Below are 72,089 nucleotides of genomic sequence, written 5' to 3' on the forward strand. Positions count from 1 at the left end.
TTATAAGGTCTTTTTTGTACACATCTGGTCCAAAAGATTACATGCAAAGATAAACGTGCAAACTTTTTGATCTATCTGTTTATGAATTAAACTGTAAAAGTTTTCTCTCTTGACAATTTTGACAGTGTTACACATGGATTTACAAAATTCATTTGGGTAGAATTTGCAATAACTATGGCCAAACAAATTCGAGTTGAGCTAGGCACAGCAAGAGGAAATTGTGGTCATTGTCTCCTCATGTATGAAGCCAACATGGTTATTCTCCTATGATATGGGGTTGAAACATTGTCTAAAAGTGGCAAATAATTCAGTTTGTCCATTTAATAATAACTGTGGGATCAAACCATCTCTTCATTAACTATTGATGCATCTGAGTTTTACATCTGTTACGTTTTTTGGTTTTCATTTAAGCAGTGTTTGGCAGAAGATAAGTCTGTCTTTAACTTCCGGTTATGGTGTTCTCTGATCCTAGTACAGACTGATCTCCCAGAGAACATCATAGAAACTGGAGACTAAAGAAGCCACATTTATCCTTCAATGAACATGCTCAAATAAAACCATAAATACATATCAGATAGTGGAGTAATGCCCTTGGAGTGAAAAGGTGCAAAGTGCACTCAGCTAGAAATATTAGAAAATAGAAAAGAGACTGGTGTATCTCCATATTTATTAATGAACTAGGTCAGTACCCACCATTTCCCAAATATATTTATTTATTCACCCTCCTCTTACCCCATCCTCCTCCTCTTCCACCCCCCTCTTCTTCTTCTTCTTCTTCTTCTTCTTCTTCCGGCCCCTCCTCCTCCACCTCCTCTACCGCTGCCTCACCACCCTCCTCTACCGCCCCCCCCTCACCCTCCTCTACCGCCCCTTCATCCTCACCCTCATCTACTGCCCACTCATCTTCACCATCATCTACCGCCCCCCCCCCCCCCCTCAACAAAGCCGAGTTGGAAAACCAACAGAACCAGGAAGATAGTGGGGCCAACATAAGCAAGGACACCAAGAGAGGGAGAGGAGAGGGAGAGGGAGAGGGAGGGAGAGGGAGAGGGCAAGGGAGAGGGGAAAGGAGCAAGGAGGGGAAGGGAAAGGAAATGCAGCCCTGGAGAGAAAGAACGCTGCAATGGCTCGGGGCCCCGTGCTCGCCATGCACGTATCCACAAAAGAGTTGTGGACCCCCTGGGAGGGGAGGGGGCAGAATAGAAGGGGGAGAAGGCAGAAGACGGGGAGGGGGTTGAGGGGGGACGGAATAGGGGGGTGAGGATGAGGGGGCGGACGACGGGGAGGGGGCGGAAGACGGGGAGGGGGCGGAAGACGGGGAGGGGGCGGAAGACGGGGAGGGGGCGGAAGACGGGGAGGGGGCGGAAGACGGGGAGGGGGCGGAAGACGGGGAGGGGGCGGAAGACGGGGAGGGGGCGGAAGACGGGGAGGGGGCGGAAGACGGGGAGGGGGCGGAGGAGGGGGAGGGGGCGGAGGAGGGGGAGGGGGCGGAGGAGGGGGGAGGGGGCGGAGGAGGAGGGGGAGGGGGCGGAGGAGGAGGGGGAGGGGGCGGAGGAGGAGGGGGAGGGGCGGAGGAGGGGGGGAGGGGCGGAGGAGGAGGGGGAGGGGGCGGAGGAGGAGGGGGAGGGGGAGGGGGGCGGAGGAGGAGGGGGAGGGGGCGGAGGAGGAGGGGGAGGGGGCGGAGGAGGAGGGGGAGGGGGCGGAGGGGGAGGGGGAGGGGGCGGAGGAGGAGGGGGAGGGGGCGGAGGAGGAGGGGGAGGGGGCGGAGGAGGAGGGGGAGGGGGCGGAGGAGGAGGGGGAGGGGGCGGAGGAGGAGGAGGAGGAGGCAGAGGAGGAGGAGGAGGGGGCAGAGGAGGAGGAGGAGGAGGAGGGGGGCGGAGGAGGAGGAGGAGGGGGCGGAGAAGGAGGAGGAGGGGGCGGAGAAGGAGGAGGAGGGGGCGGAGGAGGAGGAGGGGGGGGGCGGAGGAGGAGGAGGAGGAGGGGGCGGAGGAGGAGGAGGAGGAGGAGGAGGAGGAGGAGGGGGCGGAGGAGGAGGAGGAGGAGGAGGAGGAGGAGGAGGAGGAGGGGGCGGAGGAGGAGGAGGAGGAGGGGGCGGAGGAGGAGGAGGAGGAGGAGGGGGCGGAGGAGGAGGAGGAGGGGGCGGAGGAGGAGGAGGAGGAGGAGGGGGCGGAGGAGGAGGAGGAGGGGGCGGAGGAGGAGGAGGAGGAGGAGGAGGAGGAGGAGGGGGCGGAGGAGGAGGAGGAGGGGGCGGAGGAGGAGGAGGAGGGGGCGGAGGAGGAGGAGGAGGGGGCGGAGGAGGAGGAGGGGGCGGAGGAGGAGGTGGAGGGGGCGGAGGAGGAGGTGGAGGGGGCGGAGGAGGAGGTGGAGGGGGCGGAGGAGGAGGAGGAGGGGGCGGAGGAGGAGGAGGAGGGGGCGGAGGAGGAGGAGGAGGGGGCGGAGGAGGAGGAGGAGGGGGCGGAGGAGGAGGAGGGGGCGGAGGAGGAGGAGGAGGGGGCGGAGGAGGAGGAGGAGGGGGCGGAGGAGGGGGCGGAGGAGGAGGAGGAGGGGGCGGAGGAGGAGGAGGAGGGGGCGGAGGAGGAGGAGGAGGGGGCGGAGGAGGAGGAGGAGGGGGCGGAGGAGGAGGAGGAGGGGGCGGAGGAGGAGGAGGAGGGGGCGGAGGAGGGGGGGTGCGGAAGAAGAGGAGGGGGTGCGGAGGAGAAGGAGGAGGAGGGGTGGAGGAGGGGGCAGAAGAGGAGGAGGAGGACGGTGGAACAGGAGGAGGAGGAGGAGGGGTGGCAGTGGAGGAGGGGGGCAAATAAATAAATATATTTGGGAAATGTTGGGTACTGACCTAGTTCATTAATAAATATGGAGATACACCAGTCTCTTTTCAATTTTCTAATATTTCTAGCTGAGTGCACTTTGCACCTTTTCGCTCCAAGGGCATTACTCCACTAACTGATATGTATTTATGGTTTTATTTGAGCATGTTCATTGAAGGATAAATGTGGCTTCTTTAGTGTCCAGTTTCTATGATGATCCCTGGGAGATCAGTCTGTACTAGGACCAGAGAACACCGTAACCGGAAGTTAAAGACAGACTTATCTTCCCCCCCTCAACCCCGTCTTCCGCCCCCCTCAACACCGTCTTCATCCTCATCCCCCCCTTCATCCTCCTCCTCCTCAGCCCCCCTAATCCTCGTCCTCCGCCTTCTCTCCCTCCTATACCGCCACCTCCCCTCCCAGGGGGTCCACAACTCTTGTGGATACGTGCATGGTGAGCACAGGGCGCTGAGCCATTGCAGCCTTCTTTCCCTTCCTTGCTCCTTTCCCTTCCTTGATCATTTCCCTTCCCTCTCATGGTGTCCTTGCTTATGTTGGCCCCGCTATCCTCCTGGTTCTGTTGGTTTTCTAATTCAGCTTTGTTGCATAATCATCTCCTCCTTTTGGCATTCCTTGGTCCCCCTCTGGGGTTTGACCTCCATTACAAAATTTCTCCTCCGTAGTGTGAGCCATTTGGGGAAGAGCACCTTACCTAGTATCTCCGACGTGCGCCCTCCTAGTACATTCCACCTTTTCTTTCACGTCGTTGTCTGATAGTAGGGTGCACAGCCAGCATGGTAGCCAGCCAGTATGGTGGGGTCGCTATGTACCCTTTTGATTGAGCCCCCTGAACACACAGGGATTACACTTCTGATACCTGTGCTGTGACCTCATGCTTGCCTTGGAGTGGTTGCTCGTCATCCTGGAGCATCGGAACTCCCGGCAATGGCCGCCGTGCCAGACGGCCCTTGCTGTGGCTGGGTGGCGCCCGTGAGGAGAGCCCCTGATCGGAGTGGGTGGTATCAGGGTGGACACTATGCAAATGAAACGCATACGGGTCCAGAACTCTGGCCGTTCTTCTGCGGCCATCTCTCTGCATGGAACTGATTCCTCAAGTGCTGCTTCTCTTGCCCCTTCGGCATTCCCTTCCATGGCTACCCCTGGGAAGAAGGTCAGGCCCGTCAGCTAGGGGCAAAACCTTTCCCCCGCTATCCAGTTTGCACCAGGACTGATGGAGATACTTTCACCAATACCAAACCTTTATTCTTTGTGGAACACATTGAAGACAAGTTTGGCGAAGTGGACTCCCTCAGCAAGATGCGGTCGGGTTCGTTGCTGATAAAAACTGCTTCCGCTGCCCAATCTGTGGCCCTTCGTGCCTGTACCCATCTTGGCACCATTCCTGTGTCCATTACCCCCCACCAGTCTCTAAATATGGTACAAGGTGTGATTTTTCACAGGGACCTCATCCTTCAAACTGATGAGGAACTTCGGGACAATCTCGAACGGCGGGGTGTTCACTTTGTTCGGCGTGTTCAGAAGGGTCCTAAAGGCAATTGTATTGATACTGGTGCCTTATTTTGGCCTTTGAAGGGAATACCCTCCATGACAAAGTTAAGGTTATGGTCTATCGCTGTGATGTGATGCCGTACATCCCACCTCCTATGAGGTGTTTTAAGTGCTTGCGTTTTGGACACATGTCTTCCTGCTGTTCACAGGCCCCTCTCTGTGGTGACTGTGGACGTCCACTCCATGAGGGGAGTCCCTGTGTTCCCCTCCTGTCTGTGTAAATTGTCATGGTAGTCATTCTCCACGTTCACCAGATTGCCCAGTCTATAAGAAGGAAAAAAAGATACAGGTGTATAAGTCCCTCGATCGTTTAACCTACACAGAGGCCCATAAGAAATATGCACCACTGCACCCGGTGTCCATGACATCTAGTTACGCCTTGGTTACATCATCATTATACTACTGGAATGAAGAAATTAAAAAGGAAGTGAAATTAAAGAAAGAAAAATATTTAAAATGGTTAAATACCAGAAATCTTCAAGATAAAATAGAGCTTAATGCACAACAAGCGAAAATCCGGAAAAAGGTTGCAGAAGCAAAAAATAAAGTTTGGGAACAGTCATGTCAAAAAATTGAATCCTATATTGGTGGTAAAAGAAACACAGAAGCATGGAAAACTATAAAAAATTTAAGAAGGAATTCCAAGGAAACAACACATATTAAATATATTACTCATGACTCTTGGGAAAAATATTTTAAAAGTTTATTAACAGAAAACAGGGAAGAATACTTGGGAAACCCTGAATATAATGAAATGATAGATCTACAAGCAGAGAATTACATCCGTTTGGAAATAGAGACAGTAAAAACTGCAATAAAATCTTTAAAGAATTGAAGGGCTACAGGCATTGGAGGTATTCCTGCAGAATTATTAAAATTAGGAACAAAGAAATTAATGGAATTGTTAAGAAACCTTTTCGAAAGATGTTTAAATGGGGAAGATGTCCCAAATGATTTGAAAGTAGGATATATTTCAGTGATACATAAAAAAGGAGCGAAAGATGAGTGTAAAAATTATAGGGGAATAACAGTGACCAATACCTTCAGTAGATTATATGGAAGAATTATTAAATATTTGTTAGAACAAGAATACAAAGAAAAGGAGGCTGAAGAACAAGCAGGTTTTAGAGCTGGAAGATCAACAATTGATCATATCTTTTGCCTACAACAAATTATTGAAAAAAAAATGGTTCGGGCACAACCTATACATTTAGTATTCATAGATATAGAAAAAGCCTATGATAGTGTGCCTTTATCCAGTTTATGGAGAGCTTTAATATCAATAGGAATAAATCCAAGAATAATTAAAGCAATTCAAAATTTATATAAAAATTCTATTTCAAAAATAAAAATTGGTAAATATCTATCACATGGATTCCAAGTCACAAAAGGATTACGTCAAGGATGTAGCATCTCACCTACATTGTATAAAATATATACAGAAGTAACTTTACAGAATTGGAAGAAAAAATGTCACGCTATGGGAATACCAATAAATGATAGAACAATATACTCGTTACAATTTGCAGATGACCAACTGATTATAGCCCAAGACTATGAGGACATAGAGTATATGACCAGAAAATTGATTCAAGAATATAAAAAATCAGGTCTAAATGTAAACATGAATAAAATAAAGTACATGGTAATTGGTGGAGTGAATATTTTTTTTTTTTTTTTTTTTTTGTAGGGTTTAAGGGCGCTCAACTGCTGAGGTCATTAGCGCCCAGTCACTGGTGTTAGAGCAAATGGAATCTGCTAAAACTCAAGGGGATGGGGGGACACCAGAAGTACCTGACAAAGATGCAGATAAAATAAGTAAAAAGTTTAAATGTCTTTGGACAAGCCAGTTAAAGTTATAAAACGCAGAATACGAGCAGCTGCTCGAGCGTCATCAGCTAAAACATCCGGTAAAGTAGATGGCAGGGACAGGATAACACGAAATTGATTAAAACGGGGACACGACAATAAAACATGGCGCACTGTTAATGCCAGACCACAAGGGCACTGCGGGGCTGGATCACCGGAGAGCAGGTAGCGGTGGCTAAACCGGCAATTCCCAATCCGCAACCTGGTCAGAAGGACCTCCTCGCGCCGAGATGGTCGGGAGGATGTTGTCCAAGCAGTTGGGAGCGGTTTTACTGCCCGGAGCTTGTTTCGTTGGAGGGATGACCAAGCATCCCACCACAATGACACAAGCCTCTTACATACATCCCCACGAACGTCAGATGACGGGACACAATGGGAGGCTGGCCTAGGCAGGAGGACTGCAGCCTTGGCTGCAGCATCCGCAGCCTCATTCCCAGGCACTCCTACATGTCCGGGAACCCACAGAAAGCTGACAGGAGAACCATTATCAGCGAAAGAATGGAGGGACTGCTGTATCCGTTGAATCAAGGGATGGACCGGATAGGGAGCTCCAAGGCTCTGAAGAGCACTGAGCGAGTCAGAGCAGAGTACATACGATGAATGGCGGTGGCGGCGGGCATACTGAACGGCCTGATGGAGAGCAAAAAGCTCGGCCGTAAAGCTGGAACATTGGTCGAGGAGCCGGTATTTAAAGGTGGCGGCCCCGACGACAAAGGCACAGCCGACACCATCGTCAGTTTTGGAGCCATCGGTGTAAATAAAGGTGTGACCGGCAAGTCGAGCACGAAGTTCGACAAACCGTGAGCAATACACTGCAGCCGGAGTACCCTCCTTCGGGAGTGAGCTGAGGTCGAGATAAATAGGAACCGGAGCCTGGAGCCAAGGTGGTGTCGGGCTCTCACCCTCTCTGAAGGTGGTAGGGAGGGCAAAATCCAATTGTCGAAGCAGGCGACGGTAGCGGACTCCGGGTGGCAGCAGGGCAGACACATACAACCCGTACTGACGGTCGAGAGAATTGGCGAAGAAGGACTCGTAAGAGGGGTGGTTGGGCATAGACAACAACCGGCAGGCATACCGACACAGCAGTACGTCGCGCCGGTAAGTCAATGGTAACTCGGCAGCTTCAGCATAAAGACTCTCCACAGGACTAGTGTAGAAGGCTCCGGTCGCAAGACGTATCCCCCGATGGTGGATGGAGTTGAGCCGGCGTAAAACGGACGGCCGAGCGGACGAGTAGACGAAGCTCCCATAATCCAGCTTCGATCGGACTATGGACCGATACAAGCGAAGCAGGACAGTGCGATCCGCTCCCCAAGATGAACCGCTAAGAACTCTTAGGACATTAAGGGAACGTGTACAATGGGCCGCCAAATAAGAGACACGTGGAGACCAACACAGTTTCCTATCCAACGTGAGCCCTAAAAACTTAGTTGTGTCGACGAATGGGAGAACAACGGGACCGAGATGTAAGGATGGCGGAAGGAACGCTTTATATCTCCAAAAGTTGATACAAACTGTCTTCTCTTCAGAGAACCGGAAGCCATTTGCCACGCTCCATGAGTAGAGGCTGTCTAGACAATGCTGAAGGCAGCGCTCCAGGAGGCATGTTCTCTGGGCACTGCAGTAGATCGCGAAGTCATCGACAAAGAGGGAGCCTGAGACATTAGGTGGAATGCAATCCATAATTGGATTGATCGCTATGGCAAAAAGGGCTACGCTCAAGACGGAGCCCTGAGGCACTCCGTTCTCCTGGAGGAAGACGTCGGACAATACGGAACCCACACGTACCCTATACTTCCGATCCGTTAAAAAGGAATCAATAAAAAGGGGCAGACGACCGCGTAGGCCCCACCTGTGCATAGTGCGGAGGATACCTCCTCTCCAACAGGTATCATAAGCCTTCTCCAAGTCGAAGAACACGGCTACCGTTTGGCGCCTTCGCAAAAAGTTGTTCATGATGAATGTCGACAGGGTCACAAGGTGGTCAACAGCGGAGCGGCGGCGACCAAAGCCGCATTGGACATTAGTAAGTAGTCGTCGAGATTCAAGAATCCAGACTAACCGAGCATTAACCATGCGCTCCATCACCTTACAGACACAGCTTGTAAGAGAAATGGGGCGGTAACTAGAAGGAAGGTGTCTATCCTTCCCAGGTTTGGGTATAGGAACAACAACGGCGTCACGCCAACGCATGGGGACTTGACCTTCGGTCCAGACGCGATTGTAGGTACGAAGAAGGAAGCTTTTGCCCGCCGCAGAAAGGTGTGCCAGCATCTGAACGTGAATGGCATCTGGCCCCGGAGCAGAGGACCGGGACAGTGCAAGCGCACGTTCAAGTTCCCGCATAGTAAAGGGGGCATTATAAGTTTCCAGATTCAGCGAGTGGAAGGAAGGTCGCCGAGCCTCTTCTGCCTCTTTCCTGGGAAGGAAGGCAGGATGGTAATGGGCGGAGCTTGAAACCTCCGCGAAAAAGCGGCCAAAGGCGTTGGAGACAGCCACAGGATCAACAAGGACCTCATTACCTGAGGTCAGGCCAGGTACCGAGGAGTGGGCCTTAATGCCCGACAGCCGGCGCAGGCTACCCCAAACGACAGAAGAGGGAGTGAAACTGTTAAAGGAGCTGGTGAAAGAGGCCCAACAAGCTTTTTAGCTGTCTTTGATGACTCTACGGCATTGCGCTCGGAGTCGTTTGTATTCTATACAATTCGCCAACGTAGGATGGCGGCGAAAGGTGCGTAAAGCACGTCGTCGAGCACGGATAGCGTCCCTACAAGCCTCGTTCCACCAGGGGACGGAAACGCGACGTGAAGAAGAAGTATTACGAGGAATGGAACGTTCGGCAGCATTGATGATAACAGCCGTGAGGTATTCGACCTGACTGTCACAACTGGGAAAATCGTGGTCCGGAAAGGTCGCCAGGGATGAGTACAGTCCCCAGTCAGCTTTCAGTATGTTCCAGCTTGAAGGACGTGGGGATGGGGTGTGGTGCACGAGACGAACGACACAGGGGAAGTGGTCGCTCGAATAGGTGTCAGAAAGGACATACCACTCGAACCGACGGGCAAGAGTGGCAGAACAGATCGAGAGGTCCAAGTGGGAGTAGGTATGAGTAGAGTCTGAAAGGAAAGTGGGGTCGCCGGTATTGAGGCAGACAAGATTGAGATGGTTGAAGACATCCGCCAAGAGTGAGCCTCTTGGACAGGACGCAGGAGAGCCCCAAAGGGGATGATGGGCATTGAAGTCGCCAAACAATAAAAACGGCGGGGGAAGCTGATCGATCAGGTGCATCATGTCAGCCCGACTAACAGCAGATGACGGTGGAGTGTAGACGGTACAAACTGAAAAAGCAAAAGCAGAAAGAGTAATGCGGACAGCTATTGCTTGGAGTGGGGTGGTCAATGGGATGGGATGGTAATAAACATCGTCCCGAACGAGCAACATGACCCCACCATGAGCTGGGATACCGTCCACAGGGGTGAGGTCATACCGCTCCGAGGTATAGTGGGTAAAGGCAATACGGTCAGTCGGGCGCAACTTGGTTTCCTGGAGACCAAGGACGAGCGGACAGTGCAGGCGGAGGAGCAGTTGTAATTCCTCGCGATTAGATCGGATACCTCGTATGTTCCAATGAAACAACGCCATCGCTAGTCAAAAGGTTGGGGGAACGAGACGGGGAAGAGCTGGTCACCTCGACGGCCGCGGAGGGCCAGGTTGCGAGGGAACTACGCTACAACCGACGGGAGGCGGATCCGGTTCCATCGACTCGTCGCCAGCTGGTGCCGCTGTCCCTGGTTGTGTAGGAGGGGCCGCATCATTTGCCGACGAAAGGCCGGCGGAGCGCCTGGCAGCAGAGCGTCCCGGTGAAACTGAGGACGGCCGGGAGTGGCGACTCACGGATGGAGCGTCAGACGAAACGCGCCGGGGTGGAGAGGGGGATAGAGACTTCTTCTTGGAGTCCTTCTTGGAAGGCCGAGGAGGCACAGGGATGGTGGGCTGGACCCGAAGAAGGTCCTCACGCGCGGGGTCCGTTTTGGAACGCCGGACCTCGGAAGCTGGGGTCCGGAACGTTTCCCCGATGGACACCTGAGAAGAGGATCGCTTCTCAGGTGGCGTGGGGGGAGGGGGAGGGGGAGGGGGAGGAGGAGGAGGAGGAAGGGTGGCCCCTGGGGCAGAGGGGGTGGGGGCCACGGGGGAGGAGGATTTGGAAGGGAGGGATTTGGGAGGCGGAGGCAGAGCCCCCTGATGGGTGGAGGAGGTGGAGGGGGGACAGGATAGGGGTGAGGATACCGCGGAAGGAGTGGACACAACTGAGGCAAACGAGGTGGTCAATGGCACGGGATGGAGGCGGTCGTACTTCTTCCGGGCCTCAGAATAAGAGAGCCGATCCAAAGTTTTGATTTCTTGTATCTTTTTCTCCTTCTGATATGCTGGGCAGTCTGAGGATCTAGGCGAGTGGACGCCAGGATAATTAACGCACCGAGGTGGTGGGGTGCATGCATGTTCCTCACGAAGAGGACGTCCACAATCGCCACAAAGGAGCTCAGCCTCACACCGTGACGACATGTGCCCAAAGCGCAAACACCGAAAACAGCGCATAGGAGGCAGGATGTAAGGTTGCACATCGCACCGGTAGCACATCACCTTTACCTTCTCCGGGAGAACGTCCCCCTCGAAGGCGAGGATAAAGGCCCCGGTGTCGATGCGACGGTCTTTGGGGCCGCGCTGGACTCGCCGGACGAAATGCACGCCTCGGCGCTCCAGGTTGGCCCTGAGCTCCTCATCAGATTGTAGCAGGAGGTCACGATGAAAAATAACCCCCTGCGTCCTATTTAGTGCCAGATGTGGGACAATGGATACTGGGATGTCCCCTAGGCGGTCGCACGCCTGGAGCGCCGCCGACTGTGTGGCGGAGGTGGTCTTAATAAGGACGGACCCTGAACGCATCTTGCTGAGAGCCTCGATTTCCCCGAAGACGTCCTCAATGTGCTGAACAAAGAACATGGGCTTGGAGGTGGCGAACGTCCCCCCATCGGTTCGAGAACAGACCAAATAGCGGGGGAAGTACTTCGCCCCAAGCCGGCGGGCCTGTCCCTCCTCCCATGGAGTGGCCAAGGGGGAAAGGGCAGGAGAACCAGAACTAGAAATGGTACCTTTTCTTTTGAAAGACTCGGCCGCAGAGCGACCAGATACATGTTGACGTTTCATCTGCGAAACGTCCGCCCCGATACCACCCACTCCGACCAGGGGCCCACCCCATGGGCGCCACCCAGCCGCAGCAAGGGCCACCTGGCAGGATGACCATTGCCGGGAGTCCTGATGCCCCAAGGAGACGGGCATCTACTCCTAGGCCGACGTGGGGAGGGTGCAGCTCAGGTATCGGCAGTACGATCCCTGTGTTGTCAGGGGGCTACAACCTAGAGGGTACATGACGACCCTACCACAACGGGCTGGCTACCGTGCTGGATTTCTGGTGCCATGGAAAGTCCATCATGATCGCTGGTGCAGATGGAGATGCACTATGGGCGTAACTTGGACAACCCATCAGGCGTTGAGGCCCAATTTGAGGAATAGTGGGTAAGGTTACAACGCCGGTGCCATGCTGAGTGCCAAGGTCTTAGTGCACTTAGGACCAGTGGTACACCATGTAAGGTGTCCTTCCCCAAAAGGCTCGTACTTCTGTAGAATTTTGAAAAATGGAGGCCAAACCCCAAGGGGGACCATTACATGGAAGGCCGAAACGGTTGAAACTCCTTGTAGTCGCCTCTTACGACAGGCAGGAATACCTCGGGCCTATTCTTACCCCGGACCTGCAGGGGAGGGTGGAGTGAATGGAGACTTAATATTAGAAGAAGGGATGGGAACAATAACAGCTACTGAGGAATATAAATATTTAGGTGTGAAAATTACAAATGATGGGAAACAGGACAAAGAAATTAGATCAAGAATAAATTCTGGAAAGACGACAATCTCTTTATTGAATGGAATTCTCTGGGACAAACACATAACAACTGATAACAAAATAAGGATTTTTAAAACAATAGTTAGGAGCATTATTACATTCAGAAGTGTGGACAACAAAATGGCAACTGAAATCAAAATTATTAGCCACAGAAATGGATTTATGGAGACGTTCAGCAAGAATATCAAGATGAGAAAGAATAAGAAATGCAGTAATCAGAAACAAGATGAAATGTAAAAATTCAATTATTGATTTCATCGAGCACAAACAACTTAAATGGTATGGACACATCACACGAATGGAACAGGAAAGGCTACCAAAATGCATAATCGACTGGGTACCAATTGGAAGAAGAAAAAGGGGACGACCACCTGATACATGGATACAGGGAGTTCAGTCAGCAATGAGGAAGAACAACATTCCTGAAGATTTATGGACAAATAGAGAAGAGTGGAGAACAATAATTAGTGACTTACTGTAATCTAGAATAGGTGCTGGAAAAGTGTACTCACATTGTAAATCCAGAATAATAATAATACATCTTCACCCCTTCCTCCCCCTTCCTTACCCCCATCCCAGACCCCTCTCCTCCCCCCTCCCCTGCAGCTCCCACACCTTCTCCTATGGGCGCTGCTCCCCCTCCCCAGCCGGAGAAGTGTCCCACTCCTTCCGCGTCTGCCGGTCAAGGGCGCCTCTCCCGGGATGCCCCTTCCTGGCACCTTCCAGGCCAATAGTCTGTCGGCCCCCAGGTCGCCCGGTCTCTTTCTGTTCCTGATCTTGCTGCAGCTGGCTCCTTCATGCCACACAGCCCTCCTCGATCTCAGCCTGAACGGAAGAAGAAACCTAAGTCCCGGGACAAAGAGACTCTGGTGTCACCAGAGGTCCTTTCCCCGACTTCACAACCGGATTCTGACCTGTCGTTCATGGACGTCGCCCCTCCTTGTCGGTGACGGGTGGGGACCCCGGTGGTATGACTGGATTTAAAGTGTTCAGCCCCCATTTAAATCATCGTTCTGTGGTTCTGCAATGGAATTGTAATGGATACTATCGTCACCTTCCGGAATTGAAATCCCTTCTTTCGTCCTACTCTGCAGCTTGTGTGGTTCTCCAGGAATCTCATTTTACTGATGCTCACTCACCGACCCTCCGTGGGTTCCGTGTTTTCTGTCGAAATCGGGTCGGACCCCTGCGGGCTTCTGGTGGCGTTAGTACATTGGTCCATACAGACATTGCTAGCACTTGGATTCCTCTTCAAACTACATTGGAAGCGGTTGCTGTTAGGGTCCACTTCGACTCTGCAATCACAGTTTGCAATCTTTATCTCCCTCCTGACAGGACTCTTACACCTGCTACCTTAACTGCCCTTATTCAGCAACTTCCTCCTCCCTCCCTGCTCCTTGGGGATTTTAATGCTCATCATCCTTTGTGGGGCAGTGCCTCTCCATCTAGACGAGGTCTAATAGACCAATTTATTGCAGACCACGACCTGTGCCTTCATAATGATGGCTCCCCTACTCATTTCAGTGCCGGTCATGGTACCTTTTCTGCCATTGATCTTTCTCTTTCTTCTCCCTCTCTCCTCCCTTAATTACACTGGTCGCCACACGACGACCTTTGTGATTGTGACCATTTCCCGTTGATTATCACGCTCCCTTCCCGCTCCCCGATGGACAGGTTACCTCGTTGGACTTTCCAACGCGCCGATTGGCCTCTGTACACTGCACAGGTCGCGTTTTCTCCCTCTTTGTCGGGTTGTATTGATGACGTCCTACGTGACGTGTCTGACGCGATTGTTCGCGCTGCTAGCCTTGCTGTCCCGCGCTCATCTGGACCATTTCGTCGCCGGCAAGCCCCATGGTGGAGTACGGCTATTGCTATTGCTGTTGCCATTGCCATCCGTGATCGCCGTCGAGCTTTGGAACACTTCAAGAGGCACCCATCCGTATTCAGCCTTCTTACCTTTAAACGCCTTCGCGCTAAAGCCCGTTATTTAATCAAACAGAGCAAGCGGATATGTTGGGAACGATTCGTTTCTTCCCTTGGTTCTACTGTCCGTCTGTCACGGGTATGGGCTACACTTCGCTCTCTCCAAGGTTGCCATCGGCAGTCCACCCTCCCAGGCCTTCACCTCCCAGATGGCATTTGTATGGACCCATTAGTTCTTGCAGAACATCTAGCGACCCATTTTGCAGTGGCATCAGCGTCAGCCTCCTATCCAGCTGCTTTCCTTCATCAAAAACAGCGGGCTGAAGCTTCCACCTTATGTTTCACCCCCTGTGAGTCAGAGCAGAAAGAAATTCCCATTCAGTAAAAGGTTCGTTGTAAGATTCTATCTTCTTCTCATGATACGTCCCCTGGCCCAGATTCCACTCATAACCAACTGCTTCAACATCTCAGTGCTCCACAACGGCAACATCTTCTTCGGGTGTTTAACCATATCTGGCTCCAGGGTGACTTCCCTTCTCAGTGGAGGGATAGCATTGTGGTTGCTGTCCTTAAGTCTGGTAAGAACCCCCTATCTGTTGACAGCTATCGGCCAATTGGTTTGACCAATGTTGTTTGTAAGTTACTTTAACGGATGGAAGCCCGTCGGCTCAATTGGGTCCTCGAATCTCGGGACCTATTGTCCCCTTACCAGTGTGGCTTTCGAGAGGGACGGTCTCCAATCGATCATTTACTCCGCTTGGAATCCGCAGTCCGGCAGGCTTTTTCCCAGCGCCGCCATTTGGTTGCAGTGTTTTTTGACCTTAGCAAGGCCTATGACACGGCCTGGCGCCATCACATCTTACTTACCCTTCATCAGTGGGGTCTTCGGGGTCCAATCCCGATTTTTATCCGCCAGTTCCTGATCCATCAGTCATTCAGAGTCCGAGTTGGTACTGCTTTTAGTTCTCCACGGACCCAGGAGACGGGCATCCCAAAGGGTTCTTTCTTGACTGTCCTTTTCCTCATTGCTATCGATGGACTTTTGGCCTCTGTCGGTCCCTTGGTCGCCCCTGCCCTGTATGTGGATGATTTCTGCATTTGGGTTAGTTCCTCCTCGATGGCATCTGCAGAACGGCAGCTCCAGGTAGCTATACGGCGTGCCCTCTCACACGGGTTTCAATTCTCTCCTTTAAAATCGCGAGTGGTCCACTTCTGTCGCCGTACTACGATCCACCCTGATCCAGATCTGTATCTCGCTGCACAAAGATTGCCTGTGATCCCACAGTTTCGTTCCTTGGGTCTTCTTATCGACAACAAGCTCACTTGGCTGCCCCATATCAGACTCCTGAAGGTAGGATGTTTCCGTAAACTCAATGTCCTTCGCTTCCTTGCCCACTCCTGTTGGGGTGCGGACCGTTCCCTCCTCCTCCGTCTTTAACATGCTCTAGTTGTCTCTCGCTTGGACTATGGTTGTCAAGTTTATGGTTCAGCTGCTCCTTCCACACTGCACGTGCTGGATCCAGCCCACCATCATGGTATCCGTTTGGCCACCGGTGCCTTCCCTGTTGATAGTCTCCTGGTTGAAGCTGGGATTCCCCCCCCCCTTTCTGCTCAGCGGTCCCAGCTTCTGGTGTCTTATGCACTCACTATCCGTTCCTCTCCCACTCATCCTTCCTATTCTATCCTGTTCCCAGGCCATCGACGTCACCCACCCGACTCCCGCCCTCGGGTGGGTTTACCGGTTGGGCTGCGCCTTGTGTCTCTTTGCCGTGATTTTCAGCTTCCTTCTTTGTCCTGTCTTCCTCGCTCCCTCCCCTCCACCCCTCCTCGGTTAGTTCCTCGGCCTCGAAGTCGGATGGATCTCCACCGAAGTCCGAATGATTCCATCCCCCGGTGGTGTTCCGTTCCTTTTTCCGCCAAATTTTATGGGAGTTTCGGGATGCTGTTTTTATACACTGATGGCTCTAAATCTGCTGATCATGTGGGGTATGCCTACACGTCCTCTGTCGGAACGGACAATCATCTGCTGCCACCTACATGTGGGGTGTTTATTGCGGAATTGATAGCAATTTCCCAGGCCCTTACCTTTATTAAACAGTCCCAACACAACCGCGTTTTGTTATGTACGGACTCAATGAGTGCCCTTCTTGCTATTGACCGGTGTTTTTTGCGCCATCCCTTGGTCTCTGCCATCCATGACCATCTCGCTGATATTCACCATGCTGCTTGTTCCATTGACTTCATTTGGGTCGCTGGCCATGTAGGTATCCCAAGTAATGAGCTCACTGATCGTTTGGCTGGGGGATCAGTCACTTGCTCCTCGTTTTCTGTAACCCCTCCTGCAGTGGATTTACAGTGTCAGAGCCATCAGACATTCATTATCTTTCAAAATATCATCAAGACTGACTCAAAGAGAAGAAAGGTTCTTGCTTTAATGGTTAGACTCCAAGTGTTACTTAGATTTTTCTTACGTGGATTGTTGAATAATGATTTTCCTATCAGTGCATAAAAAAAGTGAGGGTACAGCAGTCAGGTGTTGCGGCACCTATTTAAAAAATTAAATGAAATGTTTTAAGGGTGCTAAACAGCTACGGTCATGAGTGCCCATTCTAAGGTGGTGGTGTTATGGTGGTATCATGTTTTCATGGAGGGGGCTTCCACATCTTGTTTTGCGTGGCACTATCACATTATAGGCCTCCATTGGTGTTTTAAGCACCTTCTTGCTTCCCACTGTTGAAGAATAATTTGGCAATGGTGAATGCAACACGATCGAGCACCTGTTCATAATGCACAGTGTGTGGTTACAAAAGAATAATATCCCCATAATTGACTGGCCTGCACAGAGTGCTGACCTGAATCCTATAGAACACCTCTGGGATGTTTTGGAATACCGACTTCCTGCCAGGCCTCACTGACTGACATGGATACCTCTCAGTGCAGCACTCCGTGGAGAATGGGCTGCCATTCCACAAGAAACCTTCCAGCACCTGGTTGAACATATGCCTGCAAGAGGAAGCTGTCATCAAGGCTAAGAGTGGGCCAACACCATACTGAATTACAGCATTACCGATAGAAGGAGCCACAAACTTTTAATCATTTGCAGCCAGGTGCCCAGATACTTTTGATCACGTAGTGTATGTGTCTTCATAGGCTGGGCAGACTGGTGAAACAGGACAGGTGGTGAATTGTGGCAGAACTACCATTGGACTGTAGTGCTGGGAAGGAAGAGTAGAAGTGAGAGAGACCACACAGTGCATCAAATGATCCTAATGATTGGGGGCCTCCACAGCCGACGAACATTTGCCAGTGTTACCACAGCATCAGCAACTACGACAAATTGTCATGTGACCATCGGCACTGGAGGTTGGCGCAGTATCAGAACATTGGATGGTCTGATGAATCCAGACACCACCTGTATCATGCCAATGGAAGCCTGGGAATCCATGTTCCATGGAAACATGTCCTTGACACCTGGGAACCTTTACATGGGCACCCATGAATGCTACAGAGCTCGTGTAAGCCACCATGATGGCCAAGTAGTATTGTATACTGCTTGCAGACCATGCATACACCTTCATAAACATAATATTTACCCACAGCACACTAATTTTTCAATGAGATAATGTGCCCTGTCACCAGGCCATGAGTGTGATGGGGTTGTTCAAGGAACAGTGTCAAGTTCCAGTTTATGTGCTGCGGCCCTCCCCTTATCTATACACTGGTTCCACAGTTAGGCATTGTTTGAAGTTGCTCCGAGCATTTCATAGCTACACAAAAGGGACAGCTCACTAAATGTTGCTTATGGATACGTGGGGAAGTCAAAGGAGACAAGTTATAAAAGAAGTAAAACGTCATAGTAAGGGTTGGCAACGATGGAAGAAATGGGACAGGTAGTGGAAGAGGAGTCAAACGATGTTGTGGTTTGTTACATGTAGCACTCGGCATTTGATTAGAAATGGTAAAGGCAGTTTGACAAGCAGATAATCAAAGACGTTCACTGAACTTCAGGTTACTGCAGGGAGGAATTTAAGAATGTTAAGTATGGCAGGAGGGTAAACAGGAATCAGCAGATGGGATGATTCAATCACATTGATGGCTAATTGTAGCACCAGTGTAGAGGGAAATGGGGCACAGAGGTAGGCGTGTGTGTGTGGGGGGGGGGGGGGGGGAAGGGGGTGTAATTGTCAGTTTTTCCACACCTGCTATAGCCAGATTCATATTTGTTTCCCATTCTAGGGGCATATGAATACTTAAATGTAAAGAGATGGGGTAAAAGGCTGTAGAATGTTCGATGTGTGAACAGCACAAGTATGTTCACATACCAAAATTTTGGTGAAGAAAGGAGAATGAGAATTGAGCAGCTGGTTCCTCACTTTTCTATTATTGTTTTACAGGGAAACACATTCATCTTTTTGCAGTCTGACAAACACACATACAGTGTTTGTGTAATCCTTTACATCTATGTTGAGCGCACCCTCTTATATGAATACACACATCTGAAGGGGGAAAATCTAGCCAGTAATTCGTGTACTAAAAACATGGAAGAAACACACTGACATTAGTAGCTCAAGACTCAGTATGTTGAAGTCACTATGCAGTCAGAATACTGTAATTCTAACTTTGCATTCTTCTTATGTAAGTACTTTGGCTACAATGATCACTATAATAACTGTTGCAACAACTGGTATTCAGTTCTATCCTCCATGTCCCTGTATGTGACTAATTTTGGGTAACTAAGCACCCACCCAGGGCCTGATACCAGTCACAGATTGCTGATGTCACAACTTCGAAGGACAACAAAAGTTTTGAAATCATTATTTCGCCTAATTATTGACCAAATTCAGAAATTTAGAAGGCCATAATTTCCTCTTTAAGATGTGTAATATGACAGAAGTTCAAACGAGTAAGACATATAGTACAGTTAGGAACTGGAGGAGGTGGGTGCTTGTCGACTTAGCATGGATTGCATGTGTATACCTTGACTTTATCCACACAGTGTTGATGAGTGAGAGCACATACCAACTTCCAACAAACTTTTCTTTCCTCATGTGAGTCTCTTGCAAACCAAAATGTACATAATACAGTACTTCATTCATAAACATTATCCGAGTGCTAATACTAATATGAAAAAAGGCGAATGTTTAAATATTGCAGACTTGTGTAGCATTTCTTCAATGAAACCTGAACAGACAAATTTATGAGCATCACAGAATAACTTCTTTCTATTACAATATAGTGATGTTAATTAAGGAAGACTGAAGGAAGGCTTGTGATTTACACATGTTTTCACTGCCAAATAATTTCCTCCCCAAACTTGGTCAATTACATCAGCATATATGTTAGCTTTTCAACAAACAATGAACTTGCATAGAACCCAATTGACAAGATAGGATGAAACAAAGGAATTAGATGTTAATGTTATGCATAATTGTAAGTGTAGTAATTGCACATAATTTCACTAGCTACATAGTAACAGATGTTTCAGAACAAGATATGGAAGAGACTATTACTGAGGCACAATAATCTATGCAACCCATTGGCATTAATCTAGCAATTAACAAAAACAGGGTATTTCACAATTCCTATCACAGGCTTTGTAGATGAAGTTTTGATAATGAGGCAATGTCAAATGTACAAAGTCTCCTTTACAAACCATAGAAGACTGGTATAGGAATTTTGGTACACCCTGCACACTGGAGACTACAGTGAGAGCAAACAACCTATTATGCTTGGGATGGTGAGGAGAAGATTCATTCACATTACCTTCAGTGCATCTAAACAGTGAACAGAAGACATCCTTAATACGCAGATGCCGCTGAAAAATTTGCTTTCCTGACATTTTTCAGGGGAGTTCTCAGTATACTTCAATGTAACATATGTATGAGCACACAATTACAACTACGCATCAGTTGTTGTACAATTAAGCAGTCTTATAGCTTTAACTGTAGAGCCACAACCGACAAGTGCATTACAGAAGGTAATGTTCAAATTCTATGACAATTTTATGTAATTAAAAAAGCAGTGGAAAACTGGACCTTACAATTTTTATACAAGTCTTAATTTTCATGTTGTAAGGAGATATTACATAGAAGCTCTACATTCATATGGTTATGTTTCACAAATTATTATATTAAAGAAACAAAATTATTCCACTAGCTCTATCATCTGTTGACGCAATCACTTGAGCCACAAATATGAGAATGGAAAACACAGCATCAGAATGTGTGTGTGTGTGTGTGTGTGTGTGTGTGTGTGTGTGTGTGTGTGTGTGTGTGTGTGTGTGTGTGTGTGTGTGTGTGCTACAAAACTCATTTTGGTGCGGAATAACCACACCAAGCTAGCTGCAAAGTAATAAAACAGTTAACAGCATTTTTACTGGAAAATAAATCTCTAATACACGTATTTATCAGCACTGAACATGATCTGAGCAATTAACTGGTACAGCGTTTTTTACTAAATAAATGGCCAGTATAGTGGCACTAATTTCTTTTGGTACATTTAATTTGAGGGTCATGATAATCTAATCTGTAAAACACATGTAGGTTTTTGTTACTGTATATTATAGTTGCCAATTAACCTCATTTACCTGTTACATTCATTTAAATATGCATATTACATACAACAGAAGCTATGTTAATATATACATTAGATTAGTTGCAGGCAATAGTGTGAACATTTCATCACTTGTGTCAGTTGGGGCTTCCACAGTTTCTGTGCTGCAGTATTGGTGCAGAACAGAGGCAGAGAATAATTCTGAAGTAACATTTATGCACCCAATATTCTATGGATAAGTACAATCTATGAGGAAATAATAATAAAAAAACAGCAAAGCTGCAGGAAAGGAATATACATGAATAGCTTGTTAGGAATATCTCAAGCAAAATTAAACCCAGATTTATTTTTTCCCCAGTGGTACTGCCTGTGCTTGAGAGGTGTTTTTGTCCTCCTCCTGGTCACAACTGATGTCATAGCACATACATCACACTGGTGGTAACTGTGGCTGATACTACATTGAAGACAGATTAATCCTGTTACCTCATATCATGAAGTCTGGATTGCCTTTTGTGACTAGTTCATTGCAAAGACTACACAGGTCTTAGAAGACAGGTGGTCATTTCTTGTGCCACACGATATGTTGCACTCTTCTGGTTATCCTGTCTCCCTCATGACATATTCTGATATAAATCTGCAATCAGGCCAATTTAGGAGCTACCACTGTTCTTTGAATTGTTTGTAGAACACCCACAGCTCTACCACATCTCGCTGATTGGCCAGTGAAATGTCAAGTTGGGACTTCCACTAAGACTGGCATCTCTCAGTGTCTTCATTCTAAGCTGTCCGGTTCCTCTTACGAAATTAGTGATACGGTGGTATTTAGGACTGCATTCAGCTGAATATTCTTTGAGATACGATGATGTGTTGTGACTGACTGATGTGCTTCTACATCAGAGAATCCATAGCATGCAGATACAGGCAGTCTTCTACTCTTCATACTTTGGTCTCTTGGCTCTTATGCTGGACATTTTAGCCATGGTGAAGGAAGTGGACAACAGATAGAGCTTCTTTGTCACAGTTTAAACACTTTTGTGGAACTATATAGGCCTACAGGTAGCTTATGTACTCCTCTGATATAGAAGACTACAGGTAAAAGTACTTCAGGCCTCTTGTCAAGCTGGCTGGACATCATTTCTTCCTGTTAGAGGTCTGGTAGGATCTTCTTCAGCAACAGTGGTCACCAAAATACAAATGAAGACCGTTAGTGCAGACATCCATGAGGTATGGGATGACTGGCAACTGTGGAATCTTGTATCGTCAGAGGCGGCTGTGTGCTGTAGTGTGTTTTGGGATGAAGTACATTGGTTCCTTGTCATTTCAGCAACAGCCCCCCCCCCCCACAATGTTTTGTCACTTTCGCTTCAGTCTTCTCTTCACATTAGGCACAACATTTTCATTCTGTCCCTCAGGAATATACAACTGGTTCATAACATCACATGAAATTTTGAACACCAGCCTCCTCTGTCATTTGTTCACTTGCCTCAGTGCAATGTTGAAGTGCTGTGCTTCTCTCCAGTATTGTCCTTGTAGTAATGGCACTAACATGGGGTTACAAGTTTATATTATTACTCATTACTTTTTATGATAATTCTTCCAAGAGCTGGAACAGATCCATTTTATGTGGTTTACCCATCTCACCTACTTCATTTTTGATGCAGAGAAATGTCCCCAACTATAGGTCACATTGTTCCCAAATGAGTCATCGTGGGTGAATGATGGTAGGAACACCACTGTCTACACAGCCATTATGGTTTATTCTGATCTCACAATCTCTTTGTTCTTTGTCAGCCTTCATATCCAGGGCTTATTCTGAAGCTTTTGAGCACTAAGATTCTTGCACAGATAGACTACCAGCCCTGTCAAATATTCCTCAGTTTGGAGGACCATATTTTGTCTTAAAGGGTTTGCACCCCTGGAAGGGCTGGCTTCATTGTGTCTATGGAGGCCCTCCTCCCCCCATGGAATGTAAGATTAGAGAAAGAAGATGAAAGACACCCTCGGGCCTCGCAACCTAATACCGTCGGGGTCGAAAAAATCAAGAGTTGGCCAAGAGAGGCCGACAGGAAAGAAAACAGATGCCAGTAAGTAAGCAGAAGCAGTGTCAGAGGCATCAGACATTCAGTATCTTTTGAAATATCAAGACCGACTCAAAGAGAAGAAAGGTTCTTGCTTTAATGGTTAGACTCCAAGTATTACTTAGATTTTTCTTACGTGGATTGTTGAATAATGTTTTTCCTATCAGTGCATAAAAAAAATAAAGATTAACTTTAAGAGTAACAGTGCTGTTATTCAATAGCAGTAATTTTACAACATGCAGACACTTTACAGAGACTTTTTACATGTTACATACAATTAATACTGTATGCTCTATGTTTACCTGCCACAAGCAGGTTACTCCTTAGCTAAAAATAGAAACCACTTGACATGAAAGTGTTTTCCTCATTTTAATAATAGTTGAAATGGCTACACTATATTTGATGTAGTCATGATAAAAATGCTAATATTCCTCATAACCAAATTGAAATCATTCCATAGAAATCTTACAATCTTTGTTTAAAATACTAAATTACATATTCAATGTGTGTGTATAGAAAATAATCATACAGCAACAACACACAGTATGTTTAGCACAAATCTTGCAGAGTTTACTGCTGATGTTTCACCACCAATTTAAATATTTTGTAGCAAAATTTTTTGTCTTGATTGTAGCTCATGCATGTTTGGATAATGACTGACTTCAACCAAGACAAAATATTGATTTTTTTTACATACATAGGTTACAGAATACAGCAAAAAACTTTTTTCAACTGTTCCTCTCATGTTTCCATAATACTTACAGAGAAAGTAAAGGTTACCCTAAATAAAGTTTAAATAATGACATTTACAAGCTCTAACACAGTCTACACCATCTTCACTTACAAATTTTCCATCTACCACTTACTAAGTTTGAGTACCATTTGCTCTGTGTGAGTACAGTGTCTTCAAATACTCCACAAAATAAATGTACAGCCTACAACATTTCCTTATTTATTTACCATATTATTGGCCAGTTTAGACTACCACACTTGTCAAGTACCTATGAATACACATACCACCACAGAGCAATATGTAACACTCATACTGTGTAGGGATGTAAGAAATGCAATAATGACGATCCAAATTTTGATTTGCATTATCAGCCATTACTTAGAACTGTATGAACAGTTTACACTATGTGTCACAAAATGTGGCACACAAATTATCAAATGGCTTTGAGCACTATGGGACTTAACTTCTGTGGTCATCAGTCCCCTAGAACTTAGAACTAGTTAAACCTAACCAACCTAAGGACATCACACACATCCATGTTCGAGGCAGGATTCGAACCTGCGACTGTAGCAGTCCCGCAGTTCCGGACTGCGCGCCTAGAACCACTAGACCACCGCAGCCAGCACACAAATTATCAGTCCACATATAAAGCCATATATGCATAATGGTATTCTTTTTATGAAATATATGCCTACTGAAGGGCATGAAGTAGGTGAAGATCTGTAGGCATCATAACTTAGGAAGATTCTGCCCTTACACTTCAGAACCACATTGTATCATGTGCAAATCACAACAAATCTGCTAGTAACGAACTTCCAGAGTCTAGTTCTAGTTAGCTGTTTTAACTTCTGCCAAAGATACACCAAAGAAAATATACAGGTCTATCGAAAATATATGAATCTCTGACTGTATAATATACATCCTTAAAGCTAATAAAAGGTGTCTTACATATAGATGAGTGAGAATTTCAGACAAGTAACAAACAGTATTTTAAATATTTTCAAATTATGGGACATAAAACATAAACACTAGCTGTATATTTCATGAAGGGTAGACTACATCAGTCCTTCACAATTGTGTAGTGCATAAACCTCCAAATATTATAATTTCTATATTTGAAGTACAAAATACAACACTGCATCATCTAACTGTAATAATCAGAGCTTGATGAATTTCAAACATTTGCAAAAGACATTTTACAATGCTTGCAAGAATTGACAGTAATGTAGAAGCTTCAGTAACGGCAATGTGAAATACTTATGCTTCCTTTCAAAGGGACCCAATTCAAATGACTAATAGTATTGAATGTGAATTTATGATAAATTTGTGGAACACAAATATTTTGAAGAGTGCCTCTGGATAATGACTCTCAAAGCATAGAAATTCCAATTTCAGTAACTACTTTGACAAATTCAAGTTTATACTACTAATTCACGTTATCAGACTGAACTAACATGAAATCTATCATTTTACACAAACTGTTGAATTCATATACTAGGATTGTAACAGTATGTGCATGAGTCATATCAAGACAGTGAACATAACAGAAATATTTAACTGAGGAAACTGTGGCTTCTTGAGCTGATAATACTTTTCTCAGACAAGTGAGAGTAGTGAGGATACATTATATTACAAAATCTTTAGGTTATTTACTATCCTCACAGCACCAGTGTTGTGTACAAGACAAAACTGAAGAAAATGGAATGTAACATTGAAACAGAACGGGAGATCCAATAAGGCTACTCAGTTGACTTTACGGTCGAATAAATTACCATTACATCAGATTCCATACATTTATCATATACAAAGAAAGACTATCACAATCAGTGTATGAAACAGTGTATGAAACAGTGAATGTAATTTTCAAATTCTAAGGCAAAACACTAGCTGTGAGGTACACAGGTACGATCTGAGAAGTGTGGAAGGTAACAGGTCAACAGTCTTACAATTGAAGAACAAATGTGCATAATACATATTAGGAAGCACATCTTAATTTCATACAAATATGACAGTAACAGCGGTTTTCAACAAAGGCATTTTTAGATTACAACAAATCACAATGATCAATATATGCATCGGGTGCACATATTTTTTATGTGCATTTGCCATAATAAGAAAAGCAACGTACAACCCCTAACTTATGTAGAACACACAAAATTACCATGTCATAAGAAGCTCAACAGCTAAAGCTAGTTAAGTCCAATGTAAGTACATCCTGTCAAGGAACATACATGAATTACTATGTGTATTTCTTATGAAGTCTAATATTATGAAGAGATGGCAATCTCTGTGTCAATCATATCAAACAACTAGTGACCCATAAGCTTACACAGTCACATTAAATTGCCAGGCAACATGCCAAAGTAAGTGCTTTGTAATATAAGAATACACCAATTGTATTAGTAGTCTACTAAAGACAAGAGGTGGGAGGTGAACATTAACAAGCAACCAATATTAGAGATTATACTAAGAGTGCTTCTGATATTTCTGTAAGCACTATTGTTCACTGCAAAGGAGACAATTTACAAATGAATCATCATAGTGTGCAGAAATATACATTTACAAGAAAATATAAAATACAGAGCCCACAAATTAGTGATAAGCTCTCCTAAAGAGACTGAAAAGCACAAGAGTGATAATACATTCTTTTGTAGCTGCACATGAAGATTAGAGCATAGTTTTCTATTAATAATGCCAATGGTCACGAACTACCATGTCATCTACTCAACTATAACCTATTGACTTCTGACAGGAACAAGAGTCAAATCACATTACGATTATTTCTATGTTCTTAAAGCTTCAACAGCATGCAATAAAAACAATGGATAATGAAAAGGCTAAAGGACTCAAAGCAGTAATGTAATACATTTGTTACTTTAAGCCTTCTGAATTTCAAATGTATGTGATACAATTAAAAGGAAAGCTAAGTGTACTAAAACTTCATATTGACAGTTTTTATAGGCCTGGATTCACTAGAGCTCAAGCGAACCTTGAAAATGTTATGGAAAGCCAAATACAAACAGGGGGGAAAACATTTGCTACTGGGTTTCTAATTGTTATTACTGCTACTGATGATGAAACTTCAAATTATTTACAGCTGTTTTACATACTACAGTTTCTTTAAACTTCTGGTACTCTGCAAATGACATTTTAAATGCCCTTAAGAATTTAGAAAAGGTTTGAATTTATAATTAGTGTTTGTTGGAAGCAGCTAAGTGCTCTCATTATGAAACACTGGATGAATATAGCCTTTGTTCTTTGTGCATCTCTATCTGCACTCACTGAGGACATGCACACAGTTTCTTAATAATACTTTTCTTCCTGCGTTGAACCTCTGATGCAAGATCATACCTCTTGCTGAGTAAATTCTGACGGTTTCATTTTCAATATTTCTTGTCATTACTGACTGCATTTTAAAAAGTAATATTTCTGTTGACCGAGGAAGCTGTCAGATAACCAAGATGAAACTGGTACTGCAGGTCATGAAGTTGATTAGTCTTTTAGTAATATCAATGGAATAGTGTTTAGGGGAATATACCTTCTGTCCTGTGTTTGTCCTCTGATTTATGATTATCTACCTGCTGCTGTGAATGGTGCAGAGCACCAGTTTACCAAGTTTGCAGGTGGCAGCAGTATTGTAACAATATCTTATTAGGAGGAGTGGATGAATGACACTGACTATTTTGCTCATATACCAGTGCTTACCTGGACTGATGGTCTTACTTGCATGTTAATACTTCTTACAAATGGGATTGAGGCCAAGATTGCTTAAGATTATTGGACTTCCTTCTAGAGCAATACATTGTCATTTGTGGCTGGCAAGGGCTAATTCTATACATCAGCTGGTACATTCCTATACATTTCTTTAAGTTAAGAGGAAGAGGATGTTGGTCAAGCCACTAACAGAGGTTTAATTCCCCAGAGCTTGTTCCCATGAAGGGAACGAGTATTATCGCCAAAGGGACACCAATTCTTGACAGACAGCAACACAAAGATCGGAGGGAATGGAAGAACTAGCGGGCCAGGATACGATGACAGCAGTCTCAGCAGCAGGTTTTTTTTGTTATGGATTTAGGGCACAAAACTGCAACAGTCATTAGCGCCCAGTCTGTGGCTTAGGGAAAGATAGAAAAACAAAAAATAGATTGGAGATCACCAGCAATGGGAGCAAAACTCAGTGGGGAAACTAAAAAACGGAAGGAAAGTTTAGAAAACCACTTCAGAAGGGGGGGGGGGTTGTTTCCCCAAAAAGAGCTTCAAATGACTGACATCTCACTGACAATAATAAACTCTAGGATGTGATCAACAGCTCGTGTCATCTGCTAAAATGGAAGATATATCAGGTGACACCTGTAGACTGGCACATAGCGGAGTAAAATAGGGGCACTGAAGTAAAAGGTGTCTTACCATCCACAGCTGTGAGCAGTGGGGGAGGATCGCCACTTAAAAGATGTCAATGGCTGAAAAGACAGTGCCCTATCCAGTGTCTAGTTAAAATTACCTCCTCCCGACGACTCGTTTGGGAGGAAGAGGTCCAAGCACAGGGAAGAGCTTCCACATCCCACAATTTATTATTGGGAAGTGTCGACCAATGTGTGTGCCATAAAAGAGCAACACAACATAAAACACTCTGTACATTGGCAAAAGGAACCATGTACACAGCAGGCTGAAGAAAGACTGCAGCCTTGGCCGCTATATCGGCCACCTCATTTCCATGGATACCAACATGTTCTGGGATCTGGAGGAGTGCCACAGAGATGTGGAGCAAGTGGAGGCATTCCTGAATCCAGTGGACCAGAGGGTGGACATAGTAAATAGCTTGGAGACTGAAGAGAGAGCTGAGCGAATCTGAGCATATAATATACTGTATCTGCTGATGGCGATCGATGTATTGGACAGCCTGGAGAACAGCGTGAAGCTCTGCAGGAAAAACCGAACACTGGTCAGGAAGCCAAAGTCGATTAAGGGTGTCACCAACAACATAGGCACTCCCAACACCAAATGATGTTTCAGCCGTCAGTGTAAATAAATGTGGCATCCTTCATTTGTGCTCATGTTGTTGTTGTTTTTGTCTTCAGTCCAGAGACTGGTTTGATGCAGCTCTCCATGCTACTCTATTCTGTTCAAGCTTCATCTCCCAGTACCTACTGCAGACTACATCCTTCTGAATCTGTTTAGTGCATTCATCTCTTGGTCTCCCTCTATAATTTTTACGTTCCACACTGCTCTCCAATACCAAGTTGGTGATCCCTTGATGCCTCAGAACATGCCCTACCAACCGATCCCTTCGTCTAGTCAAGTCATGACACAAATTTCTTACCTCTGGAATCCTTTAACCATATGAGCAGCAAATGCCTGATGATTAACGAGAGAAGGGGTATTATCCTTGGAAAGCTGACAAAGATCACAGAGCAGGCAGGTCCAGGGGCAGAGCCAAAGCAATGCCATATCCCCAGTTGTCAAGAAAGTTTTAGGAAAGTAGAAGGAAAGAGAACTTAGCAGTTGACGGAAGCAGACTCCCGGTGGTAGTAGAGAGGAAGGTTGGCCTGTATACCCTAAATCCAAGGAGGCGTCGAGAAAAAGGTAATGGGCTGGATTAGCAGGCATGGAAGACAGATGGCTAGCATAACAACTCAGAAGGACAGCTAGCCAATTGGACAGCGGAGGATCAGCAGTCTCAGCATAAAGGCTTTCCACAGAGCTGGTGTAAAAAGCTCCAGACACTAAACATAATCCACAGTGGTGGATAGAGTCGAGACGCCGAAGAATAGATGGCCGAGCAAGAGTCAACTATGCTTCCATAGTCCAATTTTGAGAGCACTAAAGCGTGATAGTGGCGGAGGAGAACTACTCACAGACAGCAATGTGATTGCCGTAAGCTTAGTGACAACAGTGCATCCCAATTTAAGTTATACAATATAGCACTGAAGATGGTCACTCAGTGACAGAAAATCGATTTTGCAATAGTAAAAAATATACGACCAATGCTGTCTCTTTTTCAAAGCAAGCTGAAAGATAGGAAATGTGGGACGACCAGCACAGTTTTGTCAAACATAGGACCCAAGAATTTAGTGATGTCCGCGAACGGAAGGTCGACAGGGCATAGATGTAGGGAAGGCAGAAGAAACTTTATACGACACCAAAAATTGACACAAATGGTCTTACTGGGAGAAATGCGGAAGCCGGTTTCGATGCTCTAAGAGTGGAGGCGACAGACATCCTTGAAGATGTCTCTCAAGAAGGCTGGTTTGTTGAGAGCTGTAGTAGATCGCAAAATTGTCCACAAGGAGGGAGCCGAAGACATCGGGAAGGAGACAATCCATAACTGGATTTATGGTGGTGGCAAACAGTACAACACTTAGCACGGAGCCCTAGAGTACCCCGTTTTCTTGGGAAAAAGTACGGGAGAGAGTAGTGTTCACCTGCACTATAAATGTGCACTCTGCCATGAATTCACGAATAGAAAGGGGACAGCCGACCTCTAAAGCCCCAAGAGCAGTATGTGGATGATGCCTGTCCTCATACAGATATCGTATGCTCTCACCAGATTGAAAAGTATTGCTACCGTTCGGCGTTTCCTGAGAAGAAAATTGTTCATGATGTAAGTGGAGAGAGCAGCAATATGATCAACTGCAGAATTATGCTTTCAGAAACCACATCGGGTAGGTGTTAAAAGACTGTGGGACTATAGCCACCAGGCTAAACGGCAATTCACCATATGCTCCAGTACCTTACATACACTACTCGTAAGAGAAATGGGGAGATAGCTGAATGGGAAATTCTTGTCCTTTCCAGGTTTCAGATCAGAAATGAAGGTAGCTTCCCGCCATCATCTGGGAAAGGTACTGTCGGTTCAAATTCAATTATAAAGGTGAAGGAGGTAACGCACACTATCCTATGATAAATGCACCAACATTTGGATGTGGATACCATCCGGTCGTGTGGCGGGAGAGCGAGAAGAAGAGAGTGCGAGTGAGTTCCCACATGGAGCAAACAGTATAATAGCTTTCGCTATTTTGAGAGGAGAAAGCAAGAGGTTGCACTTCCGCTGCATGTTTCTTCGGGAAAAACGCTGGTGGGTAATTTGAAGAGCTCAAAATCTCAGCCAAGTGTTGACCCAGTGAGTTAGAAATTGCGATGGGGTCCACTAATGTATCATGCGTGACAGTGAGCCCAGAGACCAGGGAGAAACTAGACACGCCAGATAACCGTCTAATTTTACTCCGAGCTTCTGAGGAGGGAGTGAAGGTGTTAAAAGAACTAGTAAAGAAGTCCCAGCTTGCCTTCTTGCTATTGTGGATGATGCGACGGCATCATACACGTAACTACTTATAGTGGATACAGTTGGCGAAAGTAGGATCGTGGCAGAAAACGTGAAGAGCACGTCCCCGCTCACATATTGCGTCACAACACACCTCGTTCCACGAAGGAACTGGAGGGTGCCAGGGCAAATCGGAGGTGTGAGGTACTGAACGTTCCGCAGCTGTAAGGATAACTTCTGTAACATGAGTGACCCGATCGTCTACACTAGGAAAGTGAAGGTCATCTAATGTCGCTAGAGATGAAAAAGTGTCCAAACGGCTTGAGCAAACTTCCATCGTATCGGGCGCATAGATGGCAGTTGTGGCTACAATCGAAGGACACATGGAAGATGGTCACTCGAGTGTTTATCAGCAAGAGCGAACCATTGAAAGCGCTGAACTAACTGAACAGTACGGACCGAAAGGTCCAAATGAGAGAAATTCATCATGGAGGCAGACAAAAATGTAGGTTCCCAGTGTTGAGGCAAACAAGATTCGCTTGGTGGAAGAAGTCAATCAATACGGGCCTCATGGACAAGGACGCAGGGATCCCCAAAGCGGATGGTGGGCATCGAAGTCCACAACCAGCAAATACGGGGGCGGGGGCTGACCAAGGAGATGAAGGCGATCAGCTCTTGTCATTGGTGTGGATGATGGAATGTATACGGTACGAAGAGAGAATGTATGAAAGGAAAAGATGGACAGCAACAGCTTGGAAGGAACTGTTTAAAAAGGGGATTGGGTGATAATGGACGTATCATGGAGAAGAATCTTAAGTCCCCATCTGCTGGAGCGCAATCAACAGAGTGGAGATCAAACCAGACTGACTGAAAATGAGGGAAAACAAAGCAATCGTGGGGATGCAGCATTGTTTCCTGAAGACAGAAGATGACCGGTGAGTAGGATCATAAGAGGATCGACAGTTCATCCTGATTGGCTCTGATGCCACGGATATTCCAATAGATACTTGACAGAGTGGACACAGAAGGGAAGAATCTTACCACAGTCACTCTCAACAACTGATGAGAGCCAGCCGCCGAAAGCATGGAACGGCATTCAGCCAAAGGCAGAAGATCCTGATCCATAGGCTGTTCGGAGGCTGCTCCTGCCACCAGCGATTGGCCAGTTTATCGACTGCCAGCAGTGCACCTTGGCAATATGGAAGGGTGGTTACCACCAGGTGGCGCTGTAGATGAGAACACAGTGGAGGAGGAAGAGGAGAGGAACTTTGGTTCTTATGAGATGTCTTGGAAACAGGACATTGAGATGAAGGAATCGATGGTAGTGAAGTCAGTGTATGTAAAAAAATCTTCAAGTAAGCTCTTTTTTTGAAGTCTAGAAGTCTGATTTTGGGGCTTGTGATTTAGCAGAAGCCAATGAAGAGTGAGCCATAGAGTGAGCAGGTGATAGAGGGGAGGTTGAACAGGTGATCTTCGCGCTGGGCGATCTGATGACTGTGCCACTAAAGGTGAGATCAGAAGTCTGCATGGTTGCCTCCTTAGTAGGACGAGGAGATGCAAGGACAGTGCTATATTTACCTGCTGGAGGCACATTGGGCTTTCAACTGGTGAATAACATACGAGCAGCAAATGTACACACATTTTCCTTCACTCTGATTTCCTGAATAAGCCGTTCATCTTTGAAAATGGGGCAATCTCTAGTGGAAGCAGCATGGTCACCCATATAATTGATGCAATGAGGGGATGATGGTGGACAAGCACCCTCATGGGCATCCTTTCCACATGTAACACATTTGGCCAGATTGGAACACGACTGGCTGGTATGATTAAACTGCTGACACTGATAGCAACGCGTAGGGTTGGGGATGTTAGGGCGAACTGAAATTCTCATATCCCGCTTTAATGTTCGATGGAAGTTGAACTCTGTCAAATGTCAAGAAGATAGTACAGGTTGGAACCAAGTCCTCGTCAGCCCTTTTCACGACTATGTACAGCTGTTATGCCCTGCTCAAACAGGTAGTTTTGAATTTCCTCGTTGGACAATGCATCGAGTGAGCATGTATAAAAATCCTGTGTGATGAATTTAAAGTGCAGTTCGCTTCCACCCAGACAGGAAAGGTGTGTAGCAGTGAAGTTCTCAGCAATTTTTGTGCCTGGAGGGCACTGTGTTTGTAACAAGGTGCCATTTCGTAACTGGGAACAAGACTTTACAGGACCTGCAATTGCATCGACACGTTTCTTAATAATGAAAGGGTTCACTGGAAAAGTCTTGACCTTCATCTGACTGAGAAACAACAAGGAAATGTAGCACTGATGTGGATACTTCTGAAATGGTTTCATCATCATCTACAATTTCTGCTCACAAGAGAAAGCCATGGACAATTCTTCCACGATTACCAGCACCTCCGATGCCGCACTCCCTTGTGGAGGCCCTCTGAGAGCACTCCCACCTTAGGTGATTGTTCACACGTCAGGTCACACCTCCAAAGAAACGGACAGAGGGGCCAATCAGCCCTCTCTGGGCCTGGCCATTACCAGGGGGTACATACGTGTCCTACCTGTCTACGCGGGGTGGGGAATTACATGTTACCCCATCACCGGCTACGTGTGGGTCAGCCTTCAGACACACACAGGGATGAAAGAAATAGGGAGGGAGGGAGGAACAAAGAAAAGGAAAGAAGAGAGGTCTCAAATGCCGCAGCGGGGAAGAGGGTAAAGAGAAGAGACAAGGAGAAGAGAAAGACAAAGGGAAGACAAAGGGAGGACAAAGGGAAGACAGACTTTCCACCATAGAAAGCAAAGAAGACATACTGTCTTACAGTTAAAAGCATGTGCCTCCTGACATAGGCACGAAACACACTCCGATAGGGGGAGAAGTGGAAGGCAAGAGGCGGAGGTGAGGCGGGAAGGGAGGATGTGTAAGTATGTGGAAATTGAAGGTATGCAGCCCAGAAAGGAAAGAGCTGCACTAGTTCAGGTTTCCGTGCTCACCACGCATATATCCACAAAAGAGTTTTGGACCCCCTGAGGGCCTCAGCAGCAATGTCAGCAGCCTAGTTTCCTGTCAGATTGTCATGGCTACAGACCCCACCAGTTTACGGATGAGGCCTGATAGTTCACAAAATTTCACTACTCTTTTAAGGGCATGGGGTTAGAGCAGATGATACAATTGAAAAGCCTGTGTTACCAAATGTACTATGTAGCCTGATACATGACAAAGAGCTATGCTGTAAATACTGACAGCTGATGCCAGATATCGTCTGTGCCAATGAAGACACACCAAACACCACGGTCAGAACCATCCGTATACAGAAGGGTACCAGTGCTGATTTCCACGCAAAGCACAAGAATGAGGTTAAAAATCTGGTAGCAAGTTAGAAATGAAAGTTTATTAGCCCTTGACCAGGGTTTTGCTATTTTTACAAATATCTTCTTCAAAAGTGGTGGCCTTATCACATCACTATGCAGTTGACTTTAGCCTCTAGTGTAAGGTACATCTAACTTACGGAAGTATTTTGTTCTGTGATGCCTATTCCAATTTTATACTGAAAGAGCCTCTACATGTGGGCATATACTAAACAACAGTCTCCGATGCACGATATGTGTATTCTGGCACTACCGAAAGCCATGGCTCGCAATAATTGTTTCAGAAATTTTGTTTATGACATGAGCCAATTGGGTTCATCTAACCTATTGTGATAATGAAGCCACAGCTGCTGAAGCAGATATTTTTACAAATATCGAAACCATGGTCAAGAGCTGAAAAACCCATTTGCAGCTTGTTGGCTGATTTTTCAACCTCTTCAGATTTACGCACTTGCTGTTTTGCAGTCATGTTTAAGATTTTCAAAGATAGATAAACTTATAGCAATATAGTCAGTCTGGAGTAGTGTCTTTTGGATGCAAATTAAGTCCAAGATGAACATGGGTCGCTGCATGAATCCAAGGTGGTGAAGGCCTCACATTCATTGGGAAAGTGGCAGGTAGCTCGAAATTAAACTGCTAGAGCAAAAGAAAGCAAATTCCAGGAAGTAACACGCTGACTAATAGAGGAGTGACAGGAGGAGGCAGTATAGGACGGGTGGCCAGGCATGGCAGACACACGGCACATGTATTTGCCGAGGAGGAAATCGCAGCCTTTAAACACAGGCAGTTTGGCAGCTTCTGTCTACAGACGCAATCGGGCTAGCGTAAAAGGCGCCAGTGACCAAACGGATGGTACGATTGTGATAGTATCGAGACAGCTTAAGTGGGTGGTCCGATTTCTTCTTAAATGTCCGCTGAATTTTGTCTTCCATTAGCAAAAACAAAACATTGATGAATGTAGGTGGGAAGTTTAGTTTCAAAATGAAGTGTACATGCTAGCAAACATAACGAAACTGTGATCTTTATTAAAACCAAAGAATTAAGAAAATTTAAGCAGAAGAGCAAAAAGTAGATACAAAAGAATGCTAGTGTTATAAACTGGATGATGATAGTGGTGCTAATATAAAAGTTGGGTTCATGACTGCCCTCTTAGTGTCAACGCCGTCTAGGATTGAGCTGGATTCCCCATTTGCCTCATGTGACTACTGTTTTGTTGTTTCATGACAGAAGTGGCCACGGAGGGTGACTTTAAATGAAAAGATTTGACTCCAGTTCACGTATTACTACTTCATTTATTCCGTATGGATTACTCTCACTTTTGATACTGTTTAATATTTTTAACTGGTGAATGGGTTGACTAGCAAGGAGTTCTGGTTGACTTAATTCATGCATGATCTCATCTGCAACAACTTTTCCTAAATGGAGGGAACACTATGAAGCATTTGTCACTTTTTGTTCATTTTTCTCTGTGCTGTAAAGCAAAACTTCTATTTACATTCTACATAAGACCTGAGTGTTGACAATTATTGATACGTCTTTATATTTTCAGGAGTGCCCGATGAGATAAAGAGGCAATTTTTGAATGGTGTATCTCAATGTTGGAGACAGTATTTTTCAAAGTGGAGAAAGAATGAAGGTACGTAAGTTCATTTGTTGTTTTCGCTGAAGCTAATTTATTTGAAGTTCATAATGAGCTCTGTGTTGGCGAAGCATTCTGGATTAGTCCATTGTTTCAACCTACTGAAGGTAAGGTAACTATGAGAAAAAGATGGAATAACCATTTTATTGTAAGGCATACATTAACAGATTTTCAATCAAATGATACATATAAAAAGATTACTAAACTACTACATATCAACATTACAACAGCACTCAAATGTACAGTAATATCACACAAACAGTGGCAGGTGGAAGGGAATATAGAGCTCCATTACACATTTCATCACACGTATCATAACTGTCAGGAATTCTTCAAAGTGACCTTTGCAGGTCCTTGGACATGTTGTAACACATGACCAACTATCTGCCATCACACAACACAGTCCCAAGATGGTAATGAAGATTTGCCTCACTTGTGTAACGTGTGAACACACATTCCATGCACCATTCAAATCTATAAATTGCCCAAGGCTTGTCATGTCCATGGGTTTTTTCCTGGGTGCATGACAGTTTCAGACATGGTAGAGAACACTTTTGTTGTCAGCAACATTTCCATTTATCAGTGGCATTGAATTCATTTTCAGTATGAAACATGGCCATGGTATGAATGAAATGCCTTGACAATTGTTTTTGATTCACAGGGAATGTATCATACAATATTTGAAAGTTCATGTTATAGACAGTCATCTGGTATATGTGTAATAGCGTACTTTTCCATCTTCCATAAGGAGGTGGAATGTGACAAGATAGATAACCAATGTGTGGAAATGGATTGTACACACTTACTGACAGTGGACATTGATTGGTTAAGTTCCTCATCTTTTTCATATATGGACTATTCAGCTAGATGGGCACATAGTAGATGTACTCTGCTATTGAGTGGAGAGAGTGTGCTGATGCTGCCCAACTAGACCACAGAGCTTGGGCAGAATACTTTTTGTGCTTTTCAGCTTTCCAGGTGTTGGCATTAAGTGTTATATCAAAGGAAGTGTCATATCCCAAACTATTCCGGATGCATGTTATGAGAACTTCTCTCTTAAAATGGACATGAACAGCTCTGTGTGCCAGTGTTTGACAAATCAAAACATGCAATTTCAGTTTTAGTAACCACCCTTTATGGAAGTATTGGGTGAAGATATCTCAATCAGAAGTTGTTGCAAACTTCTTTGCTGTATAGATGTTGACCAATCATATGCATAGCCAAAGTATGCGGGTTGTATTAGATAAATATCACATACATCTAAATTTAACTAGACAGAATTGAGGACTGATCTTTGTGCTAAGCCATTATACAATATTTCTGTTCAGATACTGTCATTCCTTTTAGTTATAGCAAATTTCTTTGTAACTAATATGTTGTCAAATAGTTTCATTGCCATGAATTACAACTTGTTCCACAAATATGGACAAAGATCTAAAGCCAAGAAGCACAGGCAGTTGGATAATCCCGAAGATACCCAGATAAAATGAACTTGCAAGACACGAATATCCAGTGACTACTGACATTCAATGCTTTGACTCACAAATTGTAGAAATTCAATGTGGTAAGGAAGCTAGAAAATCTGAAGAAGAAATTTGAATGTTCAATTTGGATGTAGTTGCAGTCAGTGAAACGATTAGGAAGAAAATCATTTCTGTTAAGATGAATTTGTCATGAGCATAAATGTGGGGCAGAGGCTAAGTCACTGAATGTTCTAATCCCACAAGAGAACACTACACCATGGACAGAACAAACAGTCTGAAAAACAACTTCTTATACCAGGTACACTAGCCAGAGGTGCACAATAACAGTGAGGTAACACTTTTGTCAAGGTAAACATGACTGAGTTAGAGGTGGCTAGTGCTATCTCTAGAACATGTTAACTGGCCATTGGAGTGCATGGATGAGAGGCTGTGTGCATCCACAAGTGGCAACTTTTGGTCATTTAACTTCTAGCTGCATCTGACTTGCATGGTGCACAGTACAACTGCCTAAAAAGATTTTGGGTGTGGATCTGTGCAGGTCAGTACAGCAGACAATTCAGTAGTAAGATTATTCTCATCAGAATTGACAGGTTATGGTTCAGGTTTATCTGCCAATGTCAATGTGATAATGAGAGATTGAAAGTATTACAAAATGCATATGTACAGAGAATGGAAATCTAATAATCATGAGTGATTGGAATGCTATAGTAAGCAATGTAATAGAAGACAGTTGAAGAGAGTGAGCTTAGCAATAGGAGTGATGAAATAAAAACAAATTCAATTGTTCTGTAAGTTTGTTATTAATTATGAATATGCTATTTGAAAATTACTAGAGGAAAAAGTGTATTTGGAAGTAGTCCAAGGCAATGAGAAGTGTCTAGCTGGATTACATCACTTTCAGACATTTTGTAAAATCTGATACTGGATTGCAAGGTGCACCCAGGAGCAGGTAGAGATTATCACAATTTAGTAATTATGAGCAATATGCTAAGGTCTAAGAGAATAGTCCAGAACTATTAGTGGTGGAGGAAGTGGGGTACTTTGAAGAATGGAATGGGTTTGAAGTTCTCTGAAGTAATAAACAGTGTGGTAATGAATACTGCAATAGACAGGTCAGTTGAGCAATGGACTTATTTGAAAAGGGCAATCAAGAGTTGGACAGACAAATTGAAGTATGCATGAGGTAACAATAAATTTTACAGAAGAAATAACGAAACTGATTCATGAAGTAAGGAAGAACAAAAATGTGCAGAAAGGGACAGAAATACATTAATTTAAGTCACTTATGAGTGAAATGAACAGGAAAGCAGAGAAGCTGAATTGAAATGACTGCAGAAAAAATTTGAAGAAATAAAACATGAAATGGTCATTAGTTGGACTATTCAGCATGTAAGAAAGTCAAAGCAACCTTTGGTGCAATTAAAATCAAAGGAACAAACATTGAGAGTGCGAAAGTAATTCTACTGTTGAGCTTACAGGAATGAGCTGACAGGTGGAAAGATTATATTAAGGCTTCCATGTCTGGTAAGATTTGATGACATTACAGAAGAAATACAAGATATAGGTGATGCAATTAAGATTAGGAGTTTAAAAAAGTATTTGGAGACCTGCAATCAGATAATGCTGGAGGCACACAAAGTAATGTCTAATGTCCTAAAACCACCAGTGGAGGAGTGAGGGGGGAAGCAGTATGGGAGGGGAGGGGGAATCACTTCTGGAACAATTATGTGGAAGCCAATTACATATTGTGGTAAACCAGGAAACAAGAGAATTTACATGTTTGGCCTCTGGTTTTACAGAGGAATGATTAATTCAGTGGACTGATATGGTAAGAAATTGAGAGCTTCACCACAAGAACAGTGACAGGAAGGGACAAAATGAAAGGGCATGTGTTAATAGGGCTACAAGTAACTTCCATCATACTTTAGGGATCTATAGAGTTAATAGTTTCAGGAGATGGCAGGGTTTGGAACATGTCCAGAAAATAATTAGGTGTGTTATAGTGTGAGGAAGTAGCTGGGATAGGAGAGGAGTTCACAGTGGGCCGCATCAAACCAGCCATAAGACTGATAAAAATATCAGTACACCCTATGAACTCTTCTGGATAATATTCAACGAATTTGATAAGAGAAAACTTTTACTGTAAATCTGTAGATAAAATGCCTAACATTTTGGTCAGTTGTCTAAAATACAATCAAGGGAGTCCACCACATGCTATTTTTGTGGCATCCTATAATGCAGTAATGCCCTGCTTCATTTGTCTCATTCCATGACTTAATTCACTCAGCATCATTTTATTTAATTAGACATTTCTCCTTTGTTATTTGTCTTATAATCTCTTTTAAAGATGCTATCCACTCTGTTTAACTGCTATTCCAAGTGATCTTCCATATCTCAGAATTAAAATTCTGTCACAAACCTCAATGTTTTCTTTTCAACTTATTTTTTAAACTTCTTGTTCAATGTACAGACTTAATAGCATTGTGGATAAGCTCCAGTCCTCTCTCACTCCATTCCAAAACATTCCGATTATGTGCCTTACAATCATTACAACTGCAGTGTGACATCTGCACAAATTCCAAATAACTTCTCTCTTCATGTGAAGAATGTCAAACTGAATACCTTTTTTTCCATCTAAATTTCGAGATTGTTACTTTATTGAGAAAACAGTTTTGGTGATACATTATGTCATCCTCAGGCCCTATTCCCACCTCTGGTCCGATAAGAATAGGGACCAGTATTCAATGACTGGCATATGTAGATTTGCAATACAATTATCACTTCAAACATCATCTGCTGACTGTTAAATTGTACAGATTAGAAAGCCCTGTAAAATATTCTGCAGGCCTCCACTATTGTGGTCAAGGCCTGCAAGATGGGTATCTTAAACTAGACTGACTTCAGTAGCCTTCATGCAGTACTTCTATCATATTCTAAAGCTGCTCTCAGTCTGGCCAACATTTTGCAGTATATGCTTCTGTGTGTTAAAAGTATTTATCACATCTTTTCCTCATTTCTGTGATTAACCTAGTGTAACTAGTCCCATAAGGAAAACAGAAGATTTACATGAATGTGACTGATCATTGTTTTCTAAGGAGTTAAAGTATCTCATTACTTTTACCTACCTTCACTTTGCAATCATCATCATCATCAGTGTTCTGCCAAAAGGCAGGTATTCACATGGTAGTTCTCCAGGCTCTCCAGTCTTCTGCTATCCTCTTCAGGTCTGCATAATTTCCTCATCCCTTTATGTCATCTGTCATCTATCATCTTGCATCTTGTTCCTCCTCTCAGTCTGATCCCACAAACCAATCCATCCAAAGCATCTGCTAGCAAGCACTCCCTTCTCAATGAATGTCCCAACCAGTTCTGTTTCCTTTTTCTTACAACCTTCAGCAGACCCTCTCTCACCAACCCTTTCCAATACTCCATCACTGACTCTTTCCATCCAGCTTGTTCTCTCCATTCTCCCCCACATCCACATCTCAAATGTTTCTTACCTTTTTCATCCTCTCATCACAGTGTCCATGTTTCTGCCACATATAGTGCCACACTCCAGACAAAACATTTGCCAAGCCTTTTCCTTAGACCTTTATCTAATTTGCCACATTTGTATTCAACAGAAAGAGGAGACTTATGTGGCAAATTAGACTTTCCAAATGGAGCCATTTTTTATTTATTTATTTATTTATTTATTTTTGTGTCATGCACTTTGATGTCTTGGACTTGCAGTTGGATGTTCTAAATTTTTAGAATCCATGGTATTACTTAGCTGCAGGTTTGATTATAAGCTTACATGGATGTCATACTTATAATCTGAATTCTGATTCCTTATGTGATCCACATGTTAAATAAAGTACATTAATGAAGACTGTGGGGAATAGACCATGCTTGCTTGTCTGTCCCAGTTCGACATAACTAGCTCTGGAATTCCCAGCTTTATTATGTACTGTGTATTTCCTGTATCTCCTAGACCCCTATACCATAATACACCTTTTACTATACACAAGAAGAGAATCAAATGAACCATGGAAGAAAATCATTTTATATGGAAGATACTGAGGAGTGAACTACACATCAAACAAAGTTATTCAAGATAACTACATGACCAAGTCAGATACTATCTGAAGGTAGGCTCATCCTGTCTATTAATGTCTGGACACGAAAATAACTTTTCTTTGCTAATCTTTTCAATTCACCAGGCATACCCAATGCCTATTTTTGTCCTTCAAATGGATCTGGTAGCTAATATCTCACTCCAGCTGACTTACAACCGATGTTCAGCTTTCTGTGGATGCACAATGACCCCTAAACTTCAGATTAAAATGAGTGGCTGGTGCATGTAGTGGGCGATTTGAATGTGTACAACATCTAAGAAGCACAATTGTAAAAAAATTTCTCTACAGCATGAGACCTGTTACCTAAATCCTTCTTGGTTTCCTCCACTTCCATGAGGTTCCCACTGTGTGACATCCTTCGAACACCTCCCGCCTTCCACTTCACCATATTTGATGTCTGGCAAATTCTCATTCTGTATTATGATTATTGGCTCCCCGTTTGGTATCTTGTTCTATCTTTTTCCTGATTACTGCTGGGCGTTTTCTGTATATCCACAAGATACTCTTCCTGCAGGGCATGTTTTACACAAGTTCATTTGTGAGGCATAGTGGACTACTCAGGATTTTTTCTTTTTTCTCTTCTGTTTTATTTGATTGTGAGCTGCTGAATCGGGAAATATTTGAAGCTGGTGCTTTTGGTCTCTTCTTGATCAACTAAGGAGGGATGACAGTTTAAAAGTTCTATAGGCATGTCTGTTGTGACTAAAGTCTGACAGTTGTCTTTGCATTTTCACAAAGGCCGCGCCCCCTCTCCCCCTCATGCATTTTCCTTTTCCTCTCATTCACCCCTCATTGGCCACATACAAGCACACAGTTGAACAGAATGTTGTAAATATTAAGACAAGAACTTTTTAAAATTAAAACCACCAACAGTGGCACATTGTGTCACAATATGTTCTTTATCTCGAATGTTGTTCTAAGATTTTATTATTCAAAATGTGATTATATTTGAGTCAAATTTCAGTTACATATTTGATTTTTAACCCGTCAGCTGTATTACAGGTGCACTACTTTTATTTTTTAGAATTGTTTGTTATAAATATGAAATAATTTAGATGTTTTATTTTTATCACAAATAAAATAACTAAGAAACAGTACACTGCTAAAAAGTGACATTACACAGAATGTATTTTTGTCTTTAGCAAATACCAGCAGCATGTTGGATGAGGAAACACTGATAGAAGCTGGCATTAAAACAAGCAGAAGTGGTCATCCGCTGACACGGTGTATGAAACACTGGCTAGGTAGTAACATTATACTCATTTACATCTCTTTGTTGATCATAAACAACTTTTTGATAAATATTCAGAGTTACAATACAGGTTTTACGAACATCATTCCTTAGATTCAAATTTTTGTTCACTTGGGGTAAGTGTTAAATACCTGTGGCTTCTGAAGCTGTAGTAAATGTCCTAGTAAATATTTCACTCTTCAGTGGAGTGTGCTCCAAAATAAAAATTGGTCACAGATTAAAACTCTGTGGAGGACTCAGACTTGCACTGGGGACCTTTGCCTTTCATGTGCATGTGCTCTGCTAACAACTTCCCAAGCAAAAGTCAGTTCTGCCAATAAATGTCTTTCAGCAATATTTGTTTCTTTTCATATCTCTTTCTCACATACATCTGTTCTTATACATAATGTTCTTTGTGCAGGTGAGAATACTGCCACATATATTGAGGAGAGGTTGAAGAGGATGAGACAGAGTAGGAGAACATTCTATATAGGTATGAAGTAGATTATTAAAATATCCTTAAAATAATTCAAAGTAATTTGGCCACAAAATTTGTTGTTTGAAGCAGAAGTTCTCATTAATCCATCCAACTCTCTAAGCTTTCTTTCTCTGGGTTTACTTTCAGGATCGTACCTTGACTTTAGTATCTGTTCAATATCATATACATGCAGGAACTGTTTCCATTTTACACTAGTAAAGTTTTGTGCATTATCAGAAATGACTGCTTCTTGATTGCCAACATGTGGAGTTTAATTTTTCATTGTCATGTTGTCACTTCAGTAGTGGCACTTTCCAAGATGTGTAAATTAACATATTTTGAAGGTAGCTCTCATATTGCAACAATGTGTTTAACACCTGCACAGTCCCAGGGAAGGGGCCCACCTAAAGTCAATGGCAAGGGTTTGCAGTGGTTTCTTGGCAATGATTAGGTGTAGCTCACCTTTGGAGCCATGGTTCAAAGGTTTAACATTTTGACAGACTAGGCATTTCTGGATAATCCATTATACTTTTCTTTGGAGGAAAGGAAAATAGCAACAGTCATTGATTTTCCCTGCACATTTAGCCCCTCCAGGATCCCCAGTGCTCTATGGGTGCCCAAGGTTAGGTTCTCCCAGGTGCTGTATGGAATTCAGTTGCACCAGCTATCACACTGTGTGAAACGCCAATAAAGTAATACATTATTGTGAAGCACACAGTATCTAAATAGTGCCTTAGGTGGATTAAGTGTAAATTGTATTCAGATTTCTCTCCACCTGTGGTCTCTGTCTCGGAAATGATACACATAACTGAAGATATTTAATGCAGATGATAAATGTTATCTTGTGTTATTAAGACTTTATATTTAGTACTTTGTCCCTCAGATCCTAAGTTACATCTTCTATCACTCCCTTTATGTAAACTATTTCAAAATCATATTCTTTAACTGAACCAGTCTTGCATGCAGTAATTTGCAATTAAGAAGAAAGGTTAAAGGTTGGTGATCACAATATGCTTTGGTGTGATTACCAACAAAACAATTGCTTCAACATCTTTGACACTTTACAATCCTATGTCTACCCTGTGCAGCGAAGTCATGTGAGGAAGTAAGCCAACCGCACAAGCAGAATACAGCAGTCCAAGGGTGAGGTAAGCTGTAATTGGAATACCTTACAAGGTCTGTTGCACAGTTTATATCGGCTCTCTGATGCGACGCCCATGCAGTATGTTCTACCCATATTACCTGGGCTCTTTCCATCCTGGCTTCATTGTTTCTTGCCATGCAGTCATACTGTCCCTAGCAAAAGAAGTTTCTCAGTATCCTGGTTGAAAAAGTTCACTTTTTGCATGTACACATTAAGCAATATTATTCTTTGTAACTACTCAAGGTAACTACTGTGAATCATTTGCAATACTTCCCCTTGAGGGAAAACCTTTTAGTCTGCCCTAGGACTGCAAAAAAAAAAAAAAAAAAAAAAAAAAAAAAAATTGTCAATTTCATGCAATTATGTTCCTCTTGAGTTCATTTTCTTCATTGTTTTCTTCACACACATACATACATTTCTCTTTATTTAATTTTAAATTTCTCAATAAATCCTTTAATATAGAGATGAACCCCTCTACATACAGACGAGTCCAAAAAATGTATCCACTGTTTAAAAGTCCATAACTTGCAAACTAATTGACGGAGTTGTCTCATTTATGGTGGAAGTATAGCTTAAAGACCAACTTAAAGATATGACTAAGTGTTCGAAAAGGTCATCATTAACGTCACCACAAATGTCATCGAACTGCAGCACAAACTACTGACTGCAACGTGTTCAGTTGGATATTTGCACATGAATGTACGATGGATTCTCAAAGTTCATCCAATGTGCATGACTTTTGTTGATAAATTATGTCCTTTAGTGTTCCCACAGGTAGAAGTCTATGAGTTAGGTTTGGGGAACATGGTGCATACTCCTCAGCACCTCTACGGCCTATCCATCTTCCTGGTAGATTTTCATCGAGATCCGCCCTAACACGATTTTGGTAGTGGGCTGGGGCACCAGCTTGCTGAAAGTAAACTCTTTCGTCTCCATACAAGTCTCAGATGGCAGCTAAAATGGATGTCTGAAGCTTCTGAAGGTACATGTCTCTGGTAACTGTGCCGTCAAAGAAGAATGGCCCAATCAAGCCCCGGTAAGACAACGTACACCACACATTTACTCCTGGCAAATTCACGGCTTTGTCTACATGGATGTTTGGATTTTCGGTGGCCCAGTAGATTCAATTGTGGCAATTTACTGCACCATTGAGTTTGAACTGTGCCTCATCAGACCACACAATCACCTCTGCAAACACTTCATCATTGCGCATCATGTTAGTAAATCACTCGCAATACTCCATTCTACAATCTGGGTCATCCTCATTTATTGCATGTAGCTATTGTGGTATGTAGCACTTCCACTTTGCTGTCTTCAAAATTCGCTGAACACTTGAGCGACTCTCTCTAGTTTCATGGGCACACTGTCTCACAGACTTCTGTGGTGAGCAAGTGAATTATTGTAACACACGACGGGAGTTAGCTGGACTTGTTACTGTTACAGGTCATCCAGATCATTATTTGTGTACATTTAACACAGCCTTCAGCTTCAAATTTGTCTCTAATGCAACGAATCATTAAATGTGTGTGTGGCTCTGATACTCATTTAGCCATTGCCGTTGAACCTCAATGTTTTCATACTTAAAATACCACTTCAAAACTGACTTCCTTTCATCGAATGTAAGCCTTGCACCAGCCATGTTTACTCGAGTAACTAGGTGCAACTAAGAACAAAACAATATCTGGCAACTCATCTGACAAAACAAAACAATGCAATACAATGCTTGTGTGGTGATTACCCGAACTACAAACTATTACACTACCAAAGATGAGAACTCAATTAGTTTGCCAGTTATGCACTTTTAAACAGTGGATACATTTTTTTGGACCCCTCTAATTCATTTCTTTCAAGTAACCATAAATCTTTCATCATATAAATTTACCAGTATGCATAATGAATTCATCTTTTCAGTTAATTATAGTCATTTGATACACGAGTATACAAAAAGCAATATTTTCTCTTTAACATGAATGTAATTCTTTACACTGATATTCACACAATCATTTTCAATACATAAATTTACAAACATTTATCATTCTCTTATCAAGAATAACACACAGTACCTGTCTACGGTACAGTTATATGTAAAGGCTTCTTGTGATTACAATATTCATACACGCATGTCTTTTAAAACCACTTTATCTCTCCTTTTCATCTGTTGTCTGTTCTTGACATTTGAAAACTGGTGTTGCTAATGATGTAGGGTAGTGTTGCTTCACTACTTAATAAGCCTTTTCTGCATCATAAAAGTTTTTGTGATGACCACAAGAAGGGGATGCTGTATGTTAAAATGGAATGGAGTAATCCAATGTACACTGTTTGTAATTTATCTGTGTTGCATGTCTGAAGTGGAATGTGCACACACGAGGTACTGAATACGCTGAGCAGCCTCTTATGCATTTAGAATCCTCAAAGTGCTATCTACCCATATTCCCAAAAATGTTATTCCTTCTACATAATTTCATGGTGTTCTATTAATACTGGTTTAATTTGAGTATTGTCTTTTTTAAGGGCTGGAAGAGCATGTTGGCTGTTTTATTTCCATTCAGCAACCATTTATTTCAGTGAATCCAGGGCAGCAGTCTACTTGTTTTATATAATATTTGGTCACTTATTTGTTGCACTTACGTGCTATTGGACAACAGATTTATATAAGCCAGCAGCACAGGAGAAATTTTAGGAAGGTTCAAGAGAAGTCTTTAATAAAAAGCAGAAAGAGAAGAGGACCAATAACAGAGCCTTGTGGCACATCACAAGTAATGAGGGCTTTGTCAGAACAAGTTCTATCTCTGTTAATGGTAGGGACTTCAATCCCTCTTTGAGGAGCGTGTAATGGTTCAAATGGCTCTGAGCACTATGGGACTCAACTGCTGTGGTCATAAGACCCCTAGAACTTAGAACTACTTAAACCTAACTAACCTAAGGACAGCACACAACACCCAGCCATCACGAGGCAGAGAAAATCCCTGACCCCGCCGGGAATCGAACCCGGGAACCCGGGCGTGGGAAGCGAGAACGCTACCGCACGACCACGAGATGCGGGCAGGAGCGTGTAATCAATGGTTTTAATTGTACTAAACATATGCCATATGTGCTTAATTTCTGAAACTGTATCTGGCGATCAACCAAATCAAATGCTTTAGTTACATTAATTAACAACTGAAAGGAGAATTCTCCACAATTGAAAGAAAAGAAAATTTGGTCTCAGAGCAAGAAGGGCATCATTAACAGATCTATGCTTGCAAAACCCATACTGATGTTCAGACAATAAGCTTCCTTTTTTCAGGAATTTTAACACACAACTGCTCAAGACTCAGGTCCTTTGATACTGCTGCTAAGGGGGATACTGGCCAATAATTATTTACATCATGTGGATCACAATTTTTAGAACTGGAATAACTTGTGGTTTTAAAGAGTCCCAGAATGCAATCACTGCTTAATGAACTGTTTATTACATCAGAAAGGGATCCAACAATTTCTGTGGCAAATTTTTTATTAAATTGTCAGACATACAATCAGTACCACGAAAGTATGACTTTTTACTCTGATTATACACTCTGAAGCTGATGTTGGTGTTAAGAAGAGTAGTCTGATTTTTTAGCATTATTTCAAAATTTTTGTTGTTTGGTCATTCCTGAAGTAGGAATGCTTGTTATTTGTGGTACGTGCATTAAAAAATTTATTTAGGAACTGATATTTTTTCCCATTCTCATTTAGAAAATGAGGCACTGGTTGTGTGGGCTTTGTTCCTGTAGTTCTACTGACATCTTTCCACACAGCTTCACTAATGTTGCTTGCATTTTTAATGAACTGGTTGACAGAGCTTTTTTGTCTTCAATATCACTTTTTGAACAACTTTCTTGTATTTTTTTGAAATAATTAAGAAAATTAGGGTTTCTGTTACTTTTTCTTTCCTTGTACAGTCTGCTTAGTTATACAGGATCTGAATATTCCTTGTGTTATCCACTCTGTTTTCAGGTTTCCTGGGAATCCTAATGATATTCTTAATAGGAAAGGCAATATTATAACAGTGGCTCAGAGTGTCAACAAAATTCTTAGCCTTTTTATTAGTGTCTTCCAAGTAACCATTTTTCAAAGACTGTTTTCACAAATCTTTAAATTATTAACTATCAGGAACATTAAACCACCTCCTGTGAATTATTTTAGGTGAGGTGGACATGTGATTTACTTTATTGTGGGCTTACATCTAACAGGAGGCCTTTATCATCAGAGAGACCATTTGACCAGGTCTCAAGTTTTATTACTGGGGTAGAAGAGGGTTTACAATGATGGTGTCAATAAAAGTAGTTGGAGCTATTCTAGTAGGTTCTTTTACAACATTTTCCATTGAGAAAGATGCCAGCTCGTTTCTCAAATCGCTGGCTTGATGTGTAGCCACTGTTAAATTTACATTAAAATCGAAGTATACGATAACCTTTTTCCTTTTTGAAATGTAATAATTAGTTGCAGATTACAGGTTTTGTAGAAAGTGAGCCATGTTTCCATCTGATCTGTAGCTGCAAATAACGAATGAATACTGTGTACTTTAACTGAAACAACATTAGTGTTTCTCTACATTTACATGATATGTTTTATTTATTTCACAGGACTGAATGCCATCTCTTACAAATATTATTCAGCCACCACCCTCCCTTTTAGTGGATCCACAATAGCTAGCACCCATGACATACTTTGGACAAAAGCTAATGAGCTCTAATTTTATAATTTTCTGGAGTTCAGCAAGGCATATAATATCTACAGAGTGAAGATTGGACTAGCAATAAATTTCAAATTCTAGGAATTTATCTCATGGAGATGTGCAGGAAAAAGAAGCATTTGCTTGTATATGCTACACTGATTTTTAAATGATAATTACTTAATGATGCTTAATTTTGTGTATTGTAGTTTGGCATCATGAATTAACATTTACTTGCCTTGGGTGATATGAGTATAATAAGTTACTGTTTCTTAGCATCTACTTAAAAAGGAAGTGAAATATTTCTGTTGTAGACAAGGGTGTGTTTCCTTAATACAAAATTTTAATACATAGTTTATGGTATTACAAACAGTGAATACATAGAGGTCAATTATTGTAGGCAGCTGGTAACTATGGTACCCGCAAGTTCTATTAGGAATGATTTGTCTCAAATATCATCAGTTCCCAATATTTAACTGATGGAATGTGATTAAATGGGTGTTCTAAAATACCCTTTTGTGTATACACAGTTGCTGTAATTAGCAGGTCATACTCATTTTCTAGTTTAACAACCAAAATAATTTAAATTCTCATCTGGTGCAGTCCCCAACAATCAGTCTAACGTTTCCCCTTGATGTAATATGGTTGTATACTTAGTACTTAAAGTAGTTTGAATTCTAATGATGAGAATTGTGTTAGGCAGTTACAGATGAACAGTTTTTGGGTTTTTTCCTTTAGCTGTACCATGAAACATGGCTTCTTGCCAAATTGTACTATTCAGGCCAAAGGGAAGTGCCCTACTGGTTGTGATGAGTGTTTACAAATATCGGAATACATGGCATATTAACAGCTGCATCTTTTGTTTTTACTGAGAAGCTTTACACTGACAAGGGCCTAGTGCTTACAATTAGTATGTGGCATACTTTCGACCTGCTACATCCACCCGTTCCTTAGAAAAAGTGTTTCTAACAGACAGACAAACAGGAAGTGCTCCAGTAAGGGTTCCATTCACTCCAATTAATGTAAGGATTCCTAACAAGTAATGTAACTGGTAAATTTCAGTATTACTTACGTATTTGTTTGTACAACGATCCATGTCTATAGTGTATTAATGTCAACATTTCTGATCACACATTCAGCAATGTATATTTTAAAGACAGCACTTCCTACAGTTAGTGATTGTGAAAATTTGCTTGTAGAGGTACACTAGTTTAGTGAGACAGCAAACACTACTTTTGACTTCATTTTATTTTTATCAACTGTTAAGTTGTAAGTTACTGATTATGTAAATATTATTTGCAGACAGTTCATTACTTTAACTGTGTTTACTGACCATCAATAATGGCAAAATGAACAACGTAAATGACTCCATAAAATAATCTTCTAGATTATTCGTGCATATACCTCTGACAATGTGTTCTCTGCACCGAGTCTCCAGAAGTACGTATTTGAAGTGTTTACATCATTTCTGCAAGAAACTATCACTAATCTATGTTTTATGAAGCTTTTCATTGCTGGTCTCTTTATTGTCATTGGATTGTTTCTGACTGAAGAAGTGGTAACTGTTTCTATTTAGCCTAGGTTGGCACTAATGTAAAGAGCTGATCAGTACTTTAAGGCATTACTGATTACTAAAGGAAGTACTGCTACTGCCCACTGATTACAGATTCAACACATTACTAAAAAAATGCACGGAACTTATTTCACACTGAGAATAAAACAAGAGGTAAACTGTTTCATTCTCTCTCATCGTAATTATAGAATGACCTATTCATACTAATGTGAAATGCAGTGACAGCTGGCAATGAGAATTTTAGACTAATTATAAAAGCTGGTCTCAGTGACAAAAATAAATAAATTAGTTTTGTCAAAATATGGGCTTTGTGCCAAACCGTAAGTAAAAACTGGTCTATCAAGTAATCAGTGCGGAAGTGGTTTAAAACACTGCCACTGGAGTGAACCAGATGCTGTGTGCCAGAGGTGGAAAACCATATGAGAACAATAAGAAAGTTACTGTACCTCAAAAACAACCTCCACCTAAAGAGGTAAGTGTGTACAATAGGACAGAAGTGTCCATTCCCAAGCATCGGCTTTGACCCGTGACGTAAGGGTTGTGTGTGTGTGTGTGTGTGTGTGTGTGTGTGTGTGTGTGTGTGTGTGTGTGTGTGTGTGTGTGTGTGTGTGTGTGTGTGTGTGTGTGTGTGTGTGTGTGTGTGTGTGTCATCCTGACGGAGCAGAGTTTGGTTTGTGAGTGTGGCGTGTTTGTAGATGTCATCGTGTTGTGGTTTGTTGTGCCCTCTGGTGGTGTGTTCAGGGTTTCTGTTTGTGTGGTGCAATGGGCTCAGTTTGCTGTTGCTCATTATCCAGTATTGTTTGAGTGTGTTTGCAGTGGAATTCATTTCAGTGAGATAACGATTTTGTGGTTTTGTGTGAAAGTTAATTTAGTGTTGTTCACTGTACATCGTGTGGTATTTTTATTAAATTTAATCGGTTGTTTTTGTTCAGGAATGGATATGACACAAAACTAACAGTGCGCATCTGAGGGCTATGATGGGGAACACTCCTTTGGAACTGATTAAGTTTTTGCAGCTTTTTGATTTAATTGCTGAGGTTGTCAAATGCTGTATTTGTGGCGAAGAAATGAAGTTGGCTAAAGTTCCGGCGTCTCGAACCAGGGACAGTTATATGTGGCGCTGTCGAAAAGACGACATTTGGCGTTCCATATGGCGCGGTATCTGGTTCGAGAAGTCTAGGTTGGGCATGCACAAGATTGTACTGGTGACTTATTACTTTTGTTATAGATCCCCCACACGTTTTGCACACAATGAGGCTGGTGTGAGTGAGAGGAGTGTGCTTGTTTGGTTTTCTTTTTGCCGTGAAGTGTGTTCAGAGTTCATTAAGTGCAGGGGTAAGCTGGGGGGGGGGGGGGGGGCATGGGGTTGTTGAGGTGGACAAGTCGCAGTTTGGGAAAAGGAAGTATGGGAGGGGTAAGTCTGTGGTTGGTCTCTGGGTGTGGGGGCTGTTGTTCCGGGGGGTGGGTGTTCTGAAGGTGTTTTTAGGGTTGTGGAACAGAGGTCTAAGGCCAAATTAGTGGGGTTAATTGAGGAATACATAGAACCGGGTTCCACAGTAGTTTCAGATGCATTTTTTGTATAGGGGGTTGCGTGAGGGGATTCCATCATTTAGTAGTTAACCATAGCTTAGAGTTCAAAAATTATGAGACCAACACAATAATAGAGTGTGTGTGTGTGTGGGGGGGGGGGGAGGGGGGGGTTTAAGTCAGTTCTTGGGAGGGGGAAGAGGTGCTCTTCCAACCTTCAGTATCATTTAGATGAGTATGTTGGCGGAAGAGTATCCCTGAGGGCTACTGTGTTTTTCGGGTTTTCTTAAGGGCTGTCAGTAAAATGTAAAGGCCAAAAGTGGTTAGAGTGGTCTGGGTAGGTGGGGGGGTGGCTACGGCTCAGGGGGGGTGGGTGGTTTATTTTGTGATAGAGTGTTTGTGAGGGGGGGGGGGTGTGTTGGTTTGTGTTTTAGTTGTGGAGGATCTATTTTGTTGAAGTTTTTGGTGAGTTGTAGTGTGTGATTGAGACTGTAAGTTGTATTTGGTTTTTGTTTGCGTGTTTTTTATTTTGGGGTGAGGGGGGAGGTTGGGTTGGTTGGAGGGGGTGAGGTTCCAGAACTTTGTGGTAAGTTTTTATTGTTTTGTTTTCAGTGTATGTGTTGTAGGGAAGCGTTTTATTGAAATGTGTGGCTGTGAAGGTTAGTATTGGTATCGGGAGATGTTTTTGAGTTACATAGGTCAAGGGAACTGTTCGATCCCAACTTATGTGATCAGGAGCTGCTGTAGAGCTGTATAGGCCAATGGAAGTGTCCAATTCCAGATGATATTGTATTTAGTGGTATTTGGGGAGTTTTGTGATGTGTGTTTTTTCGTCATCGTGTGTGGTTTTGTATGGGTTGGTTGGTTGTTTGAGGTTTAAGGGACCAAACAGCAAGGTCATCAGTCCCTTGTTTCAAATAGGCTCCATTCCGCTAATGGGACATCTCAGGAAAGTCAGAACAATAAAAGGGAAGAAGGTAAAAACCGTAAAAAGGCAGTCATGTCGTTGGTAAAAAACAAAATGAGGGAAGTTGGCAAGAGAACGAACCCAACACTATGCTGAAGCAGCATAGGCAAGACCACCTGTGACGTAAAAGGTACAACTGCTAGAATGTAAAAAGTATGTATGGGAAGAGAAAGACTAACCAAGCCTTAAAAAAAAGGGTACAAACAAAGTAAAAGGGGAAGAAAAGAGGATTTCGGTCAGGGAGGGGAATCGGGAATCTCCGAACACTGCTTATAGTGGGAGACACCCAAACACTCACTGCCCTGCCCCAACACCAGAGAGAGATTAAACACCTTAAAACTGAGAATAAAAACCACTTTTCCGGAGGAAACCGAGAACCAGAGAGACCACCCGGGAATCGTCAGCCAACATCAAAGGTAAAGTGCGGGGGAGTCTGTACTTAGCACGCAGAGCCAAAAGAAGGGGGCATTCAACCAAAATGTGGGCTACTGACTGGAAGGCTCCACAACCACATGGCGGGGGTGGCTCATCACGCCAAAGAAAACCATGTGTCAGCCTGGTATGGCCAATGCAGAGACGACACAGTGTGGTCGAGTCCTTTCTGGAGAGGCGAAAGGAAGAACGCCACGGGCCTGGTGTCACCTTAATTGCACGAAGTTTATCAGACACGGGAGTAGCCTCCCAAGAAGTGGCCCAGGATTGTGTGAAGTGGGATTTGATGTGAAGCTGTAAATCCGCTGCAGGAGGGGTTACAAAAAATGGGGGGGTAAGTGACTGCTCCCCCAGCCAAACGATCAGCGAGCTCATTACCCGGGATACCCACATGGCCAGGGACCCAAAGGAAGTCAATGGAACAAGCAGCATGGTGAATATCAGCGAGATGGTCATGGATGGCAGAGACCAAGGGATGGCGCGAAAAACACCGGTCAATAGCAAGAAGACCACTCATCGAGTCCGTACATAACAAAACGCAGTTGTGTTGGGACTGTTTAATAAAGGTAAGGGCCTGGGAAATTGCTATCAATTCCACAATAAACACCCCACAAGTAGGTGGCAGCAGATGATTGTCCGTTCCGACAGAGGACGTGTAGGCATACCCCACATGATCAGCAGATTTAGAGCCATCAGTGTATAAAAACAGCATCCCGAAACTCCCATAAAATTTGGCGGAAAAAGGAATGGAACACCACCGGGGGGATGGAATCTTTTGGACCTCGCCGGAAATCCATCCGAATTCGAGGCCGAGGAACTAACCAAGGAGGGGTAGAGGGGAGGGAGTGAGGAAGACAGGACAAAGAAGGAAGCTGAAAATCACGGCAAAGAGATGCAAGGCGCAGCCCAACTGGTAAACCCGCCCGAGGGCGGGAGTCGGGTGGGCGACGTCCATGGTCTGGGAACATGATGGAATAGGAAGGATGAGTGGGAGAGGGACGGATACTGAGTGCATAAGACACCAGAAGCTGGGACCGCCGAACAGAAAGGGGGGGGGGGGGATCCCAGCTTCAACCAGGAGACTGTCAACAGGGCTAGTAGGGAAGGCACCGGTGGCCAAACGGATACCACGATGGTGGGCTGGATCCAGCACGTGCAGTGTGGAAGGAGCAGCTGAACCATAAACTTGACAACCATAGTCCAAGCGAGACACAACTAGAGCATGATAAAGATGGAGGAGGAGGGAACGGTCCGCACCCCAACAGGAGTGGGCAAGGAAGCGAAGGACATTGAGTTTACGGAAACATCCTACCTTCAGGAGTCTGATATGGGGCAGCCAAGTGAGCTTGTTGTCGAAAAGAAGACCCAAGGAACGAAACTGTGGGACCATAGGCAATCTTTGTGCAGCGAGAGAGAGATCTGGATCAGGGTGGACCATAGTACGGCGACAGAAGTGGACCACTCGCGATTTTAAAGGAGAGAATTGAAACCCGTGTGAGAGGGCACGCCGTATAGCTACCTGGAGCTGCCGTTCTGCAGATGCCATCGAGGAGGAACTAACCCAAATGCAGAAATCATCCACATACAGGGCAGGGGCGACCAAGGGACCGACAGAGGCCACAAGTCCATCGATAGCAATCAGGAAAAGGAGGACACTTAAGACAGAACCCTGTGGGATGCCCGTCTCCTGGGTCCGTGGAGAACTAAAAGCAGTACCAACTCGGACTCTGAATGACCGATGGATCAGGAACTGGCGGATAAAAATCGGGATTGGGCTTGAAGACCCCACTGATGAAGGGTAAGTAAGATGTGATGGCGCCAGGCCGTGTCATAGGCCTTGCGAAGGTCAAAAAACACTGCAACCAAATGGCGGCGCTGGGAAAAAGCCTGCCGGACTGCGGATGCCAAGCGGAGTAAATGATCGATTGGAGACCGTCCCTCTCGAATGCCACACTGGTAAGGGGACAATAGATCCCGAGATTCGAGGACCCAATTGAGCCGACGGGCTACTATCCATTTAAGTAACTTACAAACAACATTGGTCAAACCAATTGGCCTATAGCTGTCAACAGATAGGGGGTTCTTACCAGGGTTAAGGACAGCAACCACAATGCTATCCCTCCACTGAGAAAGGAAGTCACCCTGGAGCCAGATATGGTTAAACACCCAAAGATGTTGCCTTTGTGGAGCACTGAGATGTTGAAGTAGTTGGTTATGAATGGAATCTGGGCGAGGGGACGTATCATAAGAAGATAGAGCAGAAAGAAATTCCCATTCAGTAAAAGGTTCGTTGTAAGATTCTGACTCACAGGGGGTGAAACATAAGGTGGAAGCTTCAGCCCGCTGCTTTTGATGAAGGAAAGCAGCTGGAGAGGAGGCTGACGCTGATGCCACTGCAAAATGGGTCGCAAGATGTTCTGCAAGAACTAATGGGTCCATACAAATGCCATCTGGGAGGTGAAGGCCTGCGAAGGTGGACTGCCGATGGCAACCTTGGAGAGAGCGAAGTGTAGCCCATACCCTTGACAGAGGGACAGTAGAACCAAGGGAAGAAACGAATCGTTCCCAACATATCCGCTTGCTCTGTTTGATTATATAACAGGCTTTAGCGTGAAGGCGTTTAAAGGTAGTAAGGCTGGCGACGGATAGGTGCCTCTTAAAGTGTTGCAAAGCTCGACGGCGATCACGGATGGCAATGGCCGTACTCCACCATGGGACTCGACGAAATGGTCCAGGTGAGCGCGGGACAGCAAGGCCAGCAGCGCGAACAATCGCGTCAGACACGTCACGTAGGACGTCATCAATACAACCCGACAAAGAGGGAGAAATCACGACCTGTGCAGTGTATAGAGGCCAATCGGCGCGTTGGAAAGACCAACGAGGTAACCTGTCCATCGGCGAGCGGGAAGGGAGCGTGATAATCAACGGGAAATGGTCACAATCACAAAGGTCGCCGTGTGGCAACCAGTGTAATGAAGGGAGGAGAGAGGAAAGAGAAAGAGCAATGGCAGAAAAGGTACGATGACCGGCACTGAAATGAGTAGGGGAGCCATCATTATGAAGGCACAGGTCGTGGTCTGCAATAAATTGGTCAATAAGAATACCTCGTCTAGATGGAAAGGCACTGCCCCACAAGGGATGATGAGCATTAAAATCCCCAAGGAGGAGGAAGGGAGGAGGAAGTTGCTGAATAAGGGCAGTTAAGGTAGCAGGTGTAAGAGTCCTGTCAGGAGGGAGATAAAGATTGCAAACTGTGATTGCAGAGTCGAAGTGGACCCTAACAGCAACCGCTTCCAATGTAGTTTGAAGAGGAATCCACGTGCTAGCAATATCTGTACGGACCAACGTACAAACGCCACCAGAAGCCCAAAGGAGTCCGACCCGATTTCGACAGAAAACACGGAACACACGGAGGGTCAGTGAGTGAGCATCAGTAAAATGAGATTCCTGGAGAATCACACAAGCTGCAGAGTAGGACGAAAGAAGGGATTTCAATTCCGGAAGGTGACCATAGTATCCATTACAATTCCATTGGAGAACCACAGAACGATGGTTTAAATGGGGGCTGAACACGCTAAAGCCAGTCATACTGCCGGGTCCCCACGCGTCACCAACAAGGACGGGGCAACATCCATGAACGACAGGTCAGAATCCGGTTGTGAAGTCGGGAAAGGGACCTCTGGTGACACCACAGGCTCTTTGTCCCGGGACTTAGGTTTCTTCTTGTTTTCAGGCTGAGATCGAGGAGGACTGTGTGGCATAAAGGAGCCAGCTGCAGCAAGATCAGGAACAGAAAGAGACCAGGCGACCTGGGGGCCGACAGACCGCGGCTCTCGCGGTCGTCGCGCAGCAGCAGACCTTTGGCCCGGAAGGTGCATCCCGGGAGAGGCGCCCTTGACCGCAGACGCCGAAGGAGTGGGACACTTCTCCAGGTGGGGATTGGGAGCAGCGCCCTTAGGAGGTGTTGGAGCCGCAAGGGGGGGGGGGGAGGAGAGGGGTCCGGGATAGGGGTAAGGCAGGGGGAGGAAGGGGTGTAGATGTAACCAAGGCGTAACTAGATATCATGGACGCAGGGTGAAGTCGTGTATATTTCTTACGGGCCTCTGTGTAGGTTAAACCATCGATGGACTCATACTCCTGTATCTTCTTTTCCTTCCTATATACTGGGCGATCTGGTGAACGTGGAGAATGACTACCATGACAATTTACACAGACAGGAGGGGAACACAGGGACTTCCCTCATGGAGTGGACTGTGGTCACCACAGAGAGGGGCCTGCGAACATTGGGAAGACGTGGCCAAAACGCAAGCACTTAAAACACCTCATAGTAGGGGGGATGTATGGCTTCACATCACAGCGATAGACCATAATCTTAACTTTGTCAGAGAGGGTATCCCCTTCAAAGGCCAGGATAAAGGCACCAGTATCAATACGATTGTCTTTAGGACCCTTCTGAACACGTCGAACAAAGTGAACACCCCGCCGTCCGAGATTGTCCCGAAGTTCCTCATCAGTTTGAAGGATTAGGTCCCTGTGAAAAATCACACCTTGTACCATATTTAGAGACTGGTGGGGGGTAATGGACACAGGAATGGTGCCAAGATGGATACAGGCACGAAGGGCCGCACATTGGGCAGCTGAAGCAGTTTTTATCAGCAATGAACCCGACCGCATCTTGCTGAGGGAGTCCACTTCGGCAAACTTGTCTTCAATGTGTTCCACAAAGAATAAAGGTTTGGTATTGGTGAAAGTATCTCCATCAGCCCTGGTGCAAACTAGATAACGGGGGAAAGGTTTTGCCCCTAGCCGATGGGCCTGACCCTCTTCCCAGAGGGTAGCCATGGAAGGGAAGGCCGAAGGGGCAAGAGAAGCAGCACTTGAGGAATCAGTTCCATGCAGAGAGATGGCCGCAGAAGAACGGCCAGAGTTCTGGACCCGTATGCGTTTCATTTGCATAGTGTCCACCCTGATACCACCCACTCCGATCAGGGGCTCTCCTCACGGGCGCCACCCAGCCACAGCAAGGGCCGTCTGGCACGGCGGCCATTGCCGGGAGTTCCGATGCTCCAGGATGACGAGCAACCACTCCAAGGCATGCATGAGGGGGTCACAGCTCAGGTATCAGAAGTGTGATCCCTGTGTGTTCAGGGGGCTCAACCAAAAGGGTACATAGCGACCCCACCACACGGGCTGGCTACCGTGCTGGCTATGCACCCTAGTATCAGACGACGACGTGAAAGAAAAGGTGGAATGTACAAGGAGGCCGCACGTCGGAGACACTAGGTAAGGTGCTCTTCCCCAAATGGCTCACACTACGGAGGAGAAATTTTGTAATGGAGGTCAAACCCCAGAGGGGGACCAAGGAATGCCAAAAGGAGGAGATGATTATGCAACAAAGCTGAATTGGAAAACCAACAGTATCAGGAGGATGGCGGGGGCCAACATAAGCAAGGACACCAAGAGAGGGAGAGGAGAGGGCGAGGGGAAAGGAGCAAGGAGGGGAAGGGAAAGGAAATGCAGCCCTGGAGAGAAAGAAGGCTGCAATGGCTCAGGGCCCCGTGCACGCCACGCACGTATCCACAAAAGAGTTGTGGACCCCTGGGGGAATTATTCATGAAAAAACGTCATTGTTAGAAAATAGTGGAAATGCATGTAAGAAATGTTTCGAGTTCTACCGTTAGTATAATACAGCTTGAGATAAGGGACATGGAAATAGGTCAATTTAACATGGTGCAGATAGAAGATACCTTCTCGCCATTAAATTTGTCTTTAAAAACAAATGAATATTTCAAATCAACAGCTCATTTCATGAAGTCATTACTAGAAACGTGAATAATCCTCACAAAAATTTGGAAGTTAATTGCTTTGGTGCAAGAAAGTCTCCATCATTCAGGAAAACGCATTTTCGATAACGTGCCAGCAGCCATAAAAAACTTTACTACTGACAAATTTCAGTTTAAGAGGAGCCTAGAGGATTTATTGCTAACCATCTCCTCAGATTCCATTAATGAACTGAATTTCTTAGTAGAACTAGCGTCCGTGCGGTTGAGAGTGAGTGAGAGAGGGGGGGTGGGGGTCAAATAATGCGAGTACAATCAAAAGTATGTCTAAATTTTCATTCCACATTCCACGTCCAGGATCACTCCACTTGCGATCTGTGGAAGGTACATTAGCATATTAGTTTCCCATGAAGTGTCTCCTCATTATAGATCAATTGTAACGGGAAGTACATATAATCTAATCTAACCCTCTTATCTGTCCCACTTCTATTGAAGCTTACACATCAGACAAATACCTTTATGTTGTTGTTGTTGTTATCTTCAGTCCAGAGACTGGTTTGATGCAGCTCTCCACGCTACTCTATCCTGTGGAAGCTTCATCTCCCAGTACCTCCTGCAACCTACATCTTTCTGAATCTGTTTAGTGTATTCATCTCTTGGTCTCCCTCTACTATTTTTACCCTACGCTGCCCCCAGTACTGTACTGGTGATCCCTTGATCCCTCAGAATATGCCCTACCAACCGGTCCCTTCTTCTAGTCAAGTTGTGCCAAAAATTTCTCTTCTCCCCAATTCTATTCAATACCTCCTCATTAGTTATGTGATCTTCCCATCAAATCTTCAGCATTCTTCTGTAGCACCACGTTCAACTGCTCTTCCAAGTGCTTTGCTGTCTCTGACAGAATTGCAATGTCATCGGCGAACCTCAAAGTTTTTATTTCTTCTCCATGGATTTTAATACCTACTCCGAACTTATCTTTTGTTTCCTTTATTGCTTGCTCAATAAACAGGTTGAATAACATCGAGGATAGACAACAACCCTGTCTCACTCCCTTCCCAACCACTGCTTCCCTTTCATATCCCTCGACTATTGTAACTGCCATCTGGTTTCTGTACAAATTGTAAACAGCCTTTCGCTCCCTGTATTTTACCCCTGCCACCTTCAGAATTTGAAAGAGTATTCCAGTGAACATTGTCATTCTCTAAGTCTACAAATGTTAGAAACGTAGGTTTGAACTTCCTTAATCTATCTTCTAAGGTAAGTCGTAGGGTCAGTATTGCCTCACGTGTTCCAGTACTTCTATGGAATCCAAACTCGTCTTTCCGCGAGGTCGGCTTCAACCAGTCTTTCCACTCGTCTGTAAAGAATTCGTGTTAGTATTTTGCAGCAGTGGCTTATTAAACTGGTAATTTTCACATCTGACAACACCTATTTTCTTTCAGATTTGAATTACTATATTCTTCTTGAAGTCTGACGGTATTTCGCCTGTCTCATACATCTTGCTCACGAGATGGTAGAGTTTTGTCAGGACTGGCTCTCCCAAGGCTGTCGGTAGTTATCATGGAATGTTGTCTACTCCCGGGGCCTTGTTTCGACTTAGGTCTTTCAGTGCTCTGTCAAACTCTTTACGCAGTATCGTATCTCGCATTTCAACTTCATCTACATCCTCTTCCTTTTCCGTAATATTGTCAAGTACATCGCCCTTGTACAGACCTATATACTCCTTCGACCTTTCTGCTTTCCCTTCTTTGCTTAGAACTGGCTTTCCATCTGAGCTCTTGATATTCATAAAAGTGGTTCTCTTTCCTCCAAATGTCTGTTTAATTTTCCTGTAGGCAGTATCTATCTTACCCCTAGTGATATGCGCCTCTACATCCTTACATTTGTCCTCTAGCCATTCCTGCTTAGCCATTTTGCACTTCCTGTCGATCTCATTTTTGACACGTTTGTATTCCTTTTTGCCTGCTTCATTTACTGCATTTGTATATTTTCTCCTTTTATCAATTAAATTCAATATCTCTTCTGTTACCCAAGGATTTCCACTAGCCCACGCCTTTTTACCTACTTGATACTCCGCTGCCTTCACTATTTCATGCTTCAAAGCTACCCATTCTTCTACTACTGTATTTCTTTCCCCCATTCCTGTCAATCGTTCCCTAATGCTCTCCCTGAAACTCTCTACAACCTCTAGTTCTGTCAGTTTATCCATGTCCCATCTCCATCAATTCCCACCATTTTGCAGTTTCTTCAGTTTTAATCTACAGTTCATAACCAATAGATTGTGGTCAGAGTCCACATATACCCCTGGAAATGTCTTACAATTTAAAATCTGGTTCCTAAATGTCAGTCCTACCATTATAGAATCCATCTGTATCTCCAGGCTTCTTCCATGTATACAACTTTCTTTTATGGTTCTTGAACCAATTGTTAGCTATGATCAAGTTATGCTCTGTGCTAAATTCTACCAGGCAGCTTCCTCTTTCATTTCTTCCCCCCCCCCCAATCCATTTTCACCTACTACGTATCCTTCTCTCCCTTTTCCTACTACCGAATTCCAGTCACTCATGATACTTTTCGCCTCCATTCACTATCTGAATAATTTCTTTAATGTCATCACACATTTCATCAATATCTTCATCATCTGCGGAGCTAGTTGGCATATAAACTTGTACTGCTGTGGTAGGCGTGGGCTTCGTGTCTTTCTTGGCCACAATAATGCGTTCACTATGCTGTTTGTCTTCCACATGAACCGTTGGTGGGGAGGCTTGCGTGCCTCAGGGATACAGAGGGCCGTACCGTAGGTGCAACCACAACGGAGGGGTATCTGTTGAGAGGCCAGACAAACGTGTGGTTCCTGAAGAGGGGCAGCAGCCTTTTCAGTAGTTGCAGGGGCAACAGTCTGGATTATTGACTGACCCGGCCTTGCAACATTGACCAAAATGGCCTTGCTGTGCGGGTACTGCGAACGGCTGAAAGCAAGGGGAAACTACAGGGGTAATTTTTCCCGAGGGCATGCAGTTTTACTGTATGGATAAATGATGATGGCGTCCTCTTGGGTAAAATATTCCGGAGGTAAAATAGTCCCCCATTCGGATCTCCGGGCGGGGACTACCCAAGAGGACGTCGTTATCAGGAAAAAGAAAACTGGCGTTCCACGGATCGGAGCGTGGAACGTCAGATCCCTTAACCAGGCAGGTAGATTAGAAAATTTAAAAGGGAAATGGATAGGTTGAAGTTAGATATAGTGAGGATTAGCGAAGTTCGGTGGCAGGAGGAACAAGACTTTTGGTCAGGTGAATACAGGGTTATAAACACAAAATCAAATAGGGGTAATGCAGGAGTAGGATTAATACTGAATTAAAAAAAAAGAGGTTTGCAGGTAAGCTACTACAAACAGCATAGTGAACGCATTATTGTGGCAAAGATAGACACGAAGCCCACGCCTACCACAGTAGTACAAGTTTATATGCCAACTAGCTCTGCAGATGAAGAAATTGAAGAAATGTATGATGAAAAAAAAGAAATTATTCGGGTAGTGAAGGGAGACGAAAATTTAAGAGTCATGGGTGACTGGAATTCGAGAGTAGGAAAAGGGAGAGAAGGAAACATAGTAGGTGAATATGGATTGGGGCTAAGAAATGAAAGAAGAAGTCGCCTGGTAGAATTTTGCACAGAGCACAACTTAATCATAGCTAACACTAGGTTTAAGAATCATGAAAGAAGGTTGTATACATGGAAGAACCCTGGAGATACTAAAACGTATCAGATAGATTATATAATGGTAAGACAGAGATTTAGGAACCAGGTTTTAAATTGTATGACATTTCCGGGGGCAGATGTGGACTCTGACCACAATCTATTGGTTATGAACTGTAGATTAAAACTGATGAAACTGCAAAAAGGTGGGAATTTAAGAAGATGGGACCTGGATAAACTGAAAGAACCAGAGTTTGTACAGTGTTTTAGGGAGATCATAAGGGAACAATTGACAGGAATGGGGGAAAGAAGTACAGAAGATGAAGAATGGATAGCTTTGCGGGATGAAGTAGTGAAGTCAGCAGAGGATCAAGTAGGTAAAAAGACGAGGGCTAGTAGAACTCCTTGGGTAACAGAAGAAATATTGAATTTAATTGATGAAAGGAGAAAATATACAAATGCAGTAAATGAAGCAGGCAAAAAGGAATACAGACGTCTCAAAAATGAGACAGACAGGAAGAGCAAAATGGCTAAGCAGGGATGGCTAGAGGACAAATGTAAGGATGTAGAGGCTTATCTCACTGGGATAAGATAGATACTGCCTACAGGAAAATTAAAGAGAACCACTTGTATGAATATCAAGAGCTCAGATGGTAACCCAGTTCTGAGGAAAGAAAGGAAAGCAGGAAGGTCGAAGGAGTATATAGGTCTGTACAAGGGCGATATACTTGACAATATTACGGAAATGGAAGAGGATGTAGATGAAGTTAAAATGGGAGATACGATACTGCGTGAAGAGTTTCACTGAGCACTGGAAGACCTGAGTCGAAACAAGGCCCCGGGAGTAGACAACATTCCATTAGAACTACTGATGGCCTTGGGAGAGCAAGTCATGACAAAAGTCTACCATCTGGTGAGCAAGATGTATGAGACAGGCGAAATACCCTCAGACTTCAAGAAGAATATAATAATTCCAATCCCAAAGAAAGCAGGTGTTGACAGATGTGAAAATTACCGAACTATCAGTTTAATAAGTCACAGCTGCAAAATACTAACGCGAATTCTTTACAGACGAATGGAAAAACTGGTGGATGCCGACCTCGGGGAAGAGCAGTTTGGATTCCGTATACATGTTTGAACACGTGATGCAATACTGACCTTACGACTTATCTTAGAAGAAACATTAAGGAAAGGCAGACCTACGTTTCTAGCATTTGTAGACTTAGAGAAAGCTTTTGACAATATTGACTAGAATACTCTCTTTCAAATTCTAAAGGTGGCAGGGGTAAAATACAGGGAGCGAAAGGCTATTTACAATTTGTACAGAAACCAGATGGCAGTTATAAGAGTTGAGGGGCATGAAAGGGAAGCAGTGGTTGGGAAGGGAGTGAGACAGTGTTGTAGCCTCTCCCCGATGTTATTCAATCTGTATATTGAGCAAGCAGTAAAGGAAACAAAATAAAAAATCGGAGTAGGTATTAAAATCCATGGAGAAGAAATAAAAACTTTGAGGTTTGCCGATGACATTGTAATTCTATCAGAGACAGCAAAGGACTTGGAAGAGCATTTGAACGGAATGGACAGTGTCTTGAAAAGAGGATATAAGATGAACATCAACAAAAGCAAAACGAAGGTAATGGAATGTGGTCGAATTAAGCCGGGTGATGCTGAGGGAATTAGATTAGGGAATGGGACACTTCAAGTAGTAAAGGAGTTTTGCTATTTGGGGAGCAAAATAACTGATGATGGTCGAAGTAGAGAAGATATAAAATGTAGACTGGCAATGGCAAGGAAAGCGTTTCTGAAGAGAAATTTGTTAACATCGAGTATAGATTTAAGTGTCAGGAAGTCGTTTTTGAAAGTATTTGTATGGAGTGTAGCCATGTATGGAAGTGAAACATGGATGATAAATAGTTTGGACAAGAAGAGAATAGAAGCTTTCGAAATGTGGTGCTACAGAAGAATGCTGAAGATTAGATGGGTAGATCACGTAACTAATGAGGAGGTACTGAACAGAATTGGGGAGAACTTTGTGGCACAACTTGACTAGAAGAAGGTACCGGTTAGTAGGACATGTTCTGAGGCATCAAGGGATCACAAATTTAACATTGGATGGCAGCGTGGAGGGTAAAAATCGCAAAGGGAGACCAAGAGATGAATACACAAAGCAGATTCAGAAGGATGTGGGTTGCAGTAAGTACTGGGGGATGAAGCTTGCACAGGATAGGGTAGCATGGAGAGCTGCATCAAACCAGTCTCAGTACTGAAAACAACAACAACATGCTCTTTGTAGTAGCTACCCACATTCCTATTTTTTTTTATTCATCATTAGACCTACTCGTGCATTACCTTAATATTAGCCTTCCTAATACTTAAAACTATATTCGATGTTAAGAATGACACAGGTGGACAGACTAACATGAAATTACTGGCCGTCGAGATAGTCACGAATATAACCGACAAGCTAATGGGCCCTTCACAGGGAAAAGGTTTTTCGCCGCAAAACACGGAAATCTGAAATCCGGCAAATGAGAAAAAAATATATATTCACTGACAAAAAAAATAGTGTACGTAAACAACATACACCACAATAGTCCGTGATTTCTCTATTACATAATAGTTGTGATTGTATCTTGCAACTTTAACTTTTTTAAACTAAGAGAGATTTTAAAAGGACAGAAAGAACGTTTTGGACTACGCTACAGATCGTTCTGTTAGCACAGTCTTTACTTCGTAATCACATTCGTTGACTTCGGCGACTCTCAACCAAAATCTCCAACCTAACCGAGACAATGCGCTACGATACAGCCGAGATCATGACAAGAGAATGGGTTACATTACACTTGAAGTAATTTTATATACATAAGGATCTCCAAGACCTGTGTACGTCTAATATGAAAAATCTCCGAACCACTCTCCTCAAATAGATCGCAATCTTCACTTGACCTTTAACTGTTACTACTTCAGAATTAAAAACCTAATTCAAAGAATATTTGGCTACCAGTCACAAAACTAGAAAAATAAAAATAATAAAAGTGAGAACGTGAAACATGTTAGCAAAAACCATAAACACGAGATTCTACAGGAAATAAAAGTGAGAAAGGGAATTATTAATATCATCGACCGTTTGGGAACTCTAGGCTACGAAAGGGATGAAACCACATATCGAATAATTGGTGGAAGAGTTACTGTGTTATAGGATTGACTATAAACAAGAATTACAGAAGAATATATCGAAGCTGTATTATGAAAAATTGCTAAATGTGGAGACAAATTGTGTCCTTCAGTATTAAATGAGGTTGTGCACCTAGTACGGATAAAACAGTATCTGCAGCATCAGAATAAACTTCGGATGTGTGTTTAGTATTTCATCGAAGTCTGCCGTCTATAAATAAACAATAAATCACTATAGGGAAATTACCTACGAAGAAGTTCTTGGTAAAGAAACACAGGACCCAAATACGCATGTAGGCTTAATACGCACTACATCTGTGTTTAAAAATCGCTATAGTTGCCTTGGACTAACGACGAGCGATTATCAATATAACCTGTACAGCCTGTACGCTTTCGAAAGCTGTTATCCATGAAAGAGCTAAACGACGTTTCGTGAACGAAATACAAATGGTTCAAATGGCTCTGAGCACTATGGGACTCAACTGCTGAGGTCATTAGTCCCCTAGAACTTAGAACTAGTTAAACCTAACTAACCTAAGGACATCACAAACATCCATACCCGAGACAGGATTCGAACCTGCGACCGTAGCGGTCTTGCGGTTCCAGACTGCAGCGCCTTTAACCGCACGGCCACTTCGGCCGGCGAGCGAAATACAATTTAAGACCGAAACAATTAATAACATTATCTGACAATGGGAACCGATTTAAGTCAATGGGAACTGTCGAAAATTTGTGCCAGACCAGGATTAGAACCCGAGTCTCCCGGTTACTAGGCAGATGCAATGATCACTGTGTCCGAATTTCGCATTGGTCAACCCAATTGCACGAAATGCCCATGCATGCCGTCCGTCAGAACCAAATTCCCAATTCCTCCACTGACTGCTAACGTCGTGCTCCTTGTACATTATCCTCCTCGCCTTAATTATATAGTATATGCCCAAAAGAACAGACACCGAATATATACAAACTTAGCCTTACGAACATTGCAGACGCCGTCTATGTAACACACGTCACACTTCAATGAATTTACCAATACATTGCATTGTTTACTATAGACCACGAATCAAGTAACGTAAAAAAAGCTCTGCTTCTAACGAGATCTTGATTCCGAGTTAAAAAAAGGAAAAAAAAAAAACACTAATAAGACGGTTATATATTTTAGTTGCTGCCGAAAGAGGAGAACTATTTTCCCACAAACGGAAATATAGTTAAAATTACACTTCTATTTCGGGTAGTTTCGGCGGTTATTAAAAATTGTAGTGAGAGTTACATAATGGACTCTCCCCTCCCCCACCAGAAACGTAGTTTTCGTGGCTGTTGTGCGACTTTTGTCTACAGCTGGAGAAAGTGTGTTAAATATGGCGCGGACGGAAACACTAGGCTACGCTACAGGGCAATCTGCTAGCACAACGTTTACTCGTCGTTCATAATCGTTGGCATAAACAACTCTCAATCAAATTATGCCCTTCCAACCTAATTTGGATCTCGGGCTACACTATCCATCGACCTGTCATCACAACCAAAATTCATTGTGGTAGGGGGGGGGGGGGGCGGATTTCCTGTATCTCTCTCTAGGCAAAACTGTCAGTTATTGTAGATTGATTGTCAGTCTCAACTACAAGATTTACTAATGATAAACACTTTAGAGACGGCTCATAATTTTAGAACAGTCCTCTTCGTCTTACTTGGCATAAATTGTTCGCTGGCGTCCCAGCAGCTAGCTCCCTCAGTGTGTGCTTCTGCCATCGCACCACGCCAGTCTGTTGCTGTCCTAGCAGACCCAACGCACCGCACATCCGACATCTTCGGAACCACTCACTGGTCAGTTAGCAACTGAACTGGGCACTGTTTACATCTTAAAAGGAAAACTATGCAAAGGTGTACACTCAAATGGCACGACTGAGTAGCACACACACAGTAATATCTGTGGAATGTACATCGACACGCGCAGAACGAATTTCTTCTCGCGAACGTACATCGTCTCCGAAAAAAAATCTCGTGACTATATTCCGGCGTTACGGCCAGGCTCTCATTCAAATGAGCAAAAAATGGTACATTTGGAAATTTTTTTGAGGCAATGAAAATACATTCGAAGGGTATATTTGGGAATTACGAGTGATCATACTATGAGATTTAGTTTAGATTTTCAATAAAAAGAAAAAATGGTGCCGTAATTATGATTTGATCAAGGGCCTATGGGTCTGAAGTACGCAGACTGCGTGCAGTGTGGCCTCTCAGATGTTACCTGAAATCAAAAATGGATAACATCAGTTGATACCACATTAAATTTATCGGAGCTCATACTTCTCTCAAATTAAAAATGGATAACATCAGTCGATATTACATAAAATTTATGGGAGCTCATAACTAACCACAATGAAACAACCTTAAATTTAACGATACGGTGATAATTCTAACTTTGGGGGTTTGTTTCACTCCTTATGCCTTAACAAAAATTGGTTAGTATTAACGAATGTGATATATTATAGGTATAAGCTCCTAAGAAAAGTGTTTACTTTTCGGGGTGATAGGTAGAAGTTAAGCGGTTCTAACCATTTTTAGTTTATGCTGCATGCCGTTCTGAGAAAATCGTTTCTCGAAGAAGAAGAAAAAAAAAAAAGTTGAAGGTTTAGGGAAAACTTTTAGTTGTATTATTACTTCAATTTGCATGAACTAAGTGTTACATATATATATTTTGAATGTCGCTCAACACGAATCTGAAGTTAGATGTTCAATATTCAAAACGGCTAATCCAATATGGAGGACCAAGGATTATGTTTTGACCAATTTTTTTTTACCAAAAATGTATTTTCGTTATTTACGTTTAGTCTGCAATTCAAGGAGTACTTACCAACCCTTCTCTAGCTTCTTCTAGCTTGTTCCTAGATAGCAATTCCCTGTTCTTCTTGGCAGGAAAAGCCGATCTGTCTAATAATCTGGATATGCAGCACTAGGCAGCCTGCACTCGTCATTGGTCAGTATTTTCGGTGAGTATGTTTGCATGCATTCTGCAGTATGAATCATTTTGTGCACGTGCGTCACGGGACGAGTTTTCATCTACATCTATATGTATACCCTGGAAATCACATTTAAGTGCCTGGCAAAGGGTTCATGGAATCACCTTCACAATTGGTAATTAATTAAAACCCTCAGCTACCGACAGGTGTTGTTGATATACCTCGATGGGGACAGCTGAAAATGTGTGCCCCGACCAGGACTCGAACCCGGAATCTCCTGCTCACATGGCAGACGCTCTATCCATCTAAGCCACCGAGGACACAAATGAATAGCACGACTGCAGGGACTTATCCCTTGCACGCTTCCCGAGAGACCCACATTTCCAACTGTCCACAATCTACATACGTTATGTACCTAATAGGTATTTGCCCATCCACTCATTACTAGCGCACACTGAGGTGGCGATTCCCGTAAGAGTTCGGGCAGCCTGTGCCCATTCGCACAGACGGTCAGTGGCTGGGTAGCCTTTAACTATATATATGAAGATAGTAACTGTTCTCGAAAGAACAGGTGCCACTGACGACCGTGCAGCTTCTCTAGAATAAATGATAATTAATTGAAACGCCACGGCTGCCGACAGGTGTTGGTTCAAATGGCTCTGAGCACTATGCGACTTAACTTCTGAGGTCATCAGTCGCCTAGAACTTAGAACTAATTAAACCTAACTAACCTAAGGACATCACACACATCCATGCCCGAGGCAGGATTCGAAACTGCGACCGTAGCGGTCGCTCGGTTCCAGACTGTAGCGCCTAGAACCACACGGCAAAGTCATCATCAATGGTATCTGTTCTTTCGAGAGCGGTTACTATCTTCATATACCTTCACAATTCTCTATTATTCCAATCCCGTATAGCGAGCGGAAAGAACGAATATCTACATCTTTCCGTGCGAGCTCTGATTTCCCTTATTTTATCGAGGTGATCGTTTCTCCCTATGTAGGTCGGTGTCAACAAAATATTTTCGCATTCGGAGGAGAAAGTTGATGATGGAATTTCGTCACAACGAAAAACGCCTTTGTTCTAATGATGTCCATCCCAAATCCTGTATCATTTCAGTGACACTCTCCCATATTTCGCGATATAACCTGCTGCCCTTCTTTGAACTTTATCGATGTAATCCGACAATCCTATCAGGTAAGGATCCCACACCGCGCAGCAGTATTCTAAAAGCGGACGGACAAGCTTACCTGAGCAGAGCGTTTCCGACTCAAGTGTGTCCCATAGCAACCGTCTGTCTATGGTAAGCTCCTATGGAACCAAACTGCTGAGGTCATCAGTCCCTATGCTTACACACTACTTACAGTAACTTATGCTAAGGACAACACACACACACACACACACACACACACACACACACGCCCGAGGGAGGACTCGAACCTCGTAGCCAGTCGTAGCGACGGGGGGGGGGGGGGGGGGGGGGGGGGAGCCGCGCGAGCCGGTTTAAGGCGTTTGAGACAGCGCGGCTGCACCGCGCGGATCATGGCAACCGTGACACTGCTTCAAACAATGGGCTGTAGAAACTTATGTAAAGCACGGATTACAAAAAACCTTTCCGTTCCAAGAGTGTAGACAAGTGCACCTTTAAAAAAATGCAACTACAAAGAAATTGAATTTTCGAACGTTTTGAATGAGAACCTGACCTTAAGGAACACCGTTGATCAAATGTCGCAGGGATTATGTACCCAGGTTTCACATGTGGGTTAACAGTTTCTAATCAATATCCGCAATGAGCAGGGCTTAAAACTTTGAAGCGTTAAATTTCAAGGGCCGTTCTCTTGTTTGCAAATAGTTTCACAGCGGAAATTTCTCTAATTTTTTTGCTATAGGAAAAGGAGGATAGCAATGGGTGGAGGGGGGAGGGGAGACGGGGGGAGGAATCTTGCGTCTCCCACCTTGGAATCTTCAGTACAGAATTTTTATTCATTAAGAGATTCTCAGCCACTTGAAGAAGTGATTTCCCGTGGTTCTGCAAAACTTTTCCTTTAGCCAATCGTAGCAACTAACTTTGGCGCACAAATAAACTGTAGAGTGAACAACTTTTCTGGGAACACTTTTATTTTTAAAATCATGAGGGGTGGAGGGTATTTAGTTAGTCGTGATGCATTTCAAGTGCTACCCACAACTACTTCTCAGATAAGAAAGCTAACTATCCAAAATAAGGATAAACACTTGTTACAAAACGCTCCTCTTGCTCGAGCTCTCTACAAAATGGTTCAAATGGCTCTCAGCACTATGGGACTTAACATATATGGTCATCAGTCCCCTAGAACTTAGAACTACTTAAACCTAACTAACCTAAGGACATCACACAACACCCAGCCATCACGAGGCAGAGAAAATCCCTGACCCCGCCGGGAATCGAATCTCTACAGTACGGCACTTGCTTGACCTGCTCATTGCAACCTCAATTAAAATCAACCGAGCAAAAATGTGTACACTTACTGTTCATAAATCACTTGATTGTTGCGCTCCTTACTTCTGCAATAGAAGACTTCAGGCTTTTAAACCTTGGTACCCGAACACAACATGCGAAGCTATATCCTTTCCATTACACCTCACAAACCAAGTAATGTCACTCAGCTTTCTTAATGCTACAGAGTGTCACACAAAGAACAGAATTTCTTTTTTCGTCAGTTACTCGCAAACGTGGACCCCCCTACACAACCGTGCATTTGGTTTTAGACGAAGTGTTACTTGCAGAGGAGTAGGATAGCGAGCTATCGGCCTGGCAATTGAGTTGGCCGAAGCAACTTTAGGCACGAAGGAGATAATGATGTTTCCCTCCGAGAATAATTTTGCCTGGGCTGTAAGCGGCGCACAGCTCAGCGTTTACAAAGTGTAAGTAGGCTGTTTATGTTTTCTCTATGTAAGTAGGCTGTTTATGTTTTCTCTATGTAAGTAGGCTGTTTAGGTTTTTTTATTGGTAACGCCACCTCTGTATGAAAATCACTGGCTGTGCTGTGTGCAGTCTGTGGCTGCTTTGCATTGTTGTAATACTCGCCATTGTAGTGTTAGG

General features: G+C 43.8%; 1 protein-coding gene across 1 annotated transcript; it reads right to left on the reverse strand.

Annotated features, from left to right (window-relative positions):
- Positions 1–1,246: 1,246 nt before the first annotated feature.
- Positions 1,247–41,743, reverse strand: LOC124743671 (uncharacterized protein DDB_G0271670-like; the record flags this gene model as incomplete). The annotated part of the gene is given in 5 exon segments (XM_047248848.1): positions 1,247–1,373; positions 1,702–1,870; positions 1,872–1,970; positions 1,972–2,830; positions 41,659–41,743. Coding segments are annotated over 5 exon segments (1,339 nt in total), but the record flags the coding sequence as incomplete, so codon positions are not given.
- Between the last annotated feature and the right edge of the window lie 30,346 nt (positions 41,744–72,089).

Source organism: Schistocerca piceifrons, unplaced genomic scaffold (genome assembly GCF_021461385.2).
Source record: "Schistocerca piceifrons isolate TAMUIC-IGC-003096 unplaced genomic scaffold, iqSchPice1.1 HiC_scaffold_2508, whole genome shotgun sequence".
NCBI classification, from domain to species: domain Eukaryota; kingdom Metazoa; phylum Arthropoda; class Insecta; order Orthoptera; family Acrididae; genus Schistocerca; species Schistocerca piceifrons.